The sequence below is a fragment of the Apus apus genome, chromosome 13, assembly GCF_020740795.1.
Source record: "Apus apus isolate bApuApu2 chromosome 13, bApuApu2.pri.cur, whole genome shotgun sequence".
Classification (NCBI taxonomy): Eukaryota; Metazoa; Chordata; class Aves; order Apodiformes; family Apodidae; genus Apus; species Apus apus.
In genome coordinates, this window is record NC_067294.1 from 10814427 (window position 1) to 10883661 (window position 69235).

The 69235-nt window shown below is 52.9% G+C and overlaps 2 protein-coding genes across 10 annotated transcripts in view; one reads left to right on the forward strand and one right to left on the reverse strand.

Annotated features, from left to right (window-relative positions):
• Positions 1-8364: 8364 nt before the first annotated feature.
• Positions 8365-29303, reverse strand: SH3TC2 (SH3 domain and tetratricopeptide repeats 2). Of its 7 annotated transcripts, none has more exons than XM_051631320.1 (19): positions 29152-29303; positions 26105-26577; positions 23244-23363; positions 22017-22121; positions 21653-21780; positions 20845-20950; positions 20355-20498; positions 20020-20221; positions 19304-19377; positions 18311-18506; positions 17139-17275; positions 16194-16235; positions 14387-16090; positions 14088-14268; positions 12532-12682; positions 10911-11033; positions 10204-10354; positions 9382-9578; positions 8365-9021 (listed from the first exon to the last, which is right to left on the reverse strand). In XM_051631320.1, exons 2-19 carry the CDS (start codon positions 26136-26138, stop codon positions 8830-8832), a joined length of 3987 nt encoding a protein of 1328 aa, XP_051487280.1. In that variant the 5' UTR covers positions 26139-26577; positions 29152-29303; the 3' UTR covers positions 8365-8829. The 7 variants fall into 7 exon arrangements, 6 of the variants coding, with proteins under 6 accessions (XP_051487280.1, XP_051487282.1, XP_051487281.1 ...); XM_051631322.1 differs by lacking the exon at positions 29152-29303 and adding an exon at positions 28604-28950 and having other exon boundaries at positions 26473-26577; XM_051631321.1 differs by lacking the exon at positions 29152-29303 and adding an exon at positions 28604-28950 and having other exon boundaries at positions 26463-26577.
• Positions 29304-48028: 18725 nt separating this feature from the next.
• ABLIM3 (actin binding LIM protein family member 3) overlaps positions 48029-69235 on the forward strand; it is a 43513-nt gene continuing 22306 nt past the window's right edge. For all 3 annotated transcript variants that reach the window (XM_051631348.1, XM_051631346.1, XM_051631347.1), the window contains exon 1: positions 48029-48152. In XM_051631348.1, coding sequence (XP_051487308.1) covers positions 48134-48152 — 19 coding nt within the window. In that variant the 5' untranslated portion in view covers positions 48029-48133. The remainder of the gene's footprint in view (positions 48153-69235) is intronic.

Consider the following 69235-nt stretch of genomic DNA (forward strand, 5'->3'; position numbering starts at 1 on the left):
CTCCACATACCATTCCTTCCTCATCTTCTGCAGCTTGTGAGCAGGATGGAACAGAGCAAGAACGTTATCTGTTCCAAAGCCCAGTGCAAATGGGCTACCAGTGAGCTGAGAAGCTCAGCAAATACCTCCTAGGCACTTCCCTGCAATGACAGGTACAGATGGGATATGCTCCCAGGCCTGAGGAGTGAGTGTCCTGGAAGGAATGCAGTAGCAGGTGGATGAGTGCCAGAGCAATACTTCAGATCCCCACAGCTCTCAGGAGGGAAGAGAGACTCCAGTTCCCCTTCTCTGCTGCCTTCAGCTTCTTCCTCTCACACAGATACCCGACAGCACTACTGCACACATCAGCCCAGCTGTGAGCTGTTTGAAAAGTGACACCAAAAGAAGGCAGGGAAGTCACATGCAGGGGGAACAGCCAGGCTGGCCGGGGCTGGAGGGAACCTCCAGGAAAATCTGGTGCCTGGAGATGGAGGAAAGGCACAGATTACAACAGTAGCTGGCTCAGTGACTCGGCTTTGTCCTGATCATGGTTCATGTTTATTTTTGCATCAGCCAAGGCCTCTCACCCTTGTTTGAAGGGAAAGGAAAGGGCTTGTTTCCCTCAGTCACACAGGAATGGCAGCTGTGGTTTGGCAGGAATGGGTTCAGGATGCCTGTGTGAGCAGAGCTGTGTCTGTGAAGCTGCCCGAGGTAATGGCCTTTAGCCTGGAGAGCAGGAAATAATGAGCTGTTAATTATTCCTGAGCTTCCCTCTCTCACATACACCCCCTGCACACAGGTACTCAGGTGAGGATGGGTGAGGGGGTGTTGGCAACATCTCAGCCATCCAAAAATGTGCATTTCTCTTTGCTCTCTCCCCTGTGGTCCAAATCTCTCAGACCCACCTCCCATCATTTCCCACATGTTCACCTGCCATCTAAGCATCTTCATTTCCTTGTCCTCTGCAGACAAGCAATGAAAGCCAAGGAATCCAGCAAGACAAACAGAAAACAAATGGCACTCAGAAACCAACGTGCACAGCAGCACACCAGCTTCCAGGCCCCAAACCTTTGACAAGGGAAGGGAAATGTTTAGCAACTGGGCATGCTTCAGAGTACAGTGGGGAGACAGCTGAACTGCAGCAAGGCTGGCTGGGAGAGGGTAGTGAAGCCAGAGCAGCAGTGTCACAAGGAGAAATGGGCAAAGGCTGCACATGCACATCTTGTTAGCAGCTCTGGAAAGCCCTGCAGCATCCCACCTGCAGAAGTGGATGGTAGGCATGGGAAAGGCTTTGTGATTGCTGTGAGCAGCACCTCATCAACACTTGTGATCCAGAAAAACAACATCCAGTTGTAAGCCTAGAAACCAACAGATTTGTTTATGGCTGAAGTTCACCTGACCTGTAAGATTATCCAGCCTTCAGAGCTGTGTTTGTTCATTACCAAATGGGAAGAAGGAGCTTGTCAAAAAAAGGCATCCAGGGCCAGGCTTGCTGGGCAAGTGAAGTGGGCTCAGCAATATCCCACAGCCCAGCAGAGGAAGTATCAGAGAAAAAAGGAAAACACATCCAAGAGAATATACAGAAATAAAAAGCAGAAGAGAAAGATAACTGCAAAGAAAGGTCAGTGGGTGGTACTGAGAAAAACATGACAATGGAAAATGATGCACATATGATTCCTGTACGGTCACCATGGCAAGATAAATTGTTATCCTAAAGCTTGCAGAGCAGAAGAGCAAGGGAAAGAGCCACCTTGTCAAAGCCATGACTGAGGGTTTCAGATTAGCCCCATGGGAGACACTGCTGGGAGAGGAAATTTGCAGAGAAGTGAGTGCCCAACCTAGCTGAGGCACAGCAAGGCAGCTGTGTGCAGAGCAGCCTCAGGCTCAGTGTCCAAACGGTTTGTGGGCAAACAGAAACCTCCTCAGCTCTTTGGAACTGAACATGGCACAGCCCAAGCAGGCAAAGCCATGGCTGTGCTGGTGCAACCACAGCATGAGCTGCAGGGTGGGAAGCCCCACAACCCCAGTGGGAAGCAGTGCAGTCGGAGACTTTGGGTAGTGCAGGTGATACCACCAGCTCACAAACCCAGTGCCACCAAACCTCAGAGAAAATCTGTGGGTACTACACACAGAAGAAAAATACAAGCAAGTGTGAAATGCAAGTGTTGTGCTGTGACATGCCTTTTCTAACACAAAATATCCAGAATAGACTTCCACGAAGAGAAGTCTTACAGAAATGTTACCAATAAAAAGAATGGAATTATACATGTAGTACAGGATCTGCCCAGGGAAGGAATGAAGCAAATTGGAAGAGAAGCCCCTCCAACAAGACAGAGCCTTTCACCCATTCTCAGTCCTCCATGTGACATTTTCCCTCTCTATCAGCCAGATATAGACAGTCACAAAACTGAGTTAAAATGCAAGTGGAAGAAGAGGACTTCCAGCAGCATGTCAGGCTGGCAGGGCAGTGTCACAGGAGATGATGACATTCTGGGGCAAGGCTCTGAAAACACCACCCATCGCAGCACTGGCTCAGGTCTTTGGGGAGAGGCAGGAGTAGGTTTCAGCTTGGACAAAAGAAAGATGGAGTTTTTAGTGACTGAAGTTTTGAAAACTTAAATTTTCACCATCAAAGGAACACCTGCTGACTTCCAAGGACAACAACATTCCTGCCAAAAAAGCAAATGCAAATCACCAGATGTCCTTTCAGGGACTATTAGGATTTGGAAAGTATCTAATAGATACTCTCTCGTAAGTGTCTCTTTATCCATTGTATCCTTCCACATGAAAATACAACAGATAAAAAAGATCAAGAGATTTCCTATCCGAGATGAATACTGAGAACACAGAGGGACATGGCATCAAAGGAGTAGTTACGTGCCAGTTTTCAAGGCAGGTTTGAAAAGAATGTGAGAACAAACCACACTGATAGTGCTCATGCCTACTAGTTTATCAAGACAGCACAAGGCGATGTCAATCCCACACATAAGTAATGTAAGGAGGAGTTCAACAGGACACAGAAGGGACTGACAGAAGCCAGGACAGACTCACAAACCCTACTCTGCAGAAGCAGCTAGGTACAAAGCAGATGCTGTCACCCCCAAAACTGGAACTTCTGGAGTCTGAAATAGCTTCCAAAACAGACATAAGATTATGCAGACTCAGAGGACAGAGAGATGAATCAGAATGCACTGACACTCCTGCTGAGTCTGGCTGCCCAGGGGCACACAGCATGCCTGCAGGTGCCTTGCACCTCAGAGGTGTTCCAGCATGGTTTGCCCCAGGGGAAGCCAGCACCACCACATTCAGTTTATTCTTCTGTCATATCATGAGGTGAACAAGATGGGAAAGCCGAGCGGGTGGGTTGGGGAAGTCTGGGGGAGACTTCAGAAGTCAAATGCACTGGAGTCATAAAGGAACTTCTGCAAATCCTCCCAAAGCACTGCAGGGATTTTTTTTTTTTAACCTGATTAATGTAGCACTAATACTTTGGGATCAAGCATGGCTTAGATCTTGGGCAGCAGTTGGAAAAAGTCTTGCTGCAATCAAAACCAGCTGCAAGGAACTGAAGGTGTCCCAGGTGGAATTAAACCTTAGAATCAGGATATAAATGCTGCAGCTGTGGCTCCTTACACACACTGATGTGTGCTTGTGCATTCTTGTGTGGCCCCAACACCACTGGCAGGGCAGGTGCAAAATAAAATAGCAAAATCAAACCCCCGCCCCAGAAGCAGTGCACCAAGGGAATTTGGTGATGTAAAAATTTATTCTTCCTTTCTCAAAAACTGTCTGGTGCTCACGGGCCCATTTCTTTGTATTCATCCTGATTCCTGGACTGTATCCCAACAGCCTTCATGGCAGCCAAATACAGATCTTTTTTTTTTTTTTCTCCCCTCTCCTGTAGTGTGACAGGAATTGTAGACACTTGTGCTGTTTCCTACACTTGTCTCCAGTGCTGTTGTGAAGGGAACCTCTTGCTGCCAGGTTTGCTGACTGTGTTTCCCTCTCGGAGGAGCCATGGCTGTTGGGACACCATGCAGGAGCTGAGGAGCTATAAGCAGCTTAAATGGGACCTTTAGTGCACCCTGGCACCATCATGTTTGTCTGCAGAGCTGGGACAAGGCAGCAGCACAGAGCTCTTTGCCCATCAGCAGCTGCCCAGGAGAGCCAGATGCCCTTCCTTGTGTCTCTGTCACCAGCACATGTGGTTTCTACCCGCTGAACGCTTGGAAGGGATAATGTTTTCTGCACCACGTGTACCAGTTTACTCTCTCTGCTCTCCTCAGTCTCAGAGAGATGTTTCCCCTGGCAAAGCCCAGCATAGCATCTAGCAGTGTCCTCCAGTCACTCCTGGCAAATGCAAAGTGTCCTTGAGAGCTGAAAGCGACTCCATAGTTAGTAAGTCCTGGTGCCTGGTGGCCCATGGCAGCAGAGATGAGAGCTCCAGAGCTGACCATGCCTGATGCCATCTCAGCACAAGCAAGCACTTAATCTCAGCTGGGCATTTTTGCACCCATTGCCCCTTGTCCTATCACTGGACATCACTGAAAAAAGCCTGGCTCTGTCCTCCTGACACTGCCCTTAATGTATTTGTAAACACTGATGAGGTCACCCCTCAGTCTCCTCTTCTCCAAGCTAAACAGACCCAGCTCCCTCAGCCTTTCCTCATCAGAGAGATGTTCCACTCCCTTCCTCATCTTTGTGGCTCTGTGCTGGACTCTTTCAAGCAGTTCCCTGTCCTTCTTGAACTGAGGGGCCCAGAACTGGACACAATATTCCAGATGCAGTCTCACCAAGGCAGAATAGAGGGGGAGGAGAACCTCCCTTGACCTACTAACCACCCCCTTTCTAATCCACCCCAGGATGCCATTGGCCTTCTTAGCCACAAGGGCACACTGCTGGCTCATGGTCATCCTCCTGTCCACCAGGACCCCCAGCTCCTTTCTCCTACACTGCTCTCCAGCCCTCAACCTGTACTGGTACATGGGGTTGTTCTTCCCCAGGTGCAAGACTCTGCACTTGCCCTTGTTGAATTATTGTTGGGTGATGAATTTCTGCAGGAAAGAGTAGTTTCCATGTAAACCCAAATAATCTAGCTCTCTCTACACTTCTGTCCAAATCTGTATTCACAGATCAGTGCTTCCTTTTTCCTAACACTCAGGAGGCTCACACCGGAGCTAAGATAATCCAAGAATTATTTTTGTCATGGTATTTCCACTGTCCAAGAATGACCATATGTTAAAGAAATCCAGTTCCTTAAATGGCCACCTGAGGCATTAAACAAAGCCAGGGTCAGAGTGCCAGCTCTTAGGTGGGCTTATGCCAGGGCTGGCAGCCCTGGTGCCCGGAGTGTTGCACTGGGGAAAGACTGGTTGGCTCCACAAGCAGACATCAGCACTCTGAAGCACCAAGCCAAAGCAAGGAGGTTCCTACAGCACCCGTCACTCTTCAGAAGTGCTGGAAAGGAAGGTTCTGCTTTAGCAGCTGTGTGAAGGCACATGCCGCTGCATGTGGTCCCCGTTAGTGCTATTTCCAGCTCAGCTGGCTGAGGACTGAAGGAAGGATGGCTGGGCTGGCTGAGGACTCTGCTCCATGGTCCTGGGCATGGACAGTCACATGCAGCTCAGAAATAAGTCATGAGCCACAGCAAGATAATGACACCAGCCTAAGAGGAGACTTGATCCATCCTTTCCCTTTCCCCTATTTCCTCCTTCCTCTGTTTGGGCTGACATTAGTGCTGGTGAAGGAGGGCTGGATGGTGGTGGCCAATGCCTACTGTAGGATAAATACCTCCTGTGTTTCTACTGTTCTGCTCTTCCAACCTACTCCTGGAACAACATCACAGCTCTGGCCAGGCTCTGCACCCTGCAGCACCTAGGGTGTGTACCCCTTATGTGGTCCCTGTCCTACATACACACATGGGTGCTCCCTGCTGTGTCTAAAAGGCAGACAGCTCCTAGTCACCACCCAGAAAGAGGTGGAGGATGATAACCCCCAGCCTGCATGCCCTAGGACCTGAGCCATCACCTGGTGACCTCCTCTGGCATCAAGTCCACAAAGCATATTTCTCTGCCCACGAAACTGCACTGGCAGCTGGAAGGACATGGTATCGTCACCCTCCCTTGGGCACAGGCTCAAGAGCTTCTACATGTGACCAACTGCTCCAAGTTTCAATCTATTTGCCACCACTACTACAGAGGCTAATTAGTCCTGGCCACCCCGACCTCTCAACCCACTAGGAAGAGAGCCCAGCTTTGCCACAGAGTGTGGAAGCAGGTGGACAAGGGAGAGGGGAAATGGTGTTTTATGGGACTGTCTCAAGGAGCAAGTCTCTTTTTTTTTTTTTTTTTTTTTTTCCTCAGGCACCACAAATTTGTTTGCTGTAATTTAAAGAGGACACATTTGGTTGAAAACCATGGGCCAGATCCACAGTCCTTGCAAATCAGAACATCTCTGTTTAACTTTGTGGAGCTTAGCTGATTTAGACCAGCTGAGACATTGACCCTCAATGTTTAAACAAAGCCCATGTTTTCTCAGCAGTGCTAGGCAGAACAGTCTCGGGTTTGGGCACTGGAAAGGATATTTAGTGAGGATGTTCTCTGCATGATTCATCCTCCACAAGAACCACAACAGCCACTGGCCACCAGTGTGGGTGTGAGAGCTCTGACACAGACAGAAGTCCAGCCAGTTGCATCCCACCCCCAAGTGCAGAGCCTGGGCAGCAGCACAGCACTGGCCACCACAACCACTGGCAACAAAAGCCCCACTGGGATGCCTGAGCAGCAGCCTCGTGGTGGCCTTGGGCCTTATCTCAGGGTCCTAAAGAGCACTGTGGGGACCAGACAGTCTGTGTGCAGGCAAGCTACCATGGGGCTGGGCAGCATCCCTAAGCAGGGTGCTGGGGATGGCAGGGGAGATGGGTGGAGACCTTGGTGCCAGAACAGGGCAATTCTGCACCACGCAGACCCTCAGGTCTTCCAGAGCCATCAAAGACTTCCTCTCTCCCTTCCCCTAGATAACCTTATGTGCAGTCATTGACCTGCCTTCTGGTACAAAGATGTGAGATTGTGTTTTTCCCTGTGTAGAAAAAGGGGAACTGATCTGAAAAACTGCTGAAAAAATCCTGACCCAGCACAGTGAGCACCACCCCCTGAACTGAGAACAGGTAGCTTCATGGAGTGAGGCAAGAAGGTTTTTGGACTGGTTCTTCCCTGAGTTTATGTATTTCAATCTGGATGAAGATTTACCTCCTCTGATCTCAAGGGCTGAGCCTCCCCTTATAGCATTGCAGGGATGCTCAGTAAACAAGCAGCAAACTATTCATTGCTCCCGTGATGGATGCCTCTCAGGGACTGGAAGGGGAAAATGAACTCAGGGTTTGCAAAGAGCAGCAGGGAAATAAATGGTTTGCACTTAGTGTTTCCAAGCAGTGGAGACAGTCAGAGAGGTGGAAGGGCTTGGAACAGGGTCTCCCTGTGAAAGCCCAGCTGGATGTCTGGCCACTGGGTCATCTGTCAAGATTTAACACAGAGATGAGCTGGAAAAACTGCTCATTCTTCACACTGCACCAGTCCAGGCTGGAAATCTGAGTCAGTATTAGGCAGGAAGCGGCACTCGCCTGCATGAGGCTGCAAACATGGGCATTTATTGCTCTCTGGTGGTGAGATGGGCTGTGCAGGAGCCCTGTGTGCTGCTCTCAGGAGAAGCCTGCTCCATGCCTCCCATTCTCCTTGCTTGCTCCACAGAGGATTTTTTGCTTTAGCTCAGGGCACTTGAAGACCACCTGCTGCCTGCTGGACTTCTCCTTGGTCTGCCACTGACCTCTGCAAAGGCAGTGCAGCTGCCTCTTCCCCACAAAAGACCCCCTGCACCCCATCAGCACCCCTGCCCATGGGGCTGGATGTGTGCCACAGCACAGGCCAGTGCACCAGCCTCACCATCCACTCCCAGTGTTCCTGCATCCCGTGGGTCTCTGCAGCCTGGAGAAGAGAGGCTGGGGAGGATACCAGGCTGCAAAGCCTGGGCCAGGTCAGGACTGACAGGTCTTTTCCTGGGCAGGCCCCACAGTGTGCCTGTGAGTTAGATGCTGAGAGTGCACATGGGCTGTGTGGCAGAAGAGGCCACCTCGGCTGCTCCAGTGCCAGAGCTGAGGCTGAACACCAGGGCTGGTGTGAGGGTGGGCTCTGCCTCCCCCTGGGCAGTCACCCCCACCTGCATAGGGGGCTCAATGCCCAGGCCAGATTTGACCAGCCTCTTTCATTTCTCCTCCTTTCCCTAATTCTGCCTCTCACTTTGGTGGTGTTTTCTACCAAAGAGGCCACAGGCTCTGCAGACATACAGGTCATGGACCTCGGCAGAGCAGACAGGACAGAAACCAGACAGGAATAAATAAAGGAGTTGCTATTCAAGTTAAAACACATTTGGGTCAGGTGGAGCTGCCCCATGGGACCTGAGGTGTGTGGGGCAGCTGGTGGGGGGGAACAAGCAAGCACATGGCAACACTTTCCTGTTCCTGTCCTAGACAGGTCAGTCAATCCCCAGATTGCCATCTGTCACTCAGCCCCACTGCACTGCATGCTCCAGCACCACTGCTGGGGCCTCATCCTGCCTGGATGCCCAGCCTTGATGTGCTGCAGTGCACAGCCCTGCTCCTGAAAAATGAGGGCAGGGTCCCAAGCGCTTGGTCTCTTGCCTGTTGGAGACAAGAGGACCAAACACTGCCAGCTCCTTAGGATGAGGTGCAGGAGCTCTCCTGGCCTGGTTGTTTTGGAGAGCACATGGGCCTGTGCCAGCAGCAGGGCACGATGCTGCTTGATGGTTCCCACTGCAGGCCCTGGGGTGACAAGGTGGTCAGACGACGTGGCCGCCTTCGCTCAGCCACCTGGGCCGGCACGTGGCACAGCCTGGCAAGCCCTCGGGCCCCTGTGGAGCACCAGGGATGTCACCCAGCTTGGCTCGAATGAGGTCTTGCAGTTCCTGGTCTCCCAGCTCAGTCGCTGCAGCGAGGGCCAGCAGGAAGTAGGCTGCTGCATCCTGTCCATCCTAACAGTAAAGGACAGGGCAGTCATTAGGAAGTGGTTTAAATTAAGGTCACAAGGTATAAAGGAGCTGGAGCAGAGCCCAGTGGTTCCAGGCAGAACCCAGTGACACCTGACTTCAATTAAATGGGCTCTATACAGTCCCAGCTGAGTGCCAGCACTTCTTTCCAAGTTGCCTTTTCCCCTTCAAAACCTGGTAGTGCCAGCATTGTGTGTATTTATTCTAAAGCTGCAGATGGAATGGAGAGTCACAGGATGCAGCCATCTACAAGTGTGGCTGCTCTGGCAGCAGATGTGATACTCCACCTCCAGGGCTCTGTCAAGACCAGAGTGCTCAATGCAGCATCATGGAAAGGATTCCTACCTTCAGTTTGTGCAGGGTCAGGTTGCCAAGGTGGCAATACACCTTGCAGTAGTAGAGGGCCTCTCCAGAGCACTGCAGCAAGGTGGGACGCAAGGCAAGTGTCTTCAGGTAGCAATCTTCTGCCATCTCATACATATGCAGAAAATAGTAGACTGTAGCCAGGCGGTGGAATGCAACCAGCTCTTGCAACTGATCTCCTGGAAAAGAGTTGGTGGTACAGTCAGCCTGCAGTGTGCTCACAGTACATCCCCAGCCTGGCATGCTGAGCTACTTGGAGATTCATTTGCTCAACAGCCTGGGCACATGGGGATCTTCATAAGGAGACACTGGGTTTGAAGATGGTTCAAAGAGAGTTGTGGGCAGAGTTGCTGATATCAAAGCTGGACAGATCGCCCAGGGAGGATACCATTCAACTAGTGGATTTCTTGGGTGCTGGAAAGGGTTATTACAAGATATTTATGCTGGCATTTTGCCCATTCAAACTATTTCTGTAATGGGAAGGGATGAGTTTATTGGAAGAGTCAGGACAAAGAGGAACTCTTCAGTGCTGTGTCTTCATCAGACTTCCTGTGCTCCAGTGTAGCAACAATCCTCTGCTCAGCTGGTCCCACCACCGCCTAGGCAGGCACACCACCATATGGCTGTTGTGCAACTTAAAAAGGGAAGTAGCCTTAAAAATATGTTACCTCTCAGGATAAGAACAGGTCCAGCATTCTTATGAAAGCAGATCCCCCTTTCATGTGCATGCTGTTCTCATCCAGAAAGGCAACCCCATCTGCAGGAGCTGGTAGCTCCTGTGCCCCGTGGGTGTGCATCACTCACCGACCCTGATGCTCAGCCTGGCTGCCAGTGTGGCAAACTCCAGTGCCTTCTCGTAGCCCTGCAGCCCAATCTGCAGCTCTGCCAGCTTATTAAACAGCCGTAGCTCTGTCTTAGTGGCCTTTAGCTTCCTGGCCATGGACACAGCACCTCCCTGAGGAGAGAGAATGAAGAGTCCAGGCTGTTCCTGGAGGTACCATACAGCACTGCCCCAGAGGGGTGATAGAGCAGCAGGAGATGGACCAAGCACTTGGCATGGCATGGCAGGCAGACGATGGGGTGGCTGAGTGCTGCAGGTTCAGGTTCTAGCCCCTTCTTTCTCTTGAAAATAAGTTTCAAATCCCAGGCTCTCAAAACCTGACCCTCATTTCTCTGCCTTTCCTTCAGGTGCCTGAAATTCTGACTCTGAGCACGTCCCCAGAAGCGCCCACCTCACGTCTAACACTGCCAGGGTTTGCAATTAAAGGACCCTGTTCCCACCTGCCACGTGATCTCTGGGGTGAGCTGCAGCCATTGCAAAAGCTGTCTGTGCTCCAGGCTTCCCCCTTTCAGCAATGTTTGTACTGGGGCACACTCAGGATGGCACCATCCCTCTCCACCCTCCATCCACTGCCTGGCTATGCAGTGCTGCAGCCAGCCCTGGGGCAAAGCTCTCCACAGCCACCACCCTTTGGGGACACAAGAACAGGAATGCTTGGAGGGACCCATACCCTATAAAACTCCACTGCTCGATCTCTGTTTCTGCTGCCGTTAAAAAATGTGTCACCTGCTTTTTCGTAAAGATCCATGGCCAAGGAGAAGTTCTCGGATTTCAGAGCAGTCTGAATGGCTGCCTGGAAGGAGAAGAAACTGGAGTGAGACTTGGAAAGAGACATTTGTACAAAGACATTGGTGTCATTGAATAAACACTAGTCATTGTCAACGTGAGCACCAGTGCTCCAAACAGCATGGAGACAGGTTGGGCAGAAGATGTGTGTGACTGTTGTGCTTCATTTGCAAGGAATATGTGTAAGGATGGAGCCACGAGCCAGACACCCCATCCCTGTGCAAGGTCACTGTGACATACTCATCAGCTGGGATATCCAATGGCATCAGGACTTAGAGTTGGGACAGTGCAGCCAGGGGTCTCGTGGCCCTGGCCTGTCATGGGTGTGATGGAGCCAATGTGAAGATTGACAAGGGGAACAGGCAGCTCCACAGAGAAAGGGCAGAGCCAGCAGAAAAACAGGCAGCTCTGCTAACTTCTGGGAAGAACAGCTATTTGTGCCAATTATGCACTTAGCCCTGGTGCCACCTTCCAGCCAGAACATGTTGTCCCTTACACCATGACAATTTACGTCGTTGCCAATGACCATGCCTGGGAAGGGGCCCTTCAGGGTCTCAGACATGCCCTACTGAGATCTGGCATTGGCTGTGCCTTCTTAATGGGAAGTCACCCCTCCTTTAGTCATGCTGAAGTCATGAGCCAAGGAGGCAATGATGACCCTTTGTGATGGGCCACAGACCTCCCTTGTCAACACTAGAAAACAGGCTGATGCCAAACCTACCTATTAGTTTCACCCAGGTCACTGACAGCTACCCAGTGCCAGTAACTCCCTGCCTTTACCACCCTGATTTAGGGGCAGGCTGGTGTGGTTGGTGGGAAAGGCTTCTCTCCTTGCTCCCACCACTGTGTGCCACACTCATCCAGCCCCACCAGTTCAGAGATGCTTCTGGGGTAACAGAGTGAGGACCCAAAACGTCCTCTACATGTGTCCAGGCTGGTGCTTTGCTAGATATACCAGTTCAGTGCAACCCCAGTAGACCCAACCAGCCTTCTGCTCTGATTACTAAGGGCACATGAAAGAATTTCCCATCTTTTAATAGAAGTTGCTCCCTCAATAAGGAGTTGCTCTTCCTATTTGCAGCTCAGCTGATAAAATAACGCTAGAGATGGAAAGAAGCCAGTAGTCTTTTACTCCAAGAAGTCTCCAAGCACTTCTCTGGCACCCTACCCCTTTTCTATGGGTATTTCAATGGGAACTGGTCACTTGGCACTTCCAGCTTCCTTTGGCACCCCTACAACATTTTCTTACTCAATAAATTTACTTACTTTCACCCAAGAACCCTTCTAAATCCAGTGTATGGAAGGAAAGATAGGAAATTTAGTGCCAGATAATACATGAGTGTAAGGAAACAGCTCCTCCTTCCAGCAGCAGGTTTACACTGCTTGTAAGAACTTTCTCTTCTAGGTCTTCCAACCCCAAAAGGCTCCTACCAAGCCACACAGCTATGATGGGAATACAGCTAGCCAGGGTGAGAATGGGACTACTCCAGCCAACTCCTCCATACCTGAAAGTACATTTCCACCAGTTCATCTTCCTGCATAAGATAGTAGAGCCTTCCTGCCTGCAGCCAGGCCTCTGCTGCTTTCACAGTCTCCTCCAGGTCAATGAAGATCCTTAGACTTTGTTTGGTGCAATCCAGGGACTGTCTCAAAGCCCTGTGATGGTAACAGGCAAAAAGCCATTAGAGAGAAATCACAGGACACCCTCTGCACTCAGTTGCCAAGCTATCACAACCTCTCTTCGATGGCAATCCTGACAGCCACAGCTCTGAGCAGTATGTCCTGGTAAAATCGTGGAAGTGCCCAAGCTTTGGTGTACCTGTGTGTACCATCTGGCAATCCTTGGCCAGCCTGGGTCTAAGGAACCCCAGTGCCAGCTTCCAACAGGGCGGCACCACCCCCAGCTTGTTTCAGCTGATAAAGAGGGTTTTGTCCAGGTCATCTGCAAACCCTTACACAAAGCCCCGAAGTCACCCCCAGCTACCCATGGGAGCACAGGCAGGGAGTGCTTACACATTCATTTTCCAGACAGCACCTGACACCCAAACCACATCCCTGCCTGTAGTCTGTACTTTGGTGCAGCCCAAGAGGCAGATGTGCAAGACCTTATAGCCTCTTTTCTAGCCCTGGGTCACTAGAGGACAAAGGGAAAAGCAGTAGGATGGGCAAGTGGGTTGGACACACTGCCTGGAAAAGGCAGCTGTGGTGATGGGAGTGATGAGCAGTGCCCAAGACATGTTTGTTTGCTTGGTGTCTTGACTGCTGGTAACTGTGCTCCAGCTGTCCTTCAAGTCCAGGGAATGGGGTGCTTTGTGATCTTAAATAGCACCATTCACATGACAGGCGTCTGCTTCCTAAATTCCTTCCCTCTGAACTCACTCTGACCTAGCATGGGAAGGTTAGCATCCAAGTTAATGACAGCCCCTGCCCATTTGTCCCTCAGGGACACGGCAGCTAGTGCTCCACTATTCGACACATTTGCCTTCAAACACTGAAGGAAGTCTGTGATCTGTCCAGGTCTCTTTCTCTCCCCTCTCACATAATCTAATGAGTCCCCTCTGTGTGTCAAGCAGGAGATTGCAAGGTGAGCTAATACAGGGTCTTAACTACCTCCCTGGGGAAAATATTCCAGCAGATAGGGAGGGCAGACTCAGTGGCTAGAGGCTGAAGCCATTCTTATTCAAATAACAGATAAGGAACATATTTTTACTGGTGAATGGTGATTAATCACTGGAACAAGCTTCCAAAGGAAGTGATGAATTCCCTGTCGCTGGGTTGCCTCTGATCAAGGCTGGATGTCTCTCTGGAAAACTGTGTTTGGCGAGACCCCAGCTCTGCCCCAGCTAACAGCCTGGCATTTGTCCTGCTCTCAGGGCTCTGGTTGACATTGAACTGTTCCCCTCTTCACTGCACAGCAACAGCTCACAAATCTCAGCTGTGCCTGAGCTGCCACACACCTTCCCCACTCCTCTCCTGGGACACCCCAGGAAAGCCACTGCTGTTGCTTTGGGTGACCATGGACCCTACTCTAACAGCATCTAAAGCCACAGACAGGACTTACTCAGATGTGCCCAAAGCCTGGTAGAGCTGGCTGAGGGTCTGCCAGACATTGCCTTCCATCTCTCTGTCCTGGAGCTGTTGTGCCAAGGATACCCAATGTTCATGGTAGGTAATGCAGGCCTGGAGGTTTGGGGACACTTTGCTGTAGAAATGGCAGAGACACTCAGTGACGTGAAGCTGACCTGCATGGTACAGGGAAGGGAAAAGGACAGGTCAGAGGGCTGAGCTGGGGACCTGACAGGGTGCTGCACAGAGATGAATGAATGCTGCCCTGGCTCCCGCCAGCAGAGCTGTACTCACTCCTCACATTATGCCACTTCAGGGCAAAACCCAATGCCAGTTCATAACAGAGTTTGCCATCTTCCAACCTCTGCCTGTTCACTATGGCCTGTGCTAGCCACAGCAGCACCTGCACCAACTCCATCTCCAGGTCTTCGCTACCCTGGAGCTCAGCGAAGAGCTGAACTGACTGGAGCAGGTAGAGCTCAGACAGCTGGTTTGCCCCACGTGAGAGGCTCAGCTGCCCCAGGTTAGCTAAGGTGATAGCCTGGTTCCTCTTGTTCCCAGTCTCCTTGGCTTTGTGCAGAGCCCTTAGGTAGTTCTCTACAGCCTTTTGCACTTGCCCTTCTCCTTTGAGGGCAATGGCCAGGAGATTGTGCACAGCTCCCCCCTGAGTCACGCTGTCTGTCCCATGCAGGGAGTGCAAGAGCTGTCCCATGATGTCTGCAGCTGGGCCTGGCTGGCTGTTCAGGAGATACATCCATCCCAAAGAGAGGGAAGACTCAAAAGCTTCCTCCTCGCCCATCAGTCTGCTGAGGGGTACGGCCGTGGCTGCATAACAAACTGCCCCATCCAACACACCATGCTGGAGGTACATCCTGGACAAGATGGCACACAGTGTCCTCTGGGTGGGCACAGCTCTGCTCTTGCAGGAGAAGTGCAATGCCTGCTTGAGATAGAAACAAGCCAGTGCTGGGATGCTGCTCCTCTCCAGTTGGCCTCCTAGGAGTTTGGAGGCATTTTGGAGGATGAAGCCAGCTCTCCAAATAGGTGTTTGTCCCCCCTTGACACCACTGGGAACAAACAACCTGGCAGAGGCCAGTGCAATATTTGGCAAATACTTCTTGTCATACAGGTAGCTCAAGATGGGGGTGGCATCCAGTGGCACACAGCTAGCATCCAGGCTGAGTGAAGTGGTGGTGAGACATTGAAGATGCTCAGTAAAGGGCAACATTTCATCGTTTTTGCCCAGCTGTAGGAAGAGCTTGACAATAAGGAAGCAAACCCTTGCCTCCAAGGGAGTGTTACCCACAGCAATGGCTTCCCTCAGGAGGTACATCATGACCTCCAGCTCGTTCTCAGAGCTGAAAGAGTGGCCAGGCAAGCAGACAAGCAAGGCCACTGTTTTTCCCAGCAGGGAGGAGAACTTGTGTTTCATGTTCTGTTTCAAGTAGATGGAGGCAAGGTTCACATGCAATGCAGCCAGCAAGGGCAGGTCTCCAAAACCCCTGTCCAGGATGCTCATGGCTTCCTCAAAATAGACTCGAGCCTGGGAGAACTTGACCTTTTTGATGCAGAGTTTACCCAAGAGGAAACAGAGTCTGACATGAGCCCAAACTGAATGAGTCTTCTTGGCCCAGTTCCTGGATGTCTCAAGGTATAAGACCAGTTCATCCTCATCAGAGAAGCCATAAAAAGTGGAATTGAGAAAGGAAAAACTGAGATCATAGAGGCTTTGAAAACTGGGCACATAACTGTCTTGGTTAAGAAAGGTCAATATGGGGTCAAAGACATCAGCATCTTCTATGTGTCCAACATTCAGGTCAATAAAGAATTTGGGATCATCAAAGTCATCCAGCTTCTCCAAGAGAACATCTTCCAGTGTAGCAGGGGCTGATTCACTCCCAGGGCTAGACACCTCGGAAGTGCTAGTGGTAGCCAAGCCATTTATTTCCTCCCAAGACTGAAGCAGCTGGATATCTTTACAGCCACGGAGAACAGCCTCTGGAAGAGACATGCAAACCATAGTGGGACGTTTCCCCATGTCAAAATTTACCCTCAGAAGCCATCATCCAAGCATCTCATTTTGTCCCCTCCACATACTCACCTGAGGACACTTTTGGGAATGTAGCTGTGGGTTCAAAACCATCTGCACAAAGAGACAAACAGAAAAAAAAACCACCTTGGTCAGTATTAATGTGCAGACAGTGCTCAAACCTTATTGAGATCTCCTGGTGCTCTGCTAAACCCCAGACCCACACGTGGGAGAGCAGGCTCACTTCTGCCCTCAGACAGCACATGCAGATGCAGCTCCAAACCCTCTGTCTGCTGGGGCTTGGCTGCATGTAAGACCATGGAGAACAGCTTTTAGCTGGTGGTGAGGTGAGCAGTGGTAACATTATAGTTACCTGGTAACAAGCAGGTCTTATTTTTCTAAGGTAGGGTTTTATCAGCTCTGTCTCTCTTAAAAGCCTTTTTTGTTTGGAGGTTTCAGCTACGTGTTTATCTCTGAAGGTTCTACCCTGGGCTCATTGAACCTGGCTGGCCTGGGAGGTCCCCTGAACCCCAGAGAATCCCAGGCTCAGCCCTGCATGGCCAAATTGTGCTCCTAGGTAGTATGAAGGCAAGAAGCAGAGACAGAGAAGTTAGCTATCATTCAAAAGCCACACAGCAAGCATAGAGAAACTGAGAAGAGCACCCGGGAATCCTGGTTCCTGCTATGGGCATGGAGATGATGTCATCTGTCACTTTAGCTGTGCATCCCCCTTGATATATGCCCAAAGGTCAGACAGTAGCAGGGGACCTGCCGTAGGCAGGAACCTACAGCCAGGATCCGTTGAGAGCAGCATCTGCCAGGGTGAACCACAGCTGAGGAGCTGTCCTGAAAGCAGAGAAGACTCCTGCAAACTGCAGTGTGGCAAGCCCCAGCTCTTGAGGATATCCACAACCTCCACAACCAGGCTGAGCAGAGGGCTTGGACATTCCCTCAACCACAACAGTTGTCTCCTCTGCAAAGCCCAGAGCTGGGCAGGTCAGCAGGGAGGTAACTCACCCAGGCGATACACAGAGGTGATGTCAGTGCGTGCCAGGTCACTGAGGAGGGAGGAGAAGTGCTGCTCACCACCATTGCAGGGGATGTGCAGGAGGGGAGACTTCTCTTCTTCACTCAGAAACACCAAGCCCTTTCCCCTAGGTTGAGGCAGACATCAGGAGAAAGCAGTTAGTGCTCCCCCATCCCCTGACACTGCAGCTGTCCCATAGGATGGGGATGGACTTTCTCACCCCTCCTCTTCCTCCCACTAGGAAAGCTCTGCTGCAGATGAATACAAGAGTCTGGACACCTTCCCCATTAGGGCTCTCAGATCCAGCTTCTCCATGGAGGAGTTGGTGTGTGCCAGAGCAAGGGACCTACTGGGCTTTTTTGTCTCCAAAAGTCCTCCCTGAGGCCAGGGCATTATGTGATCTCTGCTCTCTGTAGCATCAGGGAGAAGTGCCTAAGACTTACCTTCAGTCAGCCTGATTCAGGAAAGCCCAACAGTCCTAGCAACAGGCTAAGACCTCATCCTCTCACACACACTCTTGGAGAAGACTTTTTTGATGGGTATTGAACTGGAGTTATGTCTTTAAGCCAAAACCAAAGACAACTGCCCATCAGAGTGGGGTTGCGACACGCCCTCTCCCTACACAACTCTTGTCTGTATCCTTGGAAGGGTGTTTAGTTCTGCTCAGTGAGGAACTGTGCCAGTGGTGATTCTGCCTCGACATCCCACAGAAAGCAGAGGTGCAGAAGGAAGCAAAGCAGGACTTGGTTTCCTTGGCAGCGATCACTCCCCATCCTTGCCAGACTCACAGCCCCTCAGACAGAGCTACAAAGTCAAGAACATTTCAATTTGAAACTGTGAAGCCAGCTTGTCTAGTACACAGATGTCCTGGCCTGCCTTAACGCAAAGTCAAGTCTATAGCCCAGGGCCAGATCTGTTCCCTTCCCAGAATTACCTGAGACAAGTGAAATACAATTGCTTTGTCTGGGCAGAGACTCCTGCACCGTGTTGGCAGCAGAGCTTGGCCAAGGCTTCTGGACAGACCTCAAATGGATCCTCTTTGAAGACCTTGCAGAGCTAATGACTTGCCCTGGATTCTAACACAGCCTTGAGTTGGGAGTAGGAGTCTTGCCTTCCTTTTCTCCTGAGTTTAGGTGAATCTAGATGGTAGCAGTTAACTTACAGAGGTTCGCAAGCCTCAGGGTTTATGTATCCAGTTGGGACAAAGCCAATGCTCCCACTGCTGAGGGATTTTCCCACAAACCACGGGAGTCCTGGAATAAGGAAGCCAATGACTTCTATGCTGTCTCCTTTGGAGAAACTCAGTTCATTCCATGCTGCTCCTTTGTGGTCCTCTGTGGCTGTGCACCTGCCTTTGACTGGGAAACCAAGACAAACAAAGGCATTTCAGTGTGAGGCCACTGTTACAACTTCCTTGCTGGAAAATACCTGGGCAAGGAGGACCATGATTTCAGCTTGTGAAGGCTGCCTTTCTGTCCCCTAAAATTTATTACGCTCTCAGCCTCAGGTTTCTACAGTTTCTTTTTGAGGATTATGACAAAATATTCAACAGGCAAGGATAAACCCCAGACAGCAAAAGACTGAAACCTCTAAGAGCTGCAGCCTGGAAGGTGGCTGGGACCACAAAGTTGCTGGAGCTTCACAGAAGCTGCGCTCTTGCAGTTCTCTGACAGGAGTGAAATCTCTAACAGTGCAAATGCCCATCACACTACATGCCAAACTCACACCTGCAGTGAATTCCCATGTCCAGCATGCTCTAACAGTGCCCATGTCCAACCAGGAATGGCCTGGGGCTAATTGGTGAATGGTGGCCCCAGGTTTCACATGTGCACAGAAGTAGGTCTAATTGTTTAAAACCTGAGTCCTGAAATAATTAAAGGAGAGGAAAAAATTGTACCAGAATAGAAAAAAACAGTGGCAGAAGGATGGTATCAGCAGCTGTCCTTGCTCTTCAGATCTCCCTGCCAAGTGCAGTTTAATTTGCAAGTTTTGCTCTCCGTTCAGGAGAGACCAAGAGTATTCCCTCAGAGCACCATGCAATGGAGTGTCAGTGTCAGAACAAGAGATGGGCCCTTTGCATTTGTGGCTGAACCCAGGTTTGTGAGATCTGTGCCCCTCCCTGGGAAGTGTAGCTGGGTGACACCCCATCACTCACCAATGGGCTGAGAGGTTGTCCCTCTGATCTCCTGGGAGATGCCAAAACTCAGAACATGATTCTTCAGGAACCACCTGCAAGGCAAAGGTTAAACATACTTGTCCTCTCTGAGCAGTCCTGTCCTCAGGCCACCACCAGGGATGGTCTCTCACAAGCAGGACAGATGCTTGGTCCCCTGGGAGTGCTGGAGCTGCTATGGAGCACGGCCAGCAGGGCCAGCCCAGTTATTCCTTACAGTGGTGTTACTGGGCATGGAAGGCAGTTGGTTCCTCACGATTGCAGCCTCACACCACATGGTATGGTTTTGCAAAACACAGTCACTTTGCCAGCCTATAAGAAGGATTTCACTGTCTGAGTACAGGAGGAGCTGTGGATGTCTTTGAGGCTCAGTCAAGTGTCCAACACGAGGCCCCACTTTTACTGGCATTACCTAGGCCTTGGGCTATGCTTTTTCTCCCAGTCATTCACCTGTATGACCTAAATCAATATCATACAAGAATGATATCTGAGGTATGTTCTTGCTCTGTCCCATAACAGGACCTGAATGGTTTCCACTGGCTCTCTTTATGCATAATGTATATCCTCACAGAATTATGTAGCTCCTGCCCATTGCCAGAGGCAAGAGCAGTTCCTCACCCCAGGCTTGGTGCCAGCTCATGCACCAGGATCAGGAAGGAATCTTGGCTGGAGCACAATTAATTGACCCATCTACTTACTGGTAAAATGGTTGAGGTATTGGCTCTAGAGCTGTCACAGGCACCAGGCCTCGTTGACCTGTCAGTAAGGACATCCCTTCCCACTTGGACTCCTCTCCAACATTCTTCACATGGATCAGTTCATTCTTGCAGAACTGCAGGCCTTTCTCTCCCTCCTGCTCTGGCTGCCAGACACCAGGCACTGCTCTGGAAAAAAAGTTACCTGCAGATAGAAAGAGTCATGCCTATGTCAATGGCAACACTGCAAGACATAGCCCAGCACAGGGCCACAACACAGCCCTGCTGAGATGCTTTTGAGGAAGTCCCTTCTTCACTGACATGCAGTCACTTCTCACCTTCCTGGAGTAGCAGACCCATGTATATGGTGGCCAAGCGATCTTCATCCACAGTAACTCTGACCTCTGTGTCCTCCATCAGAGCACAGTTTAGCCAGTACTCCCGGTCAAAGAGAAGCTGCTCCAAGCAGCTGCCCACATACCCTAAGAAACCATGAGGGAAAGCAGTGTCAGCACCCTCCTTCACTGTGCAGGAGGAAGTGCTCTTTGGATGTTTCCCAATCTGTCATCTGCAAACAGGCTGTGAGGCAACAGCCTCCAATTCTGTCTCCATCTCCAATATGCAACAGAGGCATTACCAAAAGGCACCCTGAGTCTCTTTCACTGATCCAGGCAGTGGTTTCATAAAGTGTAGATGGATGCCAAGGCCTTCTAATTCATGTTCTTTATCTGACCATCTTGTGATACCACTGCTTTTTGGTGTCAAAAAACACCTTTTCAGAAAACGCTTCTCACGCTGTTCATATCTCCCACACCTTGAACACATTACCTAAAGTCAGGTATGTGGAGAACTTCCAGACTTCTTCTAGGGTTTTGAAGGTGAGGAGGAACCGATCCTCCTGTGCTTGCATACAGACCAGCCTGGCTGACAGCTCCTACACATGGAAGATAAATCAAGATTAAGGGACAGTCCTGGGACACTGACAATGGGTCTTCTTGGTCAGTGTGGGAATAATAATAGACCCTGGAATGAGACTAGGCACTCATTTATTAGCATAGCTGAGACCAAAGCTGTGCAAGTTGGTTGCCTGGGGTTAAAGGGAGGGTGCTCCAGCCAGCCAAGTCCTTCAGCCAGGAAGGATGGAGCACCCATACTACTACTCTTGGTTTAATGTTCACTCAGGACAGGCACAGCTCCCAGACTTCAGCTCTGAGGCTGAAAGCAGTAACTGTGCCTCAAGGAAGAAGCTCTCCTTTCTTTACTGGTGGCACTAGTACATCTGCACTGTTACAGATCTTCTGGGAAGCTCTGCAGGGAGTCCTGAGAGGCCAGGGCCTCAAAAAACAGCAGGGAAGGAAAGTTCAATCCAGGATATGAATGATCTCTCAGACAGCTCAGAGGCTCCAATATGAGGGTCCTCACCTGAGGCTCAGCTTTGCATCTGCCTCTCACCCATTACCAGTTCATTTCCCCCAGCATCCCAGTCCCCTACAGAGTCCCTGCGTGCAGGAACACATTGGGCCACGGCCTTGGAGGAACTTCTCATTGTCAGCAGGGTTTGGTGTCCCATCATATATACCATAACGCCAGGAGCTTCCCAGTACAATGCTCTGCCCTGCCAGGCTGGGGCTCCTACCTTGAACAGGGCACAGACATCTCTATCATCACTCTCCAGGGCCCACAGCTTCTTTCGGGCTGCTTCCTGGAGCTGGGAATTGAGGCACTGGGAGGAGCGGCTCTCAATGGAGAAGAAGAGAGAAATCTCTTGAAAAGGAAACATACAGGGTCAAGGAGGAGAAGGAGCTTCATGGCACACAGAGCTGCCTCTCTGCAGCCAGCCCCACCAGTGCCTCCAGCCCTGGCCTTTTTGCAAAGCTCAAAAAACATAAACCCAGCCCACCATCCCCCTCCAGGGGTAGCAGGGGGCAGTGAGCTGCAGTGACAGTCCTTGCTACAACCAGCCACTGGAAATCTGAGTGATGCCAAAGGCAGCACCTCACCTGGTGGAAAGCCCTCCCCAACAGCTGGCAGCACTGGGGAGGTGTCTGGTGAGCCTTCTGCTGCCTCGGTAGCGGGGTCGCTTGGCTCCAATGCCCCAGCCTTACCTAGCAAGGAGAGGGAGACAGAAGAGCTGCTGTCAGATTTTTTGGTCTATGATATTCTGCCCAACCATGTCACCTGAAAGCAAAGGACATGTATTGCACTGCAGATCTGGCTGGGGACTGTGCAAATCACAATCATGCTCAGGGTTGAAGGCAAGATCCACATGTCCTAACTACGTGATACCCTTGACGACTGGCTTCTTTTTGGTGCTGGAGGGGCTTTGAAGTGAGGGGATGTCCCCTCCTTGCTTCCTGGGACAGACCCTCACTGAGCAGATCTGGTAGAAGAATGACCCTGTGTCACTGAGATTTTTTTTGAGCAGAAACCTCAGAGCAAAAGCACTCCCCCAGCCCAGGAGAGCAGAAGACTTGCAAAACTCTTTGCTCATCAATTGGACAGTCAAAATGAAATTTTCTTCCCTGCCTGCTCTGGTCAGTATCTGGAATCCAACTGCATTCTCTCTGCTTCACATATTGTCAACTATTGCCATAAAGGATTCAGGAACTGAAACTTTAGGCAGTAATTATGTTAATGAAGGCTGAGACACATAAAAATCCAGCTTACTCTTCCACAGCTGTATTGGCTGTGGAGGGATAATAAGATTAAAAAAACAATTTTTGTCAGTAATCAGATTGGACTTGTAAGACAAACTTGTAACCAGACATCTGGAGCTGGAACAGGCAGAAGCTTTTTTAAATCACTTCTGTGACCATAACTATACTCTGCAGTTCTTTTTACTGAGCCAGTTTTGCTAGTCAGTGAAATAAACTGTTATTTGCATGCAGAATTATAATCCTTATTTATAGTTAGAAAGAATGGCCCATGGCTGGACATGCAATGAATGAGCTTTTATTTGAAAGAAAAAGACTCTACACTTCTCAACAGCAGATCTGAACACACTTAACAAAGGACTTAATCCAGTGACTCTGTCCCCTTCCACATGTGGGGGAAATGGAGACAGAGAAGCAAAATGAGCCAGAGTCAGAGCTAAACCCGAGCTGGCTCCTGCCTGACCTGAGCTTGCCTGCTGGTTGCTTCACTCCTCTCTCCTTCCCTCCCTCTCTTCCCCTCTTCACTGCATCCCGGCAGATCCCAGCTGGGTCCCTTTTCCCAGGGACAGGTACCTGAAGCCATGATCTTCTCCCTCCACCATTTTCCCTGGCACTGGGCTGCGGTGGGCTGCAGGCGGTCCCAGCGGGGCAGGAGCACGGGCGAGCGGGGACAGCAGGAGTCACACTCTTTGCCTGGGGAAGAGGAGGCATTCAGATCCCTGGCAGAATCCTCCCTGTCTGAGAGGTCCCCACATGATGTGCTGAAGGATGTGGCAGGTTGGACACTGCTCATGTCACCTCTGCCAGCGGCACGACAAAGTACGCTGGTGGGTCTTCACAGAGCCAGGCGGGCCCTGGGCTTGCTTGGGTGAGAGGAAAAATGGGTTTTCTCCTCACAGCACTCACCAACTCAGTGTTTGTTTTCGTTTGGGCCAGGCTGAGAAAGGGAACTGGGAGCTTTTTCAAGAGACCAATTGAAACTGCTGGTGGGGAGCCATTTCCAGTCCTGTCAGTGACTCATTTACCTCCTCAGTGCTGAAATGTTTTATAACAGTGGGCAGGAAACAGCCCCAGCCCAGAGCTAAGTGTGGGTCCTGGTGCTCGGGCTGCACTCCTGGCAGCAGAGGCTGAGGTGCTGGTGGCACCCGCGGGTACCAGCTCCCCCAGGGGACATGTGGCCGCTGGCCTTGAGCCATCTCCCTCCTCCAGCCCGTTGGCACAGCCCCATGAGCTCATTTGGACAGGCTGGTATGGGAATGGCGCCGCAGGGCCGGGCAGCACCGGCAGCTCTCCGAGCCTTGCGGTCCTCGGGGTCCTGCTGGGCAGCGGTGGCCGCAAGGGAGCTGCTGAAAATCCAATAGCACGGGAATAAACCAACCCCCTGAGTCATTCTCTGCCTTCCCTGGACAAAATGCCCTGCCTCATTCCCCAGACACTCAAATCTAGTGACAGAGCAAGAGGAGAAGACATCCTCACCGCCTCAGGAAGACAGGCCAGCAGCCCCAGGGAGCTCGGGGCTGGACTCTCCGCAGCAGCCCTGTCAGCGGGGTGAGCTTCACCGCCCCGCTCGGCCGTGGCATTCCCGTGGACGGCTTACCTGTGCACCCGAGGGACAGGTCCTGATGCCAGGGGGTCCCCAAGCAGCAGCCCATGTGTCCAGCGACACGGGCAGCCCCGAGGCGGCGGCTGCGGCTGCGCTGGCAGGGCCAGCACCCAGCTGGCTGCCCGGCCGGCACCGCAGCCCGGCCACAATGCACAATGCGCCCTTTGAGCGGGCACGGCCTGCCCGCCGGGCGGGGGCGGTGGGCACGGAGTCACAGAATGGTTTGGGTTAGAATCAGAGCAGCCTTTAGGTTAGAAAAGACCTTTAAAATCATCGAGTCCAGCTGCAATCCTGACACTGCCCGATCCACCACTAACCACGTCCCTAAGTGCCACATCTTTTTAAATACCTCCAGGGATGGTGACTGTGCTGGTTTTGGTTGGAATAGAGTTAATTTTCCTTGTACTACGGGGTTATGTTTTGGATTTGTGCTGAAAAAAGTGTTGGCGATATGAGATGGTTTTTTTGTTATCGCTGAGAAGGGCTTACGCGGAGTCAAGGACTTTTCTGTTTCTCACACCACACCACCAGGGAGTAGGTCCACTTCCCTGGGCAGCTTGTTCTTGATAACCCTTTCAGTGAAGAAATATTTCCTAATACCCAGTCAAAACCTCCTCTGGCACAACTTGAGGTCATTTCCTCTCTCCCTATCACTTGTTACTTGGGAGAAGAGACTGACACTGACCTCTCTACAACGTCCTTTAAGGTAGTTGTAGAGAGTCAGAGTTATGGTAAGCACCTGCATCTTGAAGGTTTCCTTCTTGAAGAACATCCAACCTTCCTGGCCTCCTTTGCCCTTCAGGGCTGCCTCCCAAAGGACTCTGTCAGGCAGGTCCCTAGACAGGCCAAGGTCTGCCCTCCTTTACTGTCCCAGGTGTCAGTTCTGCTGACCCCCTTCTTATTTCTCTGAGAATCAAAAAGTCTCTCATTTCATGATTGCTGTGCCAAAGACAGCCCCCAACCATCACATCATCCGGAAGTCCTTTTCTCTTTGCAAGCAAGAGGCCCAGAGGGGTGTCCTCCCTTGTTGGCTCCCTCTACAGCTGCATGAGAAATTTACTCTCGGCACACTCCACATTCCTCTCCACTGTATTGTATTTCCAGCAGACATCTGGTAAGTTGAAGTCTCCCAATGGACCTATAAAGACTTTGTTCCAACCCCCCTGCTGTGGGCAGGAAGATCTTCCACTAGAACAGGTTGCTCAAAGTCCCATCTAACCTGACCTTGAACACTTCCAGGGAGGGGCATCCACAGCTTCTCTGGGTAACCTGTTCCAGTGTCTCATCTGCCTCATAGTAAATATTTTTTTCCTTCTATCTAATCTAAGTCTATGTGTTTTCAGTTTAAAATCATTGCCCTTTGTCCTGTCACTACAGACCCAAGTAAAAAGCCTCTTTTCATCCTTTTAAGCCCCCTTTAGCTGCTGAAAGGCTGCAATAAGGTATCCCCAGAGCCTCTTCTTCTCAACCTTTTGTTCTAGGAGAGGGCTTCCAGCTCTCCAAGAATTTCCATGGCCTTTCTCTGGATCCTCTCTAACAGTCCGTGTCTTTCTCATGCTGGGGGTCACAGAGCTGGATGCAGCACTCTGGGGGACTCTCATCCCACAGCTGGCTTTGCTGCCCCGTGCTGGCCCCATCATTGCCCCTGGGCTCTGCTCTCCTCCTTGCCTTTGGGAGCCTGTTTCTTGGCCCACATGCACATTCCTCTCATTCCTCCTCTGCCAAGCCCGCCTGAGATTCCAGCTGACCCCTCTGGAGGGCTTCAACACTCATCTCCTCCCACCTCCAAAGGCAACCAAGTTCCTGACACCGCTGCAAGCACCCATCTCACCTGCAGGGACACCCCACTGGGTCTTGTCCAGCATCCTCCATCTAGGGCTGGCTCTGCAGCCCTTCCTGGACCACCTTCCTGTTGGACCCAATGCTCCCTGTTTCACAGCGAGGGCAGCCAGCAGCACCGGCCCCTCCCTGCCACCCTCAGCAGAGCAGAGCTATGTCCAGGCAAGATGCAGGTGATTTCTCTGTAAGCACAGGCACTGTGGGCTCCTGTGGGGCTGGAAGGGCTCGTCTCATCTCTGACAGCAGTACTCTCTGAACACCAGATGTGAACACCAGGAGAGACCAATTTGGCTGCTGTGAGGGATCTCTTGGGCTGCCCAGGAATGGAGTCTCATTCCATCTTCACTCACATGCTCTGACCTTCTCCAGACTCCAGGACCAGGACTCAGGACCATCTGTGTGGTCTCACTGCACTATGGGTGACATATGTCTGCAGAGCATCTCTTAGGAAGAGCAACACAGCCCCTGCAAAACAAAACCCAAAAGGTCTAGGGAGAGAAGTCACAGATAGGGAAGTGTTTTAGGGATGAACCTGTACTTCAGTTGCCAGCCAATGCCAGTGCCACCACAGCAGTGACTTGTGTGCTGTGGTGTGTTCCAGGAGCATTTTTGGCTTTCCCAGACAGCCAGGCTGCACCCCAGTTCATGACAAGGTCTTGAGCTTCTCCAGAGCAGTGAGTAATTACTTCAGCGAGTAATTTCTCACTGGACAGATTCCTGTGCTGTTATGGGTGCTGCCTGGCACCACTGCAATATTCCTAAAGCAAAGCATGAGGAGCAGCTAGATGTGGGACAGGCTGTGGCAGCATGGAATCCATGTTCAGAAAGCTGGCTGGGCAACTTCTAACAAACGTGAAGTCAAACCAAAAGTCTTTGCAGGGAAGGTTGCACCAATCAGTGCTCCTGTGCAGTCCTGGCCAGGCACCAGCCTGCCTACCCAGGAGAAGGCTGAACGAGTACAGATTTCTAGCCCTCCTCAGGAGAAACCAGATGTCAAAATGTCAGGGTTGCCTGGAGAAGGGACCATCCTCCCAATCCTCCTCACTACAGCTCACCCGCCCTCCTCAGCTCCAGACGTTAGGGTGCAAAGTGCTGCAGCTGTCTCCTGGCATGCTCAAGTCAAGCTGATGTCTCCTATGCAAAGCTGGGTGGCCACAGGGACCTGCACCAAGGTGAGCTGCTGGGACAGGCTGGCACTGCTCTCCCTGTGGAGACTGTCTGTTCCTGTTGCACTGCAGCCCTGGAAAGCTCCAGTTTTAGAAAACTCCCCCACTCTACCTAGGGATGCTCTGAAGGTGCAGGAAACAGAGGGAATTCAGATCCAGGCGTGGGCTTCAGCTTGCCTGAGCTCAGAGCACATAGACCGTTTCTGGGATGAAGTCAGGCACATCTTTGCATGGAAGATGTTGCTGGTTTGGGCACATGTTGTCAGAGTGGTCAGCACTCAAACAGGGCAGGTGTTTTCAGATAAAACTTTTTGCTGCACTCAACATGATGTTGGTTTTAGCAATACCTGCCACCAATTAGCATAAAATTCTTTTACACAGGGGAAAACAGTATTTTTTTTTTTTTTAAATCAGCAAAATGTTATGTTTTCATTTTCTAAACCAAAATATCATGTTTCGTTTTCTAAACAAACATGTCTTCCTTTCTGGTTTTGAAATTTCTTTTTGCTTTCAAGTTTACTTACGTCCAACTCAGCAACCAAACCCACCCCTCTACAAGCAAAGGTATCAACCTCCTGTTTGACCTGAAATAGAATTTTCCAGCAGCTCAAAAACATCCCATTCCACTCCCTACTCCTCAGCTTACCACCCCTGGATGTCCACTGGGGAGCTCCCATTGCTGCTTGAAGCCCTCAGCCTGGCCTCTCTGGAAAAGCCCAGTCCTAGCAAGTACAGAAGCAATTTCCTGGGGGTCTCAGCTAGTGTTGGCTGGGGGTCTTTGCCCGTGTGAACTCTCTGGGGTCTCTGCTCCCTTTGCAGACCCAGTGTACCCGTGCCAGCAGGGCAGGCTCTGCAGGCAGGGTGCCAGCCAGCCACGCTTCCCTGCCCAGGGTACAAAACAGGAGGCATGGTGACCATCCAGGCACCCTTTGCCTGGGGGACAGTAGCTGCTGCAGACACTGTCAGTCTCCAGGCTTGTCACGCAGCAGCACCCTTCCACCCAAATCCACTTCCCAAATCCAGTGTGCTGCTGTGATTTCTCCTGTCCTCCTATTAGTTCCTGGGCACAAAAGACCCAAAAACAAACCTATCCTTCCGCTACAGCTGAGCCTAAAATTCAGCCAGGACCAAAAAACGCAATCTTTCTGCCCCAACATGGATTTATGCAGCCATGTCCGTGTGCTGGACTTCTCCAGGCACCTCCAACTGCCACGTCCCAGCTGTGTTTGTTCAGATGGGGACGAAGGGCACCGGCATCTGCCCGGCGGTCAGAGACACCCGGCACGGCGGCGGCCAGGCAGAGCGGTGCAAGCGGCTGTACTGACCTGCTCCTCCGCACATGCCTGCGCAGGGCCCCTTGCTCTGCTCCCCAGAGCTGCTCTGCTCCTGGAGAACTCTTGGCCACGAAGCTCAAACCTGTCCAAGCCGGGTCCCCAAGGGAACGCTGCCGGCGCCGGGTCGCAGCGCCCGCCCGTGCGTGTGCGCGGGGCTGTGTACGTGTTTGCGAGGCGGGCCAGCCTGCCCAGCACCGCCACTCCCTCGCACCAGGAAAGGAATTTCTTCCAAGAGCGGCTTATCATCTTGGGAACCTCTGCTTCCCAGCAGAGAGGCCGGCACGGAGGTCAATGAGTTACCCGGAGGTATGCTATAAACAGCCCGGCACGCCGGCAACTCCGCCGGCTCCCGAGGTGAAGCGTGAACGCCCCGGCACCGCCTTCGCCCCAGCTCTGCGGTAAACAAAGGCCAGCAAGGCTGCCCATGGGCACAGCATCCAGAGCAGCTCGGGGCTCTGCTCACACCCAGCGTGGCCGCACCAGCGGCTCCCTCCCTTTGCAAGCGGCTGCTTTGCACGAGCAGCCTCTCCTGGACTCACCTGTCCCTGCTCCCAGCCCTGGCGCTGTGTCCTTGGGGCTCAGGACCTTCTGTCCTCTCTGGAACCAACTGCTACAGCAAAGCCCCAGGGAGAGGCTCTACCTGCAGCACAGTTCAGGCATCCCGGGGAGGTGGCAGTGGCACTCAGCTCTGAAATCCTTTTCTTCTCTGACAAAAAGCAAATACAGACAAACAGAACAAGAGATCTGTGGACCCAGCAGTATTTGTGCACCCTGGCTAAACTCCATAAACAAGGCTAGCAGAGAAAAATACTGGATTTTTTTTTTTTCTTTTGAAAACAATGGAAGAGTTAATATCAAGCTTTTCTAATATTCCTGTTTCCTTCTGGGAACACTCAGAAGTTGACCATTCCTTGGCATATTTAAAACAAAGTCTCATTGCTTTTCACTTTGTTATTTAAAAACGAACCTGAAACAAAAAGGAAGTCAGCCTGAATCTGACTTCAGTTGGGGAAAAAAGCAAACAAACAAGATGAAACATTTTGTTTCAGGTCAAACAAACTCTTGTTTTCACTGTTTTGATTCACTGATGTGGGTGGGGGGACGTTTTGGCGTGAGGTGGAGCAATGCTTTCCTTCCCTCCTCTGAAATCCCACCCAGCCAGAGCACCCACCAGCCAGGGAAGCTGCAGGGACATTGGCAAGAGCCAGCAGGGTCAGTGGGGACATTTCCTCATTCTTGCACTCTGCTTTAGCTTTTGTCCTCTGCAAATGGGCGCAGAGCAGTGATAAGCACCTGCCCACACTGTGCTCCCCCTCCTGCAATCCTGGGCCTTTCAGGCTGCATGTCAGTGCCTGCCTGCTTGGCTGGGGAAGAGGAGCCTGGGGGACAACGACCTGCTCCCACATACCTCCACTCATATGTTTGCTTGACCAGGACTGGATGGCACTGGGACAGCATCTTTCCTGGCATGCTGGCAACTGGGGGCAGCTCAGAAAGGAGAGGGCTCATGCTCAGCTGTAGGACACAGGGGAACTGAAATGGTTTTGCAGCAAAACCAGTGTGGCAAGTCACTGAAATGCAGCCAGACAGGCCTGGCTTTCAGATGTTTATTTTTGCTGTTGGCTCTCACTCAATAATTTTCTTGCACCTCTAAGACCTTTCTTGCTTTTCTCTGTCTCGTGCAGCACATGGCAATCCAAAGCTGCTGCCCACACAGGGAAATCTGCTCTATCCTGCAGCTAAAGAGTTAAGCAGGCTCTGGGGCTGAACTGAGCTGAACTCAGCGCTTCATTTTCAGAAATGCTGAGGCTTGCTCCTCTCGCATTGTTTTCAGCCAGGGGCAGAGGAAGTAAGCACTCTTGGAAAACAGACCCTGTGTGTCCACAATGCCCAGGCGGGTCAGGAGGCTGGGACCACCCTTCAGCCCATACAGAGGCTGACTGTGTGCTGGGGGAGCTGTGCAGGGAGCAGCCCAGGCTACTGCTGGGAGGTCTTCTCCCTGGCATTGGGGTGTGCACCGTGAGCATCCTCCCTGCTCCTGCCTGTGGCTCTCGGAACATGACCACTGCTTGGAAGGCAGCAGCGCAGCGTCATCACCCAGGGGAGCCTCCAGACTGAGTGGAGACAGAGCCAGGGAAGTGGAGGCCACAGATAAGCACTGGGAAGGAAGAAGGAAGGACCAGAGCCAACCAGCTGAGCTCCAGAGTTTGAAGATCGCTGCAGCCCCTGCCTGGCACTTGTTGCTTCTAGTTCACCCCTGTGCAAACTTCTTGTTTTTTTCAGCTTTCAGTTCAGCTTGCAGGAAGGTTTGGAGGTGTCGGGGAATGTCCCACTGTCACATGGCACATGCAGGTGTCTCAGAGGCTCCAGTTTCACTATAGAGCTTAATGATAAGGTGTAGTAAAGCAGCAAGGAACAGCAGTGGCAAGTGTACAGACCCATGGTCTTGTACAGATCAAGGCCCTTACTCAAAGCCTTTTCAAACTCTTTTGATCACTTCATCCCTTCCCCAGCCATCCTCCCCCAGCAGACTCCAGCATGCTGCCTTGCTCAGGTACCCTCATCCAGGCACAGGCAGAGCTACAGCACCTTCCAGCACCACCTCTGCTTTGGCAGCAGCTGCAGGGGGGAGAGCCACAGCATCACACATCACAGCCATTTTTAGGCTATCAGGGAAAACCTCTTTCTGCCTCTAGAACAGTTTTTTCTAAGGTTGCAGAGGGAGCCTCGACTTGTGTCCTCTGTGAGAGACGAGCTAATAGCTCATGAAACTGCTGCACACCCTCAGGATACTCCTCCCAGCCCTCTGACTCCTGTCAGGACCCTCCTGCCTACACTACAACAAGGTTGCAGGGCTGGGGGGTGGGATGGAACTCCATCATGCACAAGGATGCCAGCGCCCCAGCAGAGGGCACAAAGGGACACGAGGAGATGTGTCATGTCCTTCTGGTATTCCCACCTTGTCCCATGTTCCCAGACAGCCCAGTCCCAGAGCAGTGATTCTCCATGTCACCTGCAGAAGAGAAGCCCTTCCCACCACCCTGCTAACCAGTGCCTCTCCTGGAGCTGTTGTGCCCCCGCTCACCCCTATCACTACTTTCTCAGCTCACCCACCACTGTGAAATCTGGCACTGCCATGCACCCAGCCAAGATGGCCACCCATGTTAGGAATCAGCCCCACAAGGACAAACTCACAGCTGGCAGCCAGATCCACCTGGTCTTCATAGCAGAGGATGGTCCTCAGGTGGTGTAAAGTGTCTCTTGGCCACTTGATCTCTCTTGGCTGATGAAAGAGCTGGTGCAAAGAGGTTCCTCAGCTCCACCCTTCCTGCTGCCCCATCCAGTCACACCTTCTCTCAGTGGTCACTCATCCCTGCTTTCCTCCCAGGTTGGGAGTATCTCTGCCCAGCACTGGCCAGAATATTAAATGGGCTTAACCCCATCAATAATGCAGGAGAACTGATGGCAGGTAGCTGCCAGTCTCTGAGGGAGACAGAGACCTCTCTGAAGTCTGGCTCGGCAGGACCTGAGGAGCTGATAAAGGCCCACATTGGGATGGTAAGCTCAGGCAGGATCTGTCTGGGTGGCCTCCTGCTTTGCCTGCCTCTCTGAACCTGGAGTGACCTGAGGGGGATCACCTCTTCTGGCCCACGTGAAGTGGCTGCTCACCAGCTGGAGGGTGAGTGCAGGGTCCCTGTCAGGGCACTGCAGCCAGCACCAGGCAGCCCTTGTCAGCAGAGTGGAGATGTGTGAGTGCATTGGGGTTCTGCCATCTGGGGACCAGGGTTCCCCATCTGGGAGGCTGGGATCTGTCATCCAGGGATGTGCAGCACCAGGCACTGCTAGTGCTGGGAGCAGAGCCCTGCCTGGGACTTGCTGCATTGCCCAGCTCCTCACTGCAAAAGGGACACTTGGCTGCTGGGAGACTCCCATCACATCACAAGGTGAGTTTGGGATGCAGACTGTCAGCATGCAAATCTTGCTGCTTCCATGAGTTAGCAGGGAGCAGGATGTGCTGGTGCACTTGACCTCCCCCAGGAAGAGGAGAGCTGCTGGGATCAGCAAGCATCCCCTCTATGGATCTTGTCCTAGGCTTTTAAATAGGAATACCTGATCTCTGCCTTCCCCTCTGTGCCCAGGGTCACCCTGTGGGACCCTGTGCTCCTTTCCAGGCTCAGTGTGCCCCCAGCAGCCCCACAGGAGAGCCCAGGAGCTGCCAGCTACCAAGCTGGCAGAGGTGCACAGTGCAGCCAGGCTCCTTTCCCCTTCCTGCATATTAATTATCAGAGCCATTAGATGGCAGCAACTACCGCACCACCAGCCTCCCGCTCCCCAGGCAGTCCAGAACGGTTTTGAAGCCAGACCCCAGCCCTGCTGCCTACAGCTCTCGGGCACCAGCAACCTGCACAGGGTGGACCACAGGGTGCAGAAACAACCCTGGGATGGGGCAAGTGCTGTGGGACTGCAGAGCTGGGCTTCCAAGGAAAAATGAGGAAAGGCTCTGAAACAGGGTACCCGCATCCTGAGCAGCAACGTCTGGCTCGGCGGGGACATGAGAGCGAGCAGCGAGATCTGGAGGAGAATTCCAGGGAAGATGACTCTCTGGAGTACATCCGCAAGGGACTGCTGTGAGCACACAGCTGGGAAATGCTGGTTGCTGACTTGCAAAACCCAGTGCACCACGCTAAGGAGCAGTCAGTGAAGCCACACTCATTTCCAGCAGTGATTTTATTATCTCCGTGTTAAAGACCCTACGGGTCAGGGAACACGCCCGGAAACCCCGCCTGGGATGTGCAGCCACGGTTCATTCAGGTGCTGCATTGGATAGAACTGAGGGAAAGTCAGAAGAGAAAACTGCTCAAAACATCAGTTGTTCTCCTTGAGATGTTTCCAAATGAGATGTGTTGAATTTAGAAATATTTCTAGAAAATCAAACTTTCAAAATATTTAAACTTCTCTGTTTCCTTATATTTCTTCCTTCTAGTCTCTCTTTTCCTTTATTAATTCTCCCCTGACTCTGCTCTTACTCTGTTCCTATTTTGCCATTGAAACAGAAACAGACAGAACAAGGAAGGAGAGTGAAAAATTACAAAGTGAGCACAACCCCCCAGCTCTCCAATTTTTCATTTTTCAATTTCACCCACAATGTGAAAATGGTCACAAAAATTCATTTTGTTCATCTTCAGACTACAAACATATAAAATCCCAACCTCCATATTACTTGCCTTCCAACATCCCAGAATAGCCCTCTCCTGCACACACAGCACCAAAAAGCAGATCCAGTGCTGCTTTCCCCACCAGCAGCCCAGCAAGTGTTGATAGGAGCAGTGCCCACCATGGCACCTGAGCAAAGACATGTTTTGTTTTAATCACCCCATCTAATTCTTGCAGCTCAAGTTTAAAGGGAAGATATTTAAATAAATCTTTCTGTAATTTGGAAATACATCAATATTTTTAGACTTTCCTGTGGAAGAAAAAGGGAAAAACTGACTAAGATATTAATTGCTTATGCTGATCTAGGTTGTTTTTGAAGCTCTTAATGAGCCAAGCTGCTTGTGAAGGTGTTAGTCTTGATGCCATTTCCTTTTAGAAAGCAACAAAGCAGCTCAGTGAGGCTAAGCATCTCATTTTGATATTTTCAGGGTGGAACATTTTGATTTTTCAACTTACAAAGCTTTGCTGCTTTAATTTTTTTGTACATAGGGCCAAGGCTGAAATCAGAATGAAAGCTTTCAGTTTAAGCTAATTAATCCAAACACTTTGATTCAAATCCCGTTGTGCTTTCTCAGTTTTGTTCTCCGGGAATTTATTTTAAGTGTCTGCATTCCATTTTTAGATGTGGAGGGGAAAAAAAAAGTGAGATTTCCTAGAAGAGAGATGACCCACTGCTTCCCCAAGGCTGGCTGTGCTGCAGTATTTCATGTGCTTAGAGGTGTAAAAAGAAATTATCTTTTCTTAATTACATCATTTGGTCTCCTTCTGAACTGCATGGGCAGCATGGTCCAGAGACCTGGTCTGGAGCTTCACTGACAGCCCCTGGAGTGAGGAGTGCCTGAAGGTCCATGCCTGAAGGTTCCCCCAGATTCTCCCAGAATCACCCTGATACTCAGTTTCCCCATTAAATAATACCAAGAACAAAAGGCAAATTGAATTATCATGACAATGCCACCCCAGCAACAAGAAAGAAGCAGCATTTGCCAAGGGTAAATTGCTCTTTCTGAGAAGGTGGTGCTCCCTGAGGAGCTCTGGGAAGGCAGCAAGTGTGCCAGCCAGCTTCCCCGAGCCGGACAGCCCAGGGCTGGGCTTCTCACACGCAGCTCATGATGGACAAGGCTCTCCATTAACAACATCTTGGGATCCTGAACTAGCAGCTGATGGGAGGGAGGATGTTTCTTCCTTCCATCAGTCCTGGCTGCTTCAGGGCAACTTAAAAGGGAAAACTAAAAATAAACCCAACTTCCGATGACCTTTAATGGGTTGAAACATAGTTGGCAACGGGAAAGCAGGCCAGGTACCTCGGGGGACAGAGCTGCAGCTGCTGTAAGTCTCCCTTTGCATCGCTTTGCTGCAGGAGCTCCAGCCAGGCTTTGTGGGGCAGCTGTCCCTGGTGGGGGAGCTGGGGCTGCACCAGCACGGTGTTACACATACACAAACTCAGCTACACACTTAGAGGGGGAAACGGAGCAGCCCTGAAATGCCCGACCTCAGGCAGTAAGCCCTGATATATTGCCTGGGAGCCCCAGCCTTGCTGTGTCACCCACCCTCATGCTCCTTGGCTTTTCCAGCATACTGCTGCAGCAAAGGTCGCCACAGAGACATTTCCTGAAGAGCTGGAGAGTGAGGAAGTCCTGCACATTTTAGGACAAATACTGGTTTCCAGTGTCCTAAAGCCTTTGCCATCACCTCTCCCTTAGATCATGCAGCACCTCTCCTCTCCTGGTGTCCTTGTGGGGAGGTGACAACATGCAGGACAAGTCACTCTAGAGCTTCTGCAGCTCTTATTTTTCACTCTGTGCTTTTGATTTGGGAACCTTTGTTGCAGTTGACCAAGGGCCTCAGCCCCTGTGATGAACAGGTGGATAATGCCAGAGGACCTGCAGCTCCTCCCACGCACAGTGTAGGAATCCCTTCCTGGCTTTGCAGGATGGCTACAGATTACAAATGGGCTATGGTGCACACCAGCATTGCCTGGAGCAGAAGCAGCTCACAACTGTTCTCCACTGTCTGAGTATTTTTTTTTGCTGAAACTATTTGCACAGCACTAAAATTAATGACTGAAAATGTGAGTTTGCTTGAAAATAATCTATCATTTGATTATCACTTTAATGCAGGCAGCTTGGAGAACATCTGCCTCTGCCTGTCTGTGCCTCCTCCTGCCGACACAGGGAAGTGCTGGGAAGGGCTGTTGTGCTGCTGTGTAAACTGGAAGAAAGCCAAACCACTGGTGAATGACCTGGTGGTTGCTGTGACTGGGGAGGTGGAGTGGGACTCTGTGCTGCATGAGGCACCAACTGTGCTTTTAGGTCCCACTATAATCTACCAGGGCCCCCTCTTAAAATACCCACTGCCCAGTTCACTGCATGTGGTCCCAGTTGGTATGTTTTCCAGGGACTACCAAAGTAAAATGCTGATTTCCATCACCTGGAAAGTAGTCCTGTCATGATTAGAAGAACGAGTCTGGCTTCACACCAGGGCAGCAGGCAGCAACATCTGACCACTCCTGACTTCACCTCTGCCAGATGCCACCTCACAGGGGAGGCAGGGGACAAGGGACAAATGGATGGGGAACTGTCCAGCACTGCAGAATTTCCTCCATCTCATGGCACAGACCATGTGCTGGTATAATGGGGTCTCCAGATCCCTCAGGCTTTTCTGCTGCCTCTTGGAAACACTATGACCCTGAACTTACAAGATTTTTTTGGAAAATGTCACCAGCTGCCAATGAGTCAGTGTCCTGCTTCTCAGCAGCCTGCCCAGTGCTGCGCACGAGGCGCTGGGCTGTGCTGCGCTGGGGTCCCCGTGGGCATCCCGCTGCTGTTGTTTGGACTTAAATCTTCTTGCAGAGAAAGGAGAGTTTTTCACTGCCAGCACACAGCCAGGCAGGTCTGCCAGGAGCTCAGGCTGGCAGGGATGTGCTTGGCCAGCTGCTGCCTCTAGGACAGACAAACAGTCACATTTGTGCAACGGCACCCTGGAGCAAGGGCTGCAGCTGGCATCTCTGGCCAAGGCATCTCCACTTCTGATTCACCAGCAGTGAAGGTTGGTCACCAAGATGACTACCAGTCAATGGGGAAAGAAAGTGGGTGAAAAGCCTGAGGCTCCTGCAGAAAAAACTTTGAATGCTGTTCCATATGACTGTACATGTATGTATGCATCTGCCTGTACCTAGGTGTGCTGAAAGGGATGCTGTGGCTTCAGGCAGAACAGAAATGCCAGAGCTAAGGCTGCTGTGGGAATGTCCCTACATGCACTTTGAGCACCACTTACCTCTTACCATGTCTCTTTTCACTGAACAAGGCAGAGTCCTGCAGGCAGCAGCTTTCCCTGAACAGCCTGAGCTACGTGGTACATGCTGGGTCCTGAAAGTGACAGGCAACTGATGGGAAAAATATGCATCTAATAATTGCTGTGAAAGACTGTGTTGCGATGCACAGACACAAAGGGATGAAAGGAGGCTGCATTAACATCCTGACATTTCCTCATTTCTCACTTCTTGTTGCAGGAAACCCTAGCATCCTTTTATGGCAGCTTTTGCAGCCAGTTTCCTCAAAGTAAGGAAATGGGATTTCCAGCACACGCTGTGACAACAGTGGTGGTGAGTGGCTCTGAGCAGTGACCTGCACCACAGGCCCCAGGTTCTCTGAGGGAGCCACTGGCCAAGGTGGTAGGGGTGGCAGGGGTTCGAGCTCCCTGCTGTCAGCTCACCAGTTCTGAAACCCAAAAATCCCATGGCAGGGGGCACCCAATGTCCTGCCTGCCTGCCCCACTGGCAGTGCCTGCTGCCCCTTCCCTGTGGGTGCTGGGAAATGGCATCAAGACTAACACCTTCACGGTGCTGGGACCATTTACCTGGGAAGGAACAGATGGAAGAGTTTCTGTACTGGTGCCCCCTGAGCTCCACCTAAGCACCCCATCCTCCTCCACAGCCCTCTGCAATCCCAGCCTGTCTGTGCCAGCAATTTCAACTTGTTCTGAAGGCAGCAAGTTAACAAGATTTGGAAACCAGGTCAGCGGAAGCAGCTTAATTAGCTAGTTGAACCGTGGGGACCAGCTCACATTGTGTCTGCTCTATTGACTCTCCAAATGGGCGTTATTGATACTATAGGTGTGAGCCTCACTGTGCCGGGGACTTGTGCTCTTCCCTCCAGGAGGGGACACTTGTCAGACACAGGCAAACTTCAAAAACACCCCAAATCAGTGCCATGGGACAGCTCGAGCCATCTCACCGTGCACTGCTTTCCCGTAGCCCTGCAGGGACCCCCGGGCCCCTGGTCCTGCTGCTAGTCCTGCTCTTCTCACCCTCCCAACGCTCCTCGGGAGGGGACAGAGCCGAAGGGGACAGGCAGCAGGGCTGGCAGGGAGCTGGCTGCATCACCAGCAGCACAGGCGCAGCTGCGCGACCTGCTACCTGTCTTGTCATGTCACCGCAAACATCTGCTGCTGCAAATAAAAAAACAGCAAGAGAAAGGGAAAGCAAAAGGCCCTCTCCGGGCAGCACTCCAGCCCCAGGAGCGGGAGAGATGCAGCGCCTGTCACGCTGCATGAAAAACCCCTTTCATTAGCGGCAGGCTCGTCGCTCCCGTCTTTGAATCCGAGCGCAGCTTCCCGGGGGCTCCGCAGGCAGGGCGGGCACAGCCCCTGCCTCTGCTCGTAGCCTGGGAGCAGCTCCGCTGGGTAAAGCTTTATTCTGATAGATAGTGTCTCACAACAACACCAGGAACTAATGGCTTTGAAGCTCTTCCAGGAATCCTGATGCGCTGCCGGCAGAAAAGGCTGCTCGCGAGGGAAGAGCCCCCTCTCCATCCTGCAGCCAGGTGCTGTGCAGACACCCACAGCCCCTCCCTGCGCCCAGAGTGGCACAGACACGCGGGTTGACTGCGTGGGACTGCCAGGACAGCTGGGGGTGGCCAGCCTGGACAGCTGCTGGAAGCTAATCTTGGCACTGGTGGAAATCCATTTTTTCACCATAAATTGTATCCCTCCCCACCATGCCTCTGTCCTGGGACAGCATTTCCTCGCAGCCTCAGCCACTGCAGGGCCAAGCCAGGGAGCGAGGGGCGCGGGAATGACAGCTGGGCTCGCCCAGGGCTGGGTGGGAGCCCCGTGGCAAGGAGGTGCCCCGGGAGCTGCAGGCAGGGCTGCTGGCAGGGCAACGAGTAGGTCAGCAGACAGGGCAGCGTGCGGAATTGAAGACAGGGCAGCAGGAAAGGCAGGGTAGAGCAGAGGGCAGGGCCGGGCCGCGGGCAGGGCGGGATGGCGGGCAGGATGCAGGCAGGGAGCGGGCAGGACTGCAGGCAGGGAGCGGGCAGGATGCAGGCAGGGAGCGGGCAGGATTCGGGCAGGGAGCGGGCAGGGCTGCAGGCAGGATGCAGGCAGGCAGCGGGCAGGACTGCAGGCAGGCAGCGGGCAGGGCTGCAGGCAGGATGCAGGCAGGCAGCGGGCAGGACTGCAGGCAGGCAGCGGGCAGGCAGCGCCCGGCAGATGGCGGCGGTGCCGATGCGGCGCGTCCCGCAGCCGCCCCCGGGACAGGGCCGCCGCCCCCCGCACTGCCCAGCGGTGCCCCCCCGCTGCTCCCCGCACTGCCCCGCACTGCCCCGCACTGCCCACGCCCCCGGTCCGCAGGCCGGCGGGGCGGGGCGGGGCGAACGGGCGGGCTGGCGGGCGCGCCCCCCGCGGCTCCACACCCGCTATAAGAGGAGCGGCCGCGGCCGCGCTCCGCAGTTTATGGCTGCGCCTCGGCCGGGACCCTCCCCCGGGCCCTGGGTGCCCCCATCCCCGCACAGCCCCCTCCCCGCCGCCCGCACCTCTGACTTTGCCATCCGGCCGCTCGGGAGCGAGCGCGGGGGCGGGCGGGGACAGCCCTGCTGGGTCGCGGAGCTGCCGCGGGATGCCTTAAGCCGCTGGATCGCACCGAAATATTTCCCCTAGGAAAGAGGGAGGCAGCCTCTCCCCGCTGACGGGGGAGCTCAAGAAAAAGAGGATTTTAAGAGCATCTTTGCCTCCTTTGTTGAATGAGAAGGACAGGGAAGGACCAGCAAGATGAGCACTAGCAGTAAGTACGGCTTTCCCTTGTCTTGCCGTGGGAATGGGGCTGATACTGCACCGATCTGGCTGGGAGGAATCGGAAAGAAAATGTCACACAGGGTTGACAAGCCTAATGGGATGGATTTATATATATGCCTTTTTTTTTTTTCCTGCCTGCCTCTTCCGTTCTGATAGGGTCTGGCTTTGCTGGCCCTTCTTTCATGTGGGCTAAGCCATGGTGCTTATCTCCACCGAGTACTTTTTGGCTTGTATTTCTGGGGTTTGGAGGGTAGATGGTGGACTAAAATGTTGATATGCAGCACGGTGAGAGGGAGCCAGGAGCACTCTGACAGGCAGCAGGCTCACTTGCTGCTTCTGCCTACATATAAATGGACTTTGGGGGCACAGCCGTTGGGGAGGAGAAGCAGGGTAAGGAGAGACCTAGAAACCAGGGAGCTGAGCAAAGCACAGGTGCAATACAGAAAAACGTGCACCTACTGCAGCTGGGGATGTGGGTGTTTCTATTGTGCTGTGTGAGAGACAGGGACAGAGGCATTCATGCACTATGTATGAATTTCTAAAGAAGCAGAGCTTGGAAATGTGCTGCATCAGATGAGAACTGGCATCTGGTATTAGTCTGGTTACTTCTGATTTTGTGTCCTTGTTGCAAAGTCTGGAAAGATTGATCAGCTGTGATCAAGTCACAACCAATTTCTTTTTCCTCGCTGAAAAGATGTGTGACAGCTGTACCCACCTCACTAGCACAGCTTTGATGCATTCCTTAAAAGCAGTGAGCCCCAGGCAAAGGAGTCCTGATGGTCACCTTTTCCTCCTGGAATAACCTGCCCAAAGAAGTTTCCCTCCCTTCTGTGGTTCCTAGAGGCTATGTGAAGAGGAGGAATCCTTCGGGCAGAAAGTGTCAGAGCAGTGACTCCCCCATTGCATTGGAGTGTTGAGGTTTCTCAATCCGAGGGCTTGGGGTGGCTCCCAAGCAAAACACCGTGAAAAATGCCTTGACATGCTGCAAGGCAACAGAACAGGTGATTCCAGCTCTGTTGGGCTGCGTCAGAGGGGAGAAAAATTCCCAGGTGCCCTCTGCATGAGCTGCACCTGGGACAGGAGCTAGCCCCCTTCCCGTGGGAGCAGGGCTGGCAGTGCCCAGGTAGGAAACAATAGAGACTGATTCCTTTTGAGCCTGCTGGATGCCTGATAACAAAGGGTCCTCCCTCTCTCTGCCTCTCTGGGTGATGAGCTCTGGGCTGGTGCAGAGGGCTGGGATGGCACATGGTGCTTGCTGGGGTCAGTGACCACAGTGGTCAAATGGGACTGTTAAGCTTCCTCTAAGCCGATTTTGACAAATGTGTGTTGGTTCCATTTGGGATTCCTTTCCAATTCCTAATAGCCAGCTTGGCTGCTGATAGTGATAAGGGCTGTTTACAGCACTGGTGTGTTACAACTATCTGATTGCGCCACAGAACTCCTTAACTGGGTCCTCCCTGACACAGAGAGAGGTGCCAGCAAACCCAAACGTGCTGCCTACCTGTTGCTCTGGTATGACTCAGGGGAGGAGGCCACTGGGTAGGCAGCGAGTGTGGAGCAGGGAGTCTCCTGGGAGCTGCTCCTTCTGCCACTGCCTTGCTCTGTGACCCTGGGCACATCGCTCAGCTGTGCCTCAGTTTCTGGATTTGCCAGCATAAGGTCATCACCGTGGCTGTTGCCCAGCCCTTTGGATGGCACTGCAATCTCTGCCTGTGTCCATTACCTCTTTCTAAGTAGCCCTGCCTTTCAGTAAAGGTTTGGGAACTTTGTAGCATCTGATGACTTACTGTGCTGTGGGTTGTTTAGTTACAGACTACTTATGGCCCCTTTGGGACCACACCTGGTACAAGGACAGTGCAAACCCTTAAAGCCAATGGGCTCTGCCCTGTCTGGCTTCCAGACTTTTACTTGGTAGCTGAGGGGCTCAAAGCAGGGCTTGCCATGCCCAGATGCTGACTTGTCTGTTCTTAGCAATGGCACAATCCTCTCCTAGCTGGTTCTGAGCAAAGCATGGGGTGCAGGGCCAGCTCTTCCATCAGTATGTTCTGTGGCTGCTGTGAATGTTGCCAAAAGTTGTCATTCCCCTCTCACTGCTGCCTCATCTAGCTCTGTGCATCCCTGCACAGCCTGTAACCCTCAGGTCCATGTGTCTGTGAGGCAAAAAAAGGCACCCAGGAGCCTTGTACCAGTGCCCTCTGTGCTATCTTGACTTCACCCCACTGATGCAATCTGACAGTGACCTGCAATGGCTTTTGCAGTCCTTTGTTGGCTGCCAGTGGCTCAGGGAAGCTCAGTGCCACTTGTTGGTCAAAGGTTTCCCAGCCCTGCTTGCAGCTCTGCCTCCCAGCCATGGCCAGCTCTGCTGCCCTCTGCATTGATTTATTTTTTTTAAGTGTGTTTTCCTACAGCCGCTGTAGTGACTGGGGGCTCAGACATGGTGGGATCCAGCCAGCAGGCCCAGCTGCACTTCAGCCTCCCCAGTCTGGTCTCTCTCCTGGGGCACAGCACCTGACCTATGCAGATGTGAGGAGAGGAGACACAGGAAGAGGAGGAGGATGATGGATAAGAGATGAAGCCAGATTGTTCATGGGGTGATGATGCACAGTGTACCTGTGACTGCAGGACCAAGATTTTGGGGCTGGCAAATTGATAAGATGTGCAGCTGAGGATAAAATGCCACCATCTGATCTGTGAATTCCCACCACTGCTTTCCAGCCTACTTGGTGCATTTTGATATCACTTCTATCCTGTCTGAAGCTGACGTGAGGCAGGAAACCTGGAGCTGTGGGCCATGGCTATTCTTAAGCCTTGCTGTTGTGCAAAGCTATCTGTGAGGCCTCCAGGGAACCCTGTGCTGGACTTGCGGGGCTCTATGGATATATTTCTGAAGACACTTCATGCACAGCATGCAGAAATCTTGCTTGTCCTTCCTGAGGGGATGGGGGTTTGCTTTGCACACTGATTGGAGGCCCCATGTTGTCATCTCTTCCTTGATGCAGGGAAGGCAAAATCATATGGAAATCTTGCCTTTAAGGTGAAGAGGAAAAGGCCCTTGATCTTGGGTGTATAAATTCATATCCTGAGGCTGCAGAATAGACTGGGTGGCCCTGAGGGTGCAAGGGTTGTGCTGGTGGGGAAGGTGGCCTCTCCTTCCAGGCTCAGCAGATGTACAGTGAGCTTTTAGAGGGCACAGTGTTGTTATTTACATTATCTCCACTATTTATACCTCCCTCTCCAGTTAGCACTGCTAATTGGTTGCAAATGGATTCATACATTCATAAACAGATCCATCAGTGCTGCTCTGCATTTCTGTTGAAGCTGGATCCTGTAGTACAAACCTTGCCCAAGAGAACATCCCTTAAAATCAGCCCCCCTAAATCTCCTGTGTTCTGGGCTCAACCTCTCCCTCAGAAACTGGCCTGGTTTAGGGTGCTTAATTTGACCAGTGTTTGTGCTCATTAAAAAATAAAGGACTGAAGCTGTCACCTGCCCCAGGGATTTAAGACCCTCTGAAATGAGTGTGAATAATTCCTTCAGCTGCTTTGAATGTAGCCATCAGGTTTGGGTGCTGCAGGTCCACGCAGTGAGTACAGTCTGTGAGCAGGGGTCAACCCAGTGGGACCCATGGGTGATGGCATTTGTACATGGGCTCTTTTGGTCCAGCTCTGTTGGGGTTGGAGTGAGACTGATGGAAGTCTAGATACTGGCTTGTCAGGCTCCAGGTGCCCCTTGTTTATGGGCCTCTCCTGGGAGAGGTGAAACTGTGGTGAACTCCTGTGTTGGACCAGGTTAGGCAGGCTCTGGATCAGTGTTGCAATGGGTGATTTAAAGACAAAATAAAGATCTTACAGATTCCTTTGTCTCCAGCATGCACCCTGATGAGGGAGACCAGACTCTGGCCCCATGGCAAGTTAATTCAGAGCAGGGGAACCAGTGCCATCTATCCCCCATCTTTCCTCTCAGCAGCTGACAGCCTGAGAGCATGGAGAGCACTCACAGGGTGTTTGGTATGCAAAGTGGAAAGTTTCCCCAGACCATCCCAGCCCCTGACACCTCTCAAATGCCTGCACAGAAGCTCTCCCAGTCTCAGAAAGCCAAGGAAGGAGACATGAAGACAGGCTGGCCAGCTAAGCATTTGGGCAGGAAGGCTTCGTGACAGATACTGATGAATGCAGCATGTTTGCTTGGTTATTTTTGTCTTTCCTAAATCATGCTCCCTGTTACATGGTGATCCACTAAGCATAATTACCCAGTAATCTCTAGGCACATGTGGTTTCAAGGTGTTTACCAGCAAACTCTATTAAGTCCCTGTGTAATTAAAGAGGGATCACATGGTGCTGCACATCTCTGGGAGCAGAAGCTCTGCTCTGTGCGGCTCATCGGGCAGGGTGATTCACCATATGTCCCCACCCAGCAGGGTAGGTCCTGCTGAGGAGGACATGGTGTTTTTCCTGTGTTCAAAAATGTAGTGAATCCAGAGGGATCAGCCTGTTGGTGTGATGAGCAGTGTTAGTGTCTTCCCTGTGAGAAGGCTCAAGTTTTTGCAGGGGTGACACCAGGCCTGAGGCATTATGGTACAGATGAGCCTTTTCAGCCATAGCACTGGTGGTTCCTGGTCAGCACCGGCTACTGCTTCATCTTTGCAATGCTGGAGGCTGCCACAGTCATGCAGCGAACTGGGGGCAAAGCACAGAAACCCAGAAGAGTGAGGTGCTGACTAGAGCAGTTGCTGCTGCCTAGTCCCTGGGTGTGTGGTGAGATGGGCCCTGGCTCTGGGTGAGCCTTCATGCTCTTCACCCCTGCTGCCCCAAGAGCTGCTGGACAGGCTTTTCACATGCAGTGACAAAAGAGGCAGGTCTCCAAGCAGAGCTCTTCCTTCTCTGGCAGGTTATCATGGAGGAAGTTTGTAGAAGTAGGAGAGCTTTCAGGAAGGTTGGAGTAGACTCAGCGTTCAAGGTACGGGAGCAGGAGGTATAGAGGAAAGGAGGGACACAGGTGCAAGGCAGAGTCTTCCAAAAGATTTAAAGTGACATTCCTTGTTATGTTCTCTCTAAACACAGCTGTGAACATTACCTAGCATTCATACCTCTCCAAGGAAGGGTCTAGCACTGCATTTTGCACAAATTGGGCACTGAGGGGAACTCCAGGCTCTCCACCCAAATCTTCATCCTCTGAATTAACACCCAAGCCTGAACAACCAACCTGATACAAATTTTCCTATGTTTTCCTGGGTAGCCTTGCAAAGGGACAATCATCTGTGGCATTTACTTTGGTGCCAGAAAATTAAGAGCCCAGGCAGCTTCTATCTGTCCTCAGGCTGGTGGATGGACTCTGTCCTTTCACCAGGCTTCTTTCAGGCTCTGCTGCAAACCACCTCTCCTGGCAGCTTGCCCTTTGAAGAGCAGAAGCTATGGAAAATGGCCCTGCAGGCCGATGAAGTGCATGCTGTAAAGTCAATTGAAGCAATTTAATTATTTCTAGGGCCCACCATGCTCTTATGAAATAAATAGCAAGTTTTCTAATGACAAAGTGACAATCAACTTAGCCAGATAATTTTATTTGTGATGCCAGCAGGCTGGACTAATGACAGACTGTCCTGCTGACAGCAAGGAATCAGTGTGATGCTGCCTTTGCTCTCCTCAAAGCTGTGAAGGAGTAAAGGCAAACCCACCAAGTTCCTGCCAGACCCTGCAGTCCTGTCATGGTGGTGCCATAATGAAGTGGTTGGAACATCTAATTAGGTATTTTTAGACTAAATACATCAGAGCCTCTCAGCTGTGAGTACTGCAGCACCTCCAGAAAGAATCTAGGGGGGTAGACTAATGATGACAAGGGGCTCAGGCTGAGAGTGATGGGGGAATGAGGGAGCTTTGTAGGATAAAAGGAGACTAGGAGTGACTGCAGTAGCTGTAGGGAAGGCAGAGCTGAAGTCCAGGTGTTTCAGGCCCAGGAAGTTTGCTTGTGAGCAGCTCAGGGCAAGTGGGGTAGGGTGACTGGCAGAGTGCAGCAGGGAAAGTGCTTCTTGCTTGGAGGACAACTAAGCTGCCCCAAATCCACCTGTATCCAGCATCTATGCCTCTTGAGCCTGTAGGCTCAGTAAATCACTGGGGAAGCAGAAGAGCTTGAGTGCACTGGTGCAAAGCCCTGATAGATGTGCCTTGCTTTCTAGAAAAGGGTTGTCTGAAGCTTATCAGGACCAAGCTGATCTAGTGTGGCAGTGAACTTGGGTGCACAGTTCCTGTTCATTTGATGGTGGCTTGGGTTTTTGGTGAGCTGTAGTTATACATGCATTTTTCAGTTTGGGTATAGGCTCCTGAATACTTTATCTGTGTCCACCAGGAGCCCTGGCCTCAGAATCGATGTGCCTTCTCTGCTGCTTGGGGTGGAGATCTGAAAGAAAAAGGAGCTGGTATTACAGTTTCCTTATGCAGCCTGTCTGATCTTCCTTTCTTCTAACCCTTTCTAGCCTGGCAAGGGCCCCAAGCATCAATTTGTTTTTCTGTTTCTGGATGTTTTAATCCACTTCCATTTTTAACCATCTTGTTTCTGAGGCTGGACAATCAGGGAGGTCTTTGGGGGGAAGGTTTCTCTAAGGTACAGGATGGTAAGAGGGGAACATGTCCTTGAGGGTTTGAAGCCATCCTGTTAGCTTCTGTGCTCTCTCCTGGCAACAAGTGGCACAGTTTGAAGAGCAAGACAGTGCTGTGGGGCAAGAAGGGCTTTGCTGGTTCACTGTCACACCTGGAGCTTTTCCTCAGCCCAATCTGAGTTCATTGCAATCTGAATTTAAGTTTTAGGGTTTGACCTGTTCTCACAGTAGTGAATTACAGATCTGATTCTTGGATAGATGCAGCCAGGCTGCAGTCTGCTGCTGGATGAGTACAAGCACAACCTACACCAGGACTTGAAGTGTGAGTTCCCAAAGTGCACGTGACCTGCTCCTCAGTACAGCACCCCTCACAAACATGCTTGTAGCATCTTGCTCATGAAAGGCTCTGTCCTTCCCCCCCCTGCATCTGTGTTTTGTACTAGCTGATCCTGAAGATCTTGCTGCTTTTCTCCTGGCATCCATGCCCCTGTGAGCCCTGGGGACCCCTTTGTGCATAGGTGTCCCAGGGAGGACTGCCCAGCCCAGAGGCACTTGCTTGCAAAAAGGAGCTATTTTTAAAGCAGCTGGGGACTGGGCGGGTTGTTCCCTGGCTCGGCAGCACTTGCTGGGGCATGTCAGGTGCCATGGTGGGGATCTCCCAGTTGCAGCTGCTCCCAGCCCAGATTCTCAGTGGAGGCAGGGAGCATCCCAGCAGGGTGGTTGGTCTAGGGTGGCTGTGTTTCACCCTCCAGTCAAGGACTGCTAAAAGCTTTGGAAGAGGAGGAAAGAGAGCTGTGTGAAAACCATTTCTGTTGCATGTCAGGAGCTGCAGCCCTTCCAAACCCCAGGGCTGTGTGAGGGGGCAGCTACCTCCCCCAGCAGCCCTCTCTGAAAGAAGGGGCTTCCTTCCTTGGCCACGAGGCAGGGTTTGTCTGTCAGCTGCTGCTGCCCTGTCTCCTGGTGCACTGAACCACTGAGTGCTCTTCCTGGGTAAAATAACTTCTGGCTGGCTTGGCCACAGAGTTGGCCAGCTAGGGCATTGAGTGGCTTTCTCAGGAGCCTTGTGTGGTTGCAAGGTCTGCATCAGCTGGGTATTTGTGTGTGACTACAGAAGCAAACAGGTCTCTGAGCTGCCAGGAAGAACCTACAGCAGGTCCCCATAGTTGGTGCTTCCCTGTGAGCAGGAGACGAATGGACAGGTGCTGAGTACAGCAAAAGCATGGAAAGGTTCTCTTTTCCCAGGGCTGGAAAAACAGAGGAAGGGGCAGAGACAGGTCCCAGAGCCCCTCTGGAGGTGTTGCAGACCACAACACCCAGCTCAAGTGCGGTGCTGGGCAGGCAGCCCGCTGTGCGGCTCAGCACTGGCTTTTCCTGCCATCCGAGCAGGCAGCTCTGCTCCGGATTTTCCCTCTCTCTGCTGGTATCGCGGCAGTCCTCAGAGTGTGATAGAGTACAGACTTCCCCAGCTCTCCTCTGCTCGCACAGCCTCCGTCTGCTCAGCTCAGAGCGCAGCGCCGGTCCCTGCAAACCCTCCCACCCTCCGCTCTGCCCTGCCCTGCCCTGCGCCGGGGCCCTGGCGTGTCCCTCCCCATCACCCCGCTCCCCCCACCTCCTCAGCGCTTTCTGCATCCGCTCCTGGTCCTCAGAGGATGGAGAAGGTGAAGCAAGGTAAGATGAGCTCCCTGTAACCTCTTACATGCTATAAATAGCCGCGTCACCCAAGCATCGTCTGAGAGTGACGTGACCGAGTTCGGGCTCCTGGAGACCTGCTGCCTCTGCAGACACACACCCACCCGGCGCCCGGTCAGGAGGGCTCCCGCGGGTCCCGCCGGTGACACGGAGCGTGTCATCGCATTAGCGCGCTGCAGGACACCTCTCAGGTTATGCACAGCCTAATCCCTGCTGGCAGCCGGGAGCCTGGCGCCCCGCGGCTGGGGCAGCGCGCCCGCTCCGCCCTGCCAGCGGCTCCAGCTCCCGCCAGCGGGGAAGGGGTAGCGACCTGCCCTTGGGGGTAGCGACCTGCCCTTGGGGGTAGCGACCTGCCCTTGGCTCTTGCCCAGCTGTGCTGGGCTGCAGGTGGCACGGATGGGCCAGGGCAAGGGGATGCCCTTGGTATGTGGCCAGACCTTTAGGAGGGAAGGGGAAGGCAGATCTGTAGGGAGTAACCAGATCTGGGAGATCAAAGTGTTTATTGTAGTGCCTGTTTGGTCCCTGAATGCTGCTTCGCTCCCTCTGGCCAGGCTGGGCTGGAGGCCGGGCTTGATCAGGAAAATCTTGGTCCTCCCTATCCATCCATACTGTCACCAGAGATTCAGTTCTTGGGGCAGGCTGTACCTTTGGAGAGAGTTTTGCTGGCAGCACCAACATATCCCCCACCTCTTGCCCATCAACCAGCATGGCAACCAAGCAGTGTAGCAGCTTACATGTGCACGGGCATACAGGGAGTGACACAGCCATCTTCTCAGCAAGGAAGCCCTCCTTCATCTGGCAGCAGATGCTAAGGCACGAAGCTGGATGATCCTCAGCTCAGAGTCTTTTATTCAGTGAGTGAAACCATCCCTTCACACACCCACAGATGCTGCTTGAGAGAACTTGCACTGGCCCAGTTTAGCCCTGGGAGAGGAGTGGGTTGGACCTGCTGGGACACAGGGTGCCTGGCAGTGAGCTGGCCAGGAAGAGCTGAGGGACCAAGCATAGATGGTTTCCCTTCCTTTGCTTTTGAAAAAAGAAAAGTCACTGCCTGCATGGTGAGTTCTGTGGTGATGACTGCTTGCAGTGGGTTACATATAAAATCCCTCATCCCTGAGGATGCTACCAGTTGAAAGCTTTTATAGCATTTTAAAAATAGCCACAGAGGGGGAGAGAATGAGGAGATGGATAGGTAGGTGGATCCCTAATAAGGAAAGAAGAGGAAACAGAGAAGGAATGGAAAGACTCTAGTGAATGGCATGTGAGTGATTACTGAGGGAGGGGATGGTGTGGTCACACTGAGCTGCATGCCCAGCGGGAATGGGAAATCCTATAAAAAGCCTGGCTGTGAGATGTGCTCCTTGCACGTGCCGAGGAGAGGGATGGGGTGAGCATCAGCTTGGGCTGTCTCTCCTGTGGGTGCTCACAGTATTCTACAAGTAACTGTTAAAAACAATCTCAGACTTGTGGATGGCCTAGTCTGGCTGCTGCTGCTCTTGCATGATTGCCCAAACAGCTCCAGGCTCATCTGTATGTCATTCCTGCCTCAAGGCTCAGGCTGATGGCCTTGCCTGGGAGCTGGTGGATGAGATTGGTCCTGGCTCTGGCTTTCCCCATGATGGCTTCTACCTGGGCTGTGCTGGAAAGGTATTGAGAGTTGGCTCTCTGATCTGTCTTCTGACTTTCTGCTGCCTGACAGCTTGCAGCAACCAGAGGCAAGATCTGTGGCTGGGTGATGGGGTCTTTACCCAGTGCCTGGCTGGAACAGTGGTCCCAGAGCCACTGGCAGGAGGTCTCTTCAGCAGAACAGCCCTGCTATGTTTTGTGTCACTGCCAGCACAGCATCTCCTTGGTCCCAGGGTGGCTCCAGGCCCTTTCCTCTGCTTGTGGCAGCTCTCCCCATCACTCAGGGAAGATTACACAGAGTGTCTCCAAGAAATGCGAATTGCTTTGGTACAGCAGAGCCACTGGGCATTCAGAGATCTTAGTCAGCTTAGAGATCTGCCAGATTCTTCCTTTCCTTCCCCTGGAGAGCCAGTGGAGGTCTGCTGTGGTGGTTGCTGATGCCCACATCACTGGGTCCCAGCTGAGCTGCTTGCTAGCACCCAAGCTGGCCCAGACCCATGGTCCCATGTACCTGTTGGCACAAGGCACATTGAGTGCTCAGCCCTGGCAGGCACAGTGCAGGCTCAGACACCCCTCATGCTGGAGGAAGAGCTGCTGGAGAGACAGCAGGAGTTTCCCATCCTGAGGCATGAGGATGGAGCTCATACCGTGGCAGAGCCGTCAGTGCTGCTCTACTGTCTGTTCTCCCAGACCTCTCAGCTGCTGCTGCCTGGCCCTGCTCTGCCACAGGCAATGAAAGCTCTGCACAGCCAGGCTTGCTCAGTGCAGGCTGCTGGGAAGTGTTCCTTGGCTTTGCCCCTGCTTGAACTGCAGGGAAAAAAATTGCAGCTAACAAGACTCCTCTGTCAAACTTGCCAGCCTGTCACATCCAGACCATCTCCCTCTTCCTTGCTTTCTTGCCTTTTCTTTTTCCCCTTCCTCATCAGCTAAATAAATATGGTGAAGTGGGAGAGCTTGTGCTGCCCAGTCCTTGTGCTGGTGTCTTGCAAAGGAATGCCACTCACCTGTGTGCCAATCTTGCTGTATTTCTCAACCCCACAGTTGTTTTTTTTTTTTAATGCTGTAGAATAGGAGCTGAAGTCTTAAACCCAGACACCCTCTTGGGTGCTGAGTTCTCTACCCTCCCTCCTTCACCAAACCTTGCGGCAGCTCTCACCTGGGAAGGGTGGAGAGGTGCCCTGGCTGGCTTCTGCTGGCTCTGAGGAGCCTCTCATCTGCTCCAAAATAACTTCTGGAGGAGCAGTGGGTGGTTCAGAGCCAGCAGCATGGTCCTTGCTGGCAAATGCCTGTTACCCTCTCCAAGGCAGGAGGTGCCCCCAGCCCCTTCTCCCGCCTCGCCTGCCCTTTGCTGGGCTCTGCTGTGAGAGCATCCTGTGGCACGTGGCAGAGCAGGGCTTGCCAGGAGAGGTCGGCTGTGGCTGCCCCAGCCCTCTCTCCCTGCTTGGCTGGTCAGGTGGCATAAAGGGTCCAATTTGGGAAATAACTTTGTTCCTTGGCGGGCAGATTTTGGCTCGTTTCAGGCCAAAGCATGCACAACAAAGCGTGTGTTCATTTTCCCCTGTTGAAAGGGCACTTGTTCCCTGGAAAGTGCCAGCTCTGCTGGGCCTGTTGATTGCCTGTTAATTGTCACTAATGAGGAGCTGGGAGATGTGGCTTCCAAAGGCTTTTGGGGACAGGCTGCCACTTTGGCTTGGAAGGGACATGTCAGTGGGGAAGGGAGCTGTGACCTCTGCGTGGGTGAGCTGAGCTGCATGAAAGGGTTTGTTGCCAGAGAATGCCCCAGTTCCCGTGCCTGTGGCATGGGATGGCAGTGCTTAGCCCTGACTCTGGAGTGGAGAGCATGGAGGGTTAAGAGGATCTCTGGTGCTTACTGTACACAGATGGATTTATTTATGCATATATATAAATACATATAGCAGGGAGGTGAGACGGGGGGGGGGGCTAAACCCACCCTGTCCAGGAAGGAGGGTTAAATCTCTGTGGCTGGTCTGTGGTGGGAGCACAGAGCTGCTGGGCAGCAGGACCTGATGCCAGAGCTTGGCCGGTTGCCTCCAGCCCGATGTTTGAAGGCTGGTTTTCTCCCAGCCCCGCTGAAAGGCACCAAAGGCTTTTAGCAGCAGACAGCCCGCCTGCCGCTGCCCGCCCTGCCAGCCCCCCCTCCTTTTGAAGTCGGGTTTCTGGGCGTATGCAAGAGCTGAGGAGACCATGAGTGCGGGAAGGAGGAGGGGAGAGGATTACGTCTGTGCCAAAACCCCTCATACGCTCATGGGAGTTTATTGTTCTAGATGTGCCTCATCCTGCCACATCCCCCCCTCTTCCCAGCCTGGTTTGTCTCCACCCGGCTTGGCACCTCTTTGCCCTGTCACTGGGCCACCCCATGTCCTACCAGCAGAGGCTCAGGATGTGGCTGGGGGGGATATTAAGCCCCCTTTGAGAGTGCTGTGCTGTGTGAGCATGGGTGCAGAGGTGTGCTTTTACCTGCCAAGCCTGCCCTGGGATGCAGTGGGGATGGGTGCTCCTCTCCCACAGCAGCAGCTCTCCTGGTGCCCATCACCTGCTGCCCTGCTCCTGTAGCATCTGCATTAATCACTTCAGCGGATTCTCTCATCTTCCTCTTCAGCTAAAATGGCTGAGCAGTACTTTTCCTGGGAGTTTTCTCAGTTTTTCTCCTATTCCCTACGGGCTTTCTTGTACAGTCAGCCCTCCAGACCACCTCCCACTCCCTGGGTACCTGCTGTCACCTCATGGTCAGAGGGCTGAGGCACCACCCTGGCACTTGCTGTCCACCTGCAAGAGGCTATGTTCACTGGCCCAGTGTTGTGGGGTGGGGACTGGCTGTTGCTCCAAAGGGCCTTTGGAGGGGCTATTGCTTGAAAGTCTTGGCAGTCTGGTCTCTGAAGTGCCTTCCTGGGGGCTCAGGGGATGTAGGCAGCCCTGCTCCACTTGGGAAGTAGCAGGACAAACAGCTGGTGCAGCTGGGCTGAGAAATGGGCCTGGACCCCAAAGTTAAGGTGCAGGGGGATTCCTGGGCTAGCCTGCTGCCTGGAATGGGCTGTGACCAAAGGCTGGGCCAATCTGCCTGTGCCCGCAGAAGAGGGGAGGTGCTGAATAACCTGGCCCCAGGCACCAGCTATCCATCACCTTAAGGGTCTCTTCAGTTCAGGGTTTGGGAGCTGTCTCAGGGGGCAGGCAGGGCTCCTTGCAGCCTCCTGGGTCTCTACAGGGTGCTGCCCACCTGCACTGCAGTGGGATGTTCCACAGCCTCCAGCTGCCAGCCTGGGGACTGGCAGTGCAGGCATGCCATGTTCTGGAGGGGCCCTTTGCTGGGACAATTGCAGTGGGGCTGAAAGACACCATCTTGGTGGTGCACTCAGTGTACATCCTGGGTCACCTTGCTGAAGGTCATCCCAAGGTGAGCAGCCTAAGGGCATTTCCCCTCTTGTCCACAATGCTTGTTGTTTCCTACTCTGTCGAGCCCTCCTGCCCCAGCCTTTGCTCCATGACTGTAGGCTCTTTCCCTTTCCTTGTTTTTTGCTTTTTCAACCCCTTTCTTCTCTTTTCCTTTTTCTCTTTCTCTCCTGTCAGCTTTGTTCACCCTGGCTGTGTACTGGGGTTGCCATGGTGACTGCCAGAGCATCTCTGCATCCCAGAGCAGTGGTCCTATGCCTGCCCTGGCCATGGGGAGTGGCAAGGGCACCCTCCTGCTCTTCAGAGGGACAAGCTGCTGCCTCCTCTCAGGGATGGAGGTCCCTGGGGACATCCCTGTGACACATCTTGGTGTCTGGGGAGAGGACAGGTCAGGATACATGGGGGTCCTTGCCAGCTTAGGGATGGTCATGCAGCACCTTATGCAGGAGGCTGGTGGAGACAGTGGCAGGACTGGATGTGGGGCACAGCTTTACTTGCCTCTTGCTGCCAGAACTGGTAATCTTCAATAAATATGTTTTTCATGAGCAAATGCTACTTAAGGAAAAACAGAGGAGCTGCCTCAGCCCAGGCAATCCCTTTAGGTTTAATGGGGCACCACCACCAGCCAGCAGAGAGGAATATAAAAATATGTAACTGTACCTCATTGCAGGACATGTGCACCTTTCCTCTTGCTCTTGGGAAGAAACTTCCTTTTCCTACCCTAGGAGCCATGCTAATTCTTCTCTTGATATCATCACCTGTTGCTGTGCAAGTGACTGTGTTGAGTTGACCTTGCCTTGGGCAGGCTCAGGTCCCTGAGGTGCAAGTCTCCCTGTGTCTTTGGACAAAGCCTTGTTTGGATCCTACATCTAGTCTTTGCCCGTGATGTGGAGGACTAAGTCTGGCAGTGGGGACTTGGATGCTTCCCCTGGCCATGTTCATGGAGGACACAAGTGGAGCTGTGGGTTGGAGGCAGAGTGCAGCTTGTGGCTTTCTGGTTTGGCTTTGCAGACAACAATATATCTTTTCAGTATTTGTCAGAGCTTCTGTGCCCCTTTCATGAGATAATTAGGATGACGTATTATTAGCTAATTACTGAGGAAACATATATTTACTGAGGATTTATTCTGGAAACAACATTAATCTCCTGTATAGCTGCTAAAACCCCCATAAATAATCTGATTTTGATAATCAATTGCTATTGCAACCCCCCATAAATCTCAATTAAATGCACATTTAATTCGCATGAAGTTGCCAAATTTGCTTGTACTTTTCTGTCCTGCTGTTTGCCTCAGGCAGATGTCTGTGTATGTGTGAGCTGCAGTCTGTTTATCAGACTGCCTGAAACCAGAACATGGGGTTTGCCAAGGCAGAGCAGTTACACTAACAGCAGCTCTCCTCTCCCGTGGTCCTACATGGAGAGCCCAGCACATCCCAGCTTCCTGCTGCCAGAGCTGCTCAAGCACAAGTGCTTTGCAAACATCATGGTGCAGGGCCCTTTCCTGTCTGCTTTGTGCTGGGGTTTGCCGTGAGGACAGAGCAGGAGCAGCTGTAGGAGACTCTGCACCTGGAGCAACCTGGTCTTGCCTGAGGTGCACAGGGAGGGAGGAGAGATGCAGTTGCTGAAATCCATGCAGAAGCTTTCAGTAGTGCTGGACTGGGAGGGAAACTGAGGTGTTGTTGGGCTTGGTTGACTCCTGACCACCCTTGGGCCAGCTGCAGAGACTTCTCAAGCTGTAGTGCCAGTGGATGGCTGAGAGGAGGAAGCAAGAATGTGCTGCAGGAAGGAGGCGGCTGGCCCTGGTCTGGGAGGCTGTGGTGCTGCCAGCTTCCTTTGGAGCTGGAGGGACATTCCAGGCATCAGCTGGGCTCTGTTGTTTGTTGGGGCCACAGTGATTCATTTTATCCTCTTATTCTTGCAAGTGGTACACAGCCAGCTGCAGTGGTGCACACCCCAGAGAGGGCCAAGAGAGCTGGGCTTGCTCTGGCAGAGCTCTGGAGGGCTGGTGACATGGCAGGAGTGTGGTCACCTCCTGCTGCCTTACACGGTGTGGGGTTTTGGTCCTGGGTGCTGGTCTCAAGCAGCTGTGGGGCTTGGTGCTCTTTGCTATGCAGCCTCCCCATCCCTGCTGCCTCAGCCAGGGTGTCAGCTCAGGCTGGGGTGATGGTGGGGATGGGAACTGCACTCGGGCATTCATAAAAGAAACGATGAAGCTGTGAAGCTGTTCAAATTGCTGGGAAGATGTCTACTAAGATCTCCTCCTGAGCCTGGCTGTAGCCCAGCCTGCTACTTATGGTGGTAGGGGAAATACACAAATATACAGATGGCAAGAAGAACAAAAACTGCTGTCTTTTAATATCCAAAGCTCAGTTTCTCGCCAACTGAAACAGACACATGGCAGAAGCTAAACACTAACATTAAGCTTTGGGTGAGACTGGAGTGCCTCACCAGCCTGTGCAGGAGCTCTTGGTGCCCTCGCAGAGCCCAGAGGGGGGGATCTGCCTCTCCCAGGATGGCAGGATGGACCTGAGCTGCTGGCAGAGAAGCAGGGAGGGCAGGCTGTGGTGGGGGATGTCCATGCACACCTAGTGTGCTGGAAGACAGTTGTGGGCAGGGCTTGCAGGGCAGGTTGCCAAGAGCCCCGTGCTGGCCCTGCACCAAGGGTAGTCCCTGACCACTCCAGCCTGCTCTGTTCCAGACTCCTCTGCATCCCTGGATTTCAGAGAGGGAGTTTCCCCCCTCGAAACCCACCTTTTGCCTCTGCTAAGGTGGATTGGGGCAGTGGCTCACAGAGAGACCTCAGGTGTTGCCTCCAGGCACTTGTCACCACTGTTGGCCAGCCCCTCATGCTGTGCTCAGGGATGCTGTTGGTAGGGGACCCTCCCCTCCAGGGCATCTTCCTGTTCACCCTTGCATTGCCAAGGGGCTGTGTTCTTCATAGCTTGTAGGAGATGCTCTGTCCCACAGGGTTTTACCCCAACCACAGCCACTGAGGAAGGGGCGGCTGAAACAGACATTGAGCAGCAAGGGGCTGGTGACACCGTGTTTTCTAGCACTGTCCTGAGGAGCCTGCAGGTCCATGTGCCTGCCTGATCCCCTGTGCCATCCCACAATGCTTGTAGTGTCTGAAACCTGCTGGTGGTCGTGGGCCTGTCCCTGGTGTGGTTCTGCTCCCCCTGCACCCCACCACCTGCACAGCCCTGGTGACTGCTACACTCCCTTCTCTGCCTCCCATATGCATGGCCAGGTGTCCCAAATAAGCTCCATGGGGTGGGTGTACAATCTTTTTATGAGCACTTAAAGACTCCATTTGCTACCTTTAACAGAATTAGAGCTGGGATCACAGTAGATTAAGAAAAGCAGTAAACACCCTCTGTGCTGTGTGGCTCCTGGCCGCAAGGACCCCCCTGGGGCTCTGCTAAGCCCTTCTTTGAAAGAGGGTTTGCATAGTTTTTGTGGAACAGTCTGTATTTATTGACTGCAGGTGTAGGTTTGGTCTCTTCCAGCTCTGTGGTTTGCGGGCAGTTTGGTGGTTTAGCAGGGATGTGGCAGCCTGGGCTGTGTTGCCCCCCTTCTAGGAGCACAGCTGATGAGAGCCCAGTTGTTTTAGAAAGCACCTTCCCAGGATATAAAAGTGGACAGGGGAATTTGGAGCCTGCTGGGGTAGCTTCTGATGGTGTTTTGCTGCCAGCCCTGAGCTGTAATTCATCCCCTGGAATGGGACTGTCTTGGGAGATGGCTGGTCTTGAACCTCCTGTCCCTCTGAGCATGCACTGATGGCATTAAGATGGCTCTGTAACATATACTGCTTCCATGCAACCTATTTATGGGGAGATTGTCCCCTCTGTGACGCCAGGGCTTGCTTTACCAGCTGTCACCTCCAGTCTGAATTCCCATTTCATTGCATTGGTATCTATACAGTATCTCAGGATAGAGATGTTATTTCAGTTCCCTCTCTGGAGTAGAAAGAGTTAAAAATAGCAAATCCAACACCCCTCATTCCCTTGCTATGATGTAGTCTCTCCCAAGTTGGAGTTACAATGCCAGAGTGAATATGGTTTAAAACAAATGAGTGTACTGCACTCTGCAGAATAGGGCAACAAGTTCCAGCCTGGAGAAATTACCTAGACAAGTCTGAGGTCTTCTAAGCTGTACCTGTGGAAGGCAAGAATTTCTCTTTCTTGCAGTGCTTGTATTGGCCAGATAAATGTTGCTACACACAGAGCAATTAGTGGATTGATACAGGAGGTATTCAGCCCACCAGGGAATCAACTGATTGCAGAAGAAATAAGAAAGAAATGAGCTCAGTGTGTGATGGTTGGGGGCTATCTGTCTAGAGCACCCCGTGCAGACCACTTTGCCAAGTGTCAGTTGGATGTGGCACAGTGATCAGGGCAGAGAGGTGCTGGACTGGGTGACACTGTGGTCTCTCTGAAGTAGCAGGGTGCAGGCTCAAAGGCTAACTGGGTGGATCCTCTCCCAGAAACGGGTACCAGGCCATGTTAGCAACAGCCTGCTGCAAGGTGGCGGGTTGCCAACCTGGCTCTATCTTGTCTAATGGGGCTGTTTCTCTGATCTGGTACAGAAAATCCCAAATCCCCACATTTTTCACTCTCGGACACTGCCCTAGTTAAAAAATGCTGGCTCCTGGCTCGCTTTGTAACATTTTAAATATAGCATCCCTTTATGTTTTTGATGTATGCACCATATGTTTTGAAAACTGCAACAAAATCCATTGGGCTTGTGGGCGGAGGTTAAAGGGAAAAAGCATTTCCATACGGGAAGCCACAAATACAAAACACAGCAGCAAACAGAAAATCCCTCCATGCATCAGCCAGAAATAAGCTCCTTTCTGTCCTGCCTGTCTCTGGCGTGTTTGCCTGCATGTGAGGAGCCAGCCTGAATGTTTCCATTGTGTCAGCTCCTGTCCCGGACACCCTGGCTCTGACTCCACAGCCCCCTCCAAGGCCCAGTGGGTGATACTATCCTGTCATGAGACCATCTGACAGCTCCTTTGCCCTTTCTCTTCCTCAGAAAGCCCTTTTGCTGCTTTCTGGGTTCTTCAGAGTTTTGGGGGGTTTTTTGGGCAGGATGGATCCCTCCTTCTAAAGCTCATCCAGGCTGCTGCATCCTTGGGTGGCAGTGGCAAGTGGGCTGTGGTGATGGAGGAGGGGGTCCCTCTGGGTTCAGTGTGCTCCCACGCAGCACAGCTTGTCTCCCAGCACTGAACACAGCCTCTGTTTAGGAGGAAATTTGGCCTTTGTAAAATCAAGAGCTAAAAGGTTTTCATCTTTTGGCCAGAACCTCGAGTTCAGTAATTTCTACCCACGCACATCTGGCACTCCTTGACTTTAGGACCTGAGTACACCGACCCACATGGATCCCCTAAAACTGTCCAACCTGGTTAGAGCAGAGAATAACTTCATGTGGGCTGGGGCTGGGTCCAGCCCCCAGCTGAGGTGTGTGCCTCTTGCCTTCTGGCTGTTTGGCTCACCCACTTGTCACTCATGTATAAAATCTGGGGAGGAGCTGGGCTCCAAACAGGGCCTGGCTGCCAAGAGGGCTGTGTCCCTTGAGACCACCCTGCAGGTCCCCTCCCTGGTCAGCATCATCCTGGGTGGGTAGGAGAGAGGCTGAAGTGGCTGAGAGCAGCACTGGGGAGGAGGACGTTGGTGGGATCTGGGTGGTCTGAAGCTCCTGCCACCTCCCTACTGAGTGTGGCAGCTCTGGTTTGGCCTCGCACCCAGAGAGGGTGGGTGGGATGCTGTGGCCACGTGTGTACTGAGTGAGGGGGATGTCACAGGATGGGCACAGTGGAGGAGAGGATGTGGAAAACACTTTCATATTTGTTGTTACTCTGCAGCATCTCATTGCACTGGAGATTTGGGGCTGGGACTGTGTGTCACCCCAAGGGGCACACATGCCCTGGGGCTGGCAGAGCCCCAGGGGCAGAGGGAGGCTGCTGCCAAGGGTTTGGTTGTAGGCTGCAACAAGGTGTCCTACAGAGAACATGGCTTCAGGTGGTCTGTAGGCTCCTGGGATCTACAGAGGGCCACGAAGGGCAACCATGTGTCTCCACAACCACTCAGGTGGGTTTGTGCTCACCCAGATCTCTGTCCCTAGGTAGTCCCCACCCCTGCCCTGCTTTGGGACCCTGGCACAGCTCGAGCCATGGTTGTGCAACGTGTCTGTGCTGGATGCACTCACCCTTCTCACACTCCCTTGCTCATACACAATTCATTTTTATCTATAGCAGCTCAGGCAAGTGTTTTTTTTAAGCTGAACCAGATGTAAGTATGAAATCCCATCTTCAGCCTCTCAGCAGGGATCCCTCCTCGCCTCGCCTCAAATAAGCTTTTCCAGGGTCCAAAGTGCTGATCTCAGAGAATGCTGCACATCTGCCGGGGAAGCAGCAGCTGGTGGGACCGGAGCAGTGCCTGGGGGGAGCGGGGGGCTGTGCCTGGGGGGCTGCCTGGGGCTGGGATGCTGCACAGGGATGTGTGTGTGGGCAAGAGGCAGGAGGGTGTTTGTCGGTTCTCGCCGTGTCCCTGGTCAGACTGTTGTGTTTGTGTGTAAAAGGGTGGGGTTTGTGCAGGGCTGTAGCAGCCTGATCTGGCCTCTCCTGACAGGTGCTGTGAGGGCTCAGGTCCCTGAGGGCTGTGGTTCCCCCAGAGCAGGGCTGAGATGCACAGCACGAGGTCAGGGGCTCTCAGCAACTCTGCTGCCTCCTGCATCTCTGCGTCACCCTGAGCTTTGCTGCTGCTTCTTGTTGCTTCATCAGACCTCTTAAATTGTGGCTGACCCTCCAAATCGAGAGGCAGTCCCTCAAGACAGACCTGTTCTGCTTTTCTGGGCCTGGATCCAGCATCTTAACAGCTTCCCAAGTGAAGAGATGGTGTGTGTGTGTGCAGGCATCTGCTTGGGGCATCCAAGTGCATGTGTCCCCTGCAGTGATGGGGCACCTCTGCTGTCTCCTGCTGGGGTGAGGGGGAAAGAGAAGAGCTCTGGGCATTGCATGTGCTCTGGATTTGGCCCCTGGGGATGCTTGTGCCACCACTGTGCCCTGCCTGTTCTGCTGATTCTGTGCTGCTTGGCTGATTTCCCTACTGTGGGTGGCACTTGGGCTCCTGACCCTGGCTGTGGGAGCTGCAGGGTACTTTGGTTTGTCTGAATCAAGCCCTTCTCAGCCCTGCACATTGTGTGAGGAGTGGTTTGTGGCACCAAAGCCACTAGGCACCCAAGCTTGGGGTGAAAGTTTCTTGTGCAGGGACCTCAGCATGGCTGTGAGGAGCCCAGAGGAGCTGGGACCTGGTCCAGCTGTGCTGCAGTGATGCCCCGAGGCCCTGGAGGTTGCTCATGGGCTCAGAGCAGCTCTAATCTGGTCCCCTCCACCCCTGCTACACCTGATACCTGTGCAAAGCAGGGTGCTTTCCTGGCCAGGCTGCTCTTGCAGGGGGTGGGAAACCCCCAGAGCTGGCAGCACGAGTCAACTTGTAACCATCACAGGATGGAGACAGGTATCCCATATGCTGGGGGAAGCATGTTGCTTCAGAGCACTGCAGTGGGGCTGGATAGCAGATGGATAGCCAAACACTGGGGAGCTGCACCAGGAAGGAGCAGTCCTGCTCACCCCAGAAGCATGCTTGGGACTGCTTTGGTCCTTGCTGGTGCCCCACTGGTCACAAGCTCTGGCACTCAAGAGTCTCAGCCATCTCCAGGCACTGTGGCCAGGGCTGGCTGTGCAGATGGTTGTCACTTCCCAGCTTCACCCTCAGGGTGGCTGCCCCTTCTCCAGGCTGTCTGGGACTCTTCATGAGTCTGACCTTGTGTCAGAGCAGGGTGTGAGCTTCAGGGCTGTGACTAGCTAATGTTCTCACAAAGATTTTAAGAAGAAGGAGGAAAGCAGCTGCCTGCCTTGAAGAAGTGCAGAGCATCCTTGCTTCTGCCTGGGAATGGGGCAGAAGGGGCTGCTCCCAGCTGTCCTGCTGCAGCCATCCCAGGACAGGACCCAGTGCCAGCCCCCTGGCACCCAGGAACTGCTGTGCTATCTCCTTGGCTTAAGACATAACTCCATGCTCCAGGCTCACCACAGCTTCTACCCTGGGCAGCCATGCATTTCAGCCATTATTAATTAAAATGCAATCTATCCTTTCTCTTCCTCTCCCCAAGACACCAAGAACTGCTAAAATATTCTCAGGGATAATAGGGAGGGGAATTAAATAGTTACTGTGAAATTCAAGCTGTGCCTTTTGGAGATTTATTGCTGCTCCTAGAGCCTATGATTCCCTGTTGAGTGCTACATCTCCAGCCCCAAGCATGGTGGAATACCTTGCCTGCCTGGGAGAACTGGGCATGCCATGTAGGATACACAGACAGCTGCAGGTGTGTGGTACACCAGGGTTTGGGGAATCTCTTCTTTGTGAGCCATCAGAGGGGCTGAACTCCTCATCTCTGAGCTGTGGGATTATTTGCAGCACTTGGTGTCAATTCTGGGATGCAGCCCGGGGTCCTGATGGGACAAGCTCTCTGGGTGTAATACAGCATGTTAGGATGAGAGGAGCAATAGTGCTTGTGGACAGTGGCTCCTGGAGCAAGTGTGGTGCTGGCAGCAGAGGCAGGCAGCAGCTGGGAGGGTTTTGCCTGCAGCTCTGAGAACTGTGCCCAGGAGGATAACTGTGAGGGGAGCAGCCCCAGGTCCTGCCCTCAGCAAGGGCTGCTGAATGCACAAGTTTCCCTTCTCCCACATTGCTCAGTTCCTCCTGCAAATTGCTGCTGTAGGGCTGGGGGGTGACCATGTGTAAGGTGGGGAGCAACTGGCCCAGCCCAGTGGGGCTGAGGATCCTGCAGACCCTTCTTGGAGGGGTTGAAATGGGAGGAACTGCCTGGTGCTCTCTGTTAGTCATTGCAAAAAATCCCCAAAAAGCCAGTTGCCTCCCAGCTGGGGGGCCTGGCACAGGGAGGCAGGCTGCTGCCCTCTTTTGGGGGTCCCACTCACAGCTAGTGTTGGGGCCTGTGGAGCCCAGGGCTCTACTGGAAGGGGCTGCCATGATGTCTGCAGGCAAGCAAACGTGCTAGTGCCAGGCATCCTGGCTGCAGTTGCAGTTCAAGGAGATCTTGTTGCCATGACAAGCTGTACAAGTATTGTCTGGGAAAAAAAAAAAAAGACCCTGGCAGTGCTTGTTGGAGATGGGAGAAAAGCAGCCAGCATGGAGGGCACACGCATACCCCGCAAGGGCTGCAAGCACACATGTTCAACTGCACACATTAAACTCCCCCTAACATGCATTGTCCTCCAGTGTTACACCCCAAAGACCTCCTGCCTTGCTCCAGCCCCCTTCTGAGCTTCATGTCCCCTGGGATCAGGGGTGCACAGCTGCTCTCCTAGCCTCTTGCCCTTCTCCATGTCCTGCTCAGCCATCCCACCAGGGCCCTTTCAGGAAAGAGAAGGTGATAGTGAAGCTCTCGAGAGACCCCAGCCCATGCTGCAGCACTGGCCAGGTGATGGAGGCTCACGCTCACCAAGCCCTCCACTTCTTCATTTATTTAGTAGCAGGGGCTGATGAGTGCTGATTAAAGTTCAAAGGGTGGTTCTGTGCTGGGAAACAAAAGCTGTTAAAACCCCCAGGGCCTCTGAGCAGGTGCTGTGGCCAGAGAGAGCATCAGTAGTGGGGGGTGCAGCCCAGCTCCAGGTACCCACCCCATGGGTGCACTCTCCATGACACAGATCAGATGGGGCTGGAGGTGCTGCATCAGGGTGATTGTCCTCCTCCTTTGTCTGGTGAGTGGTGAGACAACCTATTACCCTGGGCAGTGACTGTTGCATCAGTGCTGCCCTGGGTGTGACTGTCACTGCAACCCTGCCAGTGAGGATGCCACACACCTGGCTGGTTCCCTGTGGTCCTCCCTGGCTACTGCTGGGCTGGGTGGTTGGCGGCTGTTGGGACAGCATGATCCATGGCTTGCCAGCTCCAGGCAGCCTGTGGAATAACTGTCAGGCTGGGGAAGCTTAGGAGCACTACACAAGGGTTTCTGTTGTCATGCTGCTCTGCACTGAGGTCTTCAAATGTCCCTGCAGCTACAAGAACTAGAAGAGCAATTTTTTCCTCTTTTTCTTGAAAATCTGGAAAAATCATGATGGCAGCAATTGGTGCTTCCAACAAACCAGAGACCTCCTGGGGTCCCTCACCCAGCACACCCCATGGCCCTGCTGGCAGCGGGGCTGCGTGGTGGCAGGGAGCTCCCCAGGGGGTTGCAGGTTTCTGCAGGGGAGGAGGGAAAACCTGCTGCAGCCTTAGTGGGCAGCAGGGTCTTTGGGTTTCCCCCGCAGTTATGGCCCTGCCTGGGAAGTAAACATCCTGCAGGCAGACACAGGCAGCTGCCAGCAGCCGGGTCAGTGCAGGGAGACAATCACCGGCTTCCTCAGCACTTGCATTTGGAGAAGAATTTCCATGAACGTAGCCAGAAACAAACTGCTGCACAGGCAGAGCCCTCGCTATTCACTGCTCCCTTGTTTTTTTCTTTTTCCTTCTATCCTCTTTCCTTTTTTCTCCAACCCTCTTTCCCCTTCTCCTTTGTGTCTTCCAACTGTGTTTTTGACCTCCCTCCTCCCTCTTTTTGGCGTGGTAGCAGTGTGTGTCCCCCCAGACCCACTCCCACCCCAGCACATGGTCCTGCTGTGCCCTTGCTATTAGTGTAAGGCTTTCACACCCATTTGGGCACCTTCCCACATCACTGCCACCATTCAAGTCTGTGTGACAGGGACAGTTAGCTGCCCCTTCCCAGCTCCAGCTTGGCAGCAGCTCCGGGGAACTAGGGAACAACCCCCCCCCCCCCCCTCCAGTACTTGCTACTTTGCTTCACAATGCAGGGCTGGGAGCTTGGGGAGCAGAGCAAGAGGAGAAATTGATTCTGCCTGTGAAGCAAAGTGCTCCAGCATTCTGGGTTGTGCCCACACCTCTGTCCCCATCCTTCCCTCCTGCTGTCAAGTGAGCCCATGAGCCTTCCAGCATCCTGGGGTTCCTACCCTCAGTGAGCCCCAGGGTTGGGGGCTGGAGCAGGACCAGAGCATGCATTTGAGCTCCTTAGGAGCCTGCTGCAGTGGTTTTGCCTGGCTGCCAGCCCTCCTGGGAAAGGCAGCAGTTAGGGCATGGCACAGACGGGTTGCACAGAGTGGACGGGGAGCAGAAAAGGTGGGAGCATGGAGCTGGCACCTCTGCCCACATCCTTGACCTACCATGGTGAGGAAAGGGCTTGCACAGAGCTTAGCCAGGAGGGATCAAGCTGCCGTTATCCTCTGATATCCAGCCATGCTCATTCAGGTCCTCACCATGATACATTCAAGTCCTTCCCATGATACCCAGCTAAAGAGGACTCCCTCCCCCCTGTGATGCTGGTGCTGGCTCAGCATCCCCATCCCAGCCCCATCCTGCTGCTGGCCCCCACGTGCCCTGACCCATGCTGGCATCAGCCACTCCAGCCCCACTGGCTGCCATCCTCACAACACCCACCCCTTGTTTGTGTCCTGTGTCACACTGAGGGAGGCGACGCTGAGCTGGAGTGATGGGGGGCAAGGGGACAGTGTGAGGCAGGTGGGAGCAATAATTGGTCATGATCTAATTAGGGAAGCCTAGAGCTAGATTAGGAGCTGTGACACAGTGGGGGTTTTTAGCTGTAAGCTGCAGATGGCTCTGCCTGCAAGCTGGGAGAGGAGAGGCTGGTGTGATCTTGCCGGGGGGTTGTAATCCTGCCTGCACGACTCTAACTCTGACTAACAGGACTGTTTTCTGGTGGCTTGGAAATACCTTGGTGCCTGGTCCATGTAGGGCAGGTGGTCCCTGTTGCTCCCAGCCCACGCTCCCTGCTGGTGCCCTTCACAGCCCCCTCCTGTGCTGCATGTGTGGGGGCAGCAGGGAATGCCACGCAAACACTGGGAGAAGCAGCCAGAGCTGCTCCAAGTACCTGCTCTCAGCCCATTCCTTTACTGGAAGCCCCTGGCCTGCCCCAGCCTAAAAAGCTTAATGTTAAGTAAGGAATCACGTAACATTTCTGGATTTTACTTAGGGGAAAGATCAGAAGAGAAAATATTTTGACCAAAGGTGGATGTATAATTTCCTACTTGATCGAAATTACTTTTATCTGCAGAAGCTTGATGGAGAGCAGTGGCCAGCTGACTGAGCCCCAAGATGGCCATGCAGGTGTCACAGCAGGTGCTGGACTGCTCACTAGAGCTGAGCAACCCAACTGCTGGCCCCTTCAGGGGTAATTCAGCTGATCCTTCAGCAGGGTGCCCCTTGCCCGGCTGCCGACAGCCCCCCAGCCCCACCGTCACCTCCCCGGCAGGGAGCTGGAGCGGGCGAACAGCCACAACCGGCTCATTCCCATCGTTTGACTCTGAGCCTGGCTTTCCCTTCCTCCCCAAGGCGTTTTTATGGCTGTGGCCGAGCTCTTTAGCCGCTGCGGGACGGCAGGCAGGAGCCCTCAGCCCCCCTGCTGATGAGAAACCCATATCCCGCGGCTGCTGAAGCTCCCACCCTTCCTCCTCGGCTGCCCTCGGGACACAGCACGGTCCTGCCCTGAGGGGAAACCCTCCCCCTCGCCTCCCACAGGGCTCAGAGCTGGCAGGCTGGCTGTGCATCCCAAAGAGGCAAGAGGATTTAGGCTCCTGCAGTGCCACCTCTCCCTCCCTGCATCCCCTCACTCTCCACCCCCAGCCCAGCACATTGTGTCCCATCACCGGTGCTTCGCCCCAGCCTCTCCATCAGCCTCCAGCGCTTCCAGCAAAATTCCTTTCTGGCCAGTCATCGCCGCCCCTCCGCCTCGACACCTCCGTGGCCGGCGCACTGGTGGGGCTGGGCTTCCTCTTCCTGAGCCGCCTGGCTCCCCCCGCCGCGCTCCCGGCCCCTCCTCGCCTCCACACAGTGCCCTGGCATCAGCCCTTCCCTGGGGACACGAAGGCACGGGCTCTGCCACGCAGCCCACCCTGGGGCTTGGGGGCCCAGCTCCCCTTGCCCTCCCCGAGGAAGCTCCGTGCTCACCCGGCGTCACTCCCTGGAGCTACCCCTGTGGTGACACCCACAGCCCCCAGCCGGGACGTCTCCCCCACCCGCGGCCAGCACACGCTTGCTCTCCTGCACATGCTGACCCTCAGCTTCCCGTGGTGGCACCTCCTCTCAGTATTAATTAAAGGATGAACGCTGTGCTTTTCCACAGTCCCCTTCACCTGTGGCTCTCTGAGCCTTGTGCAAATATTAATTACTGGTAATTCACTAAATCAGGCCTTCTCATCCCCCTGTGGAGAGGCTGTCTCATAAACATGCTAATAGCAAGCACAGCATCAGGGCAGGCTCTCCGAGCTGGGTGGGAGCTTTCAATTACCTGTTGCTAATGATGCGAACCCAAACAGCTGCAGTTTCTACCTAAGCGACCTTCTGGGAAGGCTGGTGGGCTGGAAAAGGGAGATAGGTGGGAAACCAGCAGGACCTGGTCTGATTCTAGTAAGGGATGATGGATCTCTATAAATGTCCCTGGATGTTTTCTTCTTGCAGCTTGTGGTCCTGGAAATGTGGTTCTGGTTTGCTGCTGGGGTACATGTGGTACATGGGGCTGCCTGGGTGGATGGTATTCCAAGCAGCTTTGTGGAGCTTGCTTTGTGTCAGTCCTAAACCCACCCTGGGGGACTGTGCCCTGTTATCTGCATTGGTGTTGAGCTGTTGTCCTGCCAAGGTAGGTGGGGGTCATCTCCCATCAGCCCCCTGCTCATGAAGGGCCCAAAGTATTTCAGAGGCAGCAGAAAGGTTCAGTGTTCCCTTGTCCTGCTGCTCCTAAGCAGAGGGCTGGGACACCGTGCAGGAAGAGGACAGGAAGACCAACAAGGTTGTTGACCCTCCTGAAGCAGAAGGTGGGTGCTCTGGGAAGGAAGGAGTGGGATTGCCTGGGGATGCACAGCAGGAACCTGCAGATTGCTCACTGCAGCAGGGCTTGGAGGATCTCTTGCGCAAGCTCTCTCTGCCCTCCTTGGGGAGATAGCTCCTCTACACAACCTGGGGTGTTGTTTGGGGGCACCGTCTCTCCCCACACCAGGTTGCAAGCTCCCTTGCTTGTGTATGGCTGCTGCTGGCTGGCTGGCTGTAAGACTGCACAGGGCACCGATCCCTGACCGGAGGTGCCACCTTAATCTGGATCAGTGGGAAATCTGTTGAGTGCCCACACAGCCACGCGGCAGCTCCCTGCCCAGCCATGGCCACAGCAGCTCCTCCAGCCCTGTGGATCACGCACCAGCTAGGACAGGGGGGCAGTCATGGAGAATCCCAGCCCTGGGCAGCCTTTTGAGCTGCATTGTGGGCCACAAATGCATTAATCACCCAGTGAGCCCAGCTTAATTTCCCACTCTACCAGCAAAAGCAGGAGCAAACTGGGGGGAGATTAAGGCATTCCTTGGGCAGCTCCCACCCCCTCACCCTGACTGCTGTATCTCAGCCTGCGCAGCCACTAATGCTACTTACGTTATTACTGGATTATTTTGGTGTAATGAGCTTTGCCCTGCTCAGCTGTCCCTCTGCTCAGAGGTGTTGTGATGTGTAATACTTCCTGTGTGAGGCCATGAGGCGGGCAGCTGCCTGCCTGAAAACAAGCACAGCCCCAGCAAAACAATGCATTAATGTTCCCAGAGCAAAATTCCAGCATGGGCTGGAGGTTAATCACAAATCAGGGAGCTTTTGGCTTAGGACTGAACAAAGCTGGCAGGCAGAAAGATGCTGGTGCCCTAAGCTGGGTCCTGACGCATCTCTGTGGGTACAAATAGGAGTGACTGCATCAGATTCATCACTGCCAGTGGTGTAATGCAGCTATAAGCATCTCTTCCATCCTCCACTCCTTTTCCTCTGCCTTCTCTCCCATCAGACCTGTTAGTGCATGGGCTTGGTGATGTGTTGCTATGGACACCAAGAAGTTTCCCCTAGAGACCAGAAGCCCGGAATAAACGATGCCTGCATTTTCTGACATTGATTTTTTTTTTTCCTTCCCCTTTTTTATTATTAATGTTTGTTTAAGTGTTGATTATTTCCCAGCCTTTCACCCCACCTCCCTCCTGCTTTTCTCTCTGAGCTTTGTGGATTGCCATGGCTGTGTCCCAGGGCTTGGCTCCTGCTTTGTTCTCCAGCGAGGGTGCGAACTTTGGGGTGTGTGGGAGGAAGTTTCAGTGCTGTAACTCTTGCTCTGCTGGATACCCCTACAGAAGAGATCCTCCACATATTCCAACCTTGGGACATCCTGTTGGGGTCAGGCCTGGGTCTCCCTGGGCTGCTGAGGAGTTTGTGCATGCCTGCCAGCAGCAAGAGCTGCTGCAGGAGGTCCTGGACTCCTCTTCCCAGGGCTTGTGCCTCCCTGCAAAAGCATGGGTGGGGTACCCTGTTCCCTTTACAGGTGTCCATCATTGTATTTGGGACCTCAAAGTGATTTAGATCTCTGAAAGCTCTTGGCCTGCAAGAGCATGATCAGGAGGGAAGTCCTAGCAACTCTTGGAAGTTCATGTCAAGGCTGGAGCCTGAGCTTTTCAAGAGGGGCTGGGAGGCACTCACAGGAAAGCTCCTCAGCTTTCCTTGCAGTCCTGGCTCAGACTTGGCAAGGCAGCTCCAGTCCCCAGGGGATGGAGCAGCAGTCAGGGAGGGTCAGGCCATTCTCCCAGTGGCGGGCAGTGTGGCACACCCATAGAGTGTGTCTCTGGGCACTTGGTGTATAGGATGGGGTTCTACTGTGAGACAGTTTCAATGTCATTTTGACTTCCTTTTCTTTGCTTTTGAAGCCAATAATGGGCTGTTTTGTTCCTTGTCACATGATCTCCCCCACGGTGAACGAGGAGCCTCTCTGATGAGTGATCTCCTCTGTCCTGTGTCCTTTCCTCCCTGCTCTGGTGGGAGTTCACGTACCAGGTTTCAATCAGCTGCTTCTCTTGTTCCTGGGAATGCAGTTCAGCACTGGGTCAGAAAATCTCTGGTCCATTGAAATGCTCACTGCTCGAGTTGCCCAAATT

Bases quoted from the DNA above. Each gene is read 5' to 3' on its own strand.
- SH3TC2 (XM_051631318.1), bottom strand. From the start codon at position 23,463: ATGAGCAGTGTCCAACCTGCCACATCCTTCAGCACATCATGTGGGGAC. The intron at 22,122-23,243 runs GTACCTGTCCCT...TCTCCTTGCTAG, and splicing joins GGAGAAGATCATGGCTTCAG to GTAAGGCTGGGGCATTGGAG. The intron at 20,222-20,354 runs GTGAGAAGTGAC...TTCTATCTGCAG, and splicing joins GGGTCTGCTACTCCAGGAAG to GTAACTTTTTTTCCAGAGCA.